Genomic DNA, 56,003 nt, shown 5'->3' with positions numbered 1-56,003 from the left:
TTAAATGAATGAAAAAGAAATCAAGCTAGGTTTGAAAGATTTTTATCATAAGATTTTTAATGATATACTGATATTTTAAAACAATGGTGAGTCACGAAGCTTCATCCAAAATTTCACTGTTTTGACCCTCGAAATACTTGCAGTAAGCCATTTTTTCTTCTCTGTATAATGGTGTTTGATAGAAATTAAGTTTGACATTTTGATTTTAAAAGAGTTTCAGCAGGGTGTTGAGGAAGTTTAAAAGAGAACTTTGAAATGATTGTTCTTTTTGGATTGAAATTGATGACGTTTTGTGTTTGCTAAAAAGTCAAATGATGGTAATTTTTAGTAGATGTTTAGGTTTGTAAGTATAAATTTGGGTTTGCATTTATTATAATTTGGTTTTGGGTTTGTAGGTATAAGTTTGGATTTGTAGGTATACTAGTATTTTGAATTATAGTTTTGGATTTGTAAATATACTTTTCATTTTGCAAGTGTAATTTTGGGTTTGAAAGATTGTTTGGGTATGGGTCTTAAGAAGTTTGTAAAATTCTTTGTTAAGTATTTTTTATACAGAATTTAAATAATGATTAAAATGTGTATTTTTGGTATTTTAAAATTTTATTGTTTTAAACTTTTTTTAATATTATGGTTTTATATTTGAAATTAGGGATATATATGAAATCATATGTGCAGTTAGGTTTATGAGAAATTATGTTGTTTTGGATTTTGTTTAATTTTATGATTTTAAAGTTAAGTGAAAGATATTAGTTAGGAGTGTTTAGAATTAAAAATGTTAATAATTTTTTGTATATAAGATCAAAATAAAATTTATACATTTAAAATTTTTAATATTAAAAATATGTTGAAAAGATAAAGAAAGTTGATGTGAAATGTTTTATTAAATTTGAACAAAAATTATCAAAAAGTATATGCTAAAATGAAATTCTCTTTTTAAGTCGAAGATATTGTTATTTTAAAGACAATGTAAGGAGTGTTATGTTGAAAAAAAATCATGGAACGAAAATGGTATTTTATGTGGAATGATGTTATATCCTAAAGACTTTAACAAAGTGAATTGAAGTTAAAAACAATAGTTATATGAGTTTTTGAGAAAAATTTTAGTTTTGTATTTAACAATGTTATAATCTAAAGAGTTTAATAGAGGGAAGTCAATGTATGAAAGAGTGTTTGAATGGATGTTTTATAAAAATTTTATGTTGGTGTCAACCATGATGGATATTGAAGGTGAAAACAATAACAAGTTGTATTTCAAATTTCAATTAGTATATGCCCAAAAGATAAAGTACTAAAAAAATAAGCTTTATAGAATATGTATTTTATATAATATAATCAATCTACTTTGTTTTCAATGTTAAAGTATCATTATTTTTTCAAATTTTGGGGGAAGTGAATGAGTATTAGTTTGGTTAAAAGTTAAAAAGTTATAATAATAATTAATAACATAGTTAAAGCTATAAATGTAATCTCTATATACATAAATAGTAAGTACAATGTCTTTTAACAACATATAAAAAATAGTAATCGTTTGACAAAAAGAGAACAAAAGATATTCTGCATACAAGGATTAGCATTAGAATGCATTTTAGCAAAGTATAGATATTAATAGCAACTTGACAAAATGACACTGATAACATTAATATAGTTGTCTACTCATGCAATACGATAGATGAAAACATCAAATTTGTTTGGTATAGTCATGTGAAAAGTACATTGATCTACAGGATTGAGCCTATTATCAATTGCAAAACATTGCCAATCACCTGAGAAACATTAGGCATTTTCATTGCAAATATAGTGAACAAGCCATTTTTTTCTCGGTGATTCATGTTTAAGCCATTACTTTGAACAAAAAAATGTGTTTGTTGTTTTTAAATTGAAAAAGTTACATTTGTTATATGAGCTGAAAAGAACTGTTTGGAAAATACTATAGGAACATGCTATATAAATAATACAAATTGTGTTAATCATGAGTGCAACTAATGTTATTCAAATTATAAACTATGGTGAAAATAAGATATTAATGTTATTTTGTTTAAACATGAATATTAATACAGTAATAAGTTGATGTGACTATTGGTGTAATATGAATACAATGATAATGGAATTGGTATAACATAAATATCAATATAGTAATATTATTAAGTTTTAGACAACAAATTGATTATTTAATTGATTATAGTGAACATCATTTTATTTGTAAAATATATGTATTTAATTAATATATGTAGGACAGCTAATGTGTATAAACAGATTAAACAAAATGATAAAATCAATGTTAACAACACAGTTATATTGTTTTAGGAAAGCAATGAAAAGTCTATTAAAGTGGCATAAAACATAGTTATTCTTTACCAAAATATATGATGTTCAGACATTTGTTATGCTGATGGTGCATTGAAAAAGAGGGAACTCATCGTTTGAATTTGTATATGAATTAAAATCTTCCATTTCAATAATTTTAGAAAAATGTTGCTATTGACTTTTTACTTATTCATCTGTTGAACAAAGCTATATCAAGTTAATTTATTGTTTTTAACATAGTTTAGTGTTTGAAAAGAAGTTATTACCTTTTCACTTTTGAAAAATAGCATTTGTCATTAAAGTAGTGTTTCTGGCCTAAGGGTAAACATCAAATGTGACATTAAATTTGAACATTAAAAAGTCTTTTAATTCTATGTTATTAGCAACCATGAAATTTCTCTAACCATTCCGAAGATAGAATTTGTTGTTCACTCGTACCAAATCTATTTTGAATATCTTTATAAATAAACCTCTTAGATATATAACTTTTGGTATTTTAGCATCTATCATGTAGCTGTTAATTTTATCATGTTAATATTTTGTTTAATTTTATCATATTAGTGATCAAAGTATAGTCAATGTTTACAACTTAATTTTTTGATGGTCATAATAATATGTTCTATTAAAAAAAGATAACCATTAATAAGTTTATGAATTTTATTAAAAGTAGTTTCTTGCTTTCATATAATAAACAATATAATTAATTTCTACTTTCTTAATAAATAAAAAAAGCATCAATTAGAAAGTTTTGTGTAAACATTTTCTTTTTATTTTTTTTATTTTTTTGTTAAACAAAATGGAAGATTGATATTCAAGGTTGTTTTATACATAGTTAATATTCTATTATATTTGCATTGAGAAAAGTACAACAATCTTTATAAAAAGAAAAGGTGCATGTGAATATATATATATAAATTAAAATTGAACATGCATGAATTAAATGATAGGTAAAACAATGAAATTAATTTTTATTATTAGCAAAGAATTTTTAAAATAAATAATTAGAGATTTTTACTAATTTTTGAATTTTTTCACTGTATGCTATACGTAATTCCCAAAAATTTTGTATTGAAAAGAAAATCTATTAAAATTATTAAAATTCTCTTATGTTTGTGTAATTAAATATTATTTATTCATATTATAACTGTGTTTATGCATAGAGTTTTTATATATTTATCAATCGTTAAACATGTTTTAAAGATAAAGTTTAGCAATTAATAATTTTTGTATTTGCATATTTATTTTTTACCGTGTAAATTTTTTTTAAAGATTAGATTATGAAAAATCTTTAAAATATTCTAGAATTTACATTTTTTTTATTCTGAATAACATATAAATATAAGAATTTATACATGTATTAACTTTTTCTAAAAGAATTTTTAAATTTACTAAAAGCTTACTAAACAATATTTAGAGATAGAGCCTCGAATAATGACTTTGAAGAAGTTTGACATGTCTGTTTGTTTGGGAAAAGTTGAAAAATCTTATTCTTATTCATTAGCCATTCCGGATTTCAAGAGTTTTAGAGAGTTTTTTTTTTTTATTTTGTTTTGGTGTTTTTTTTTTAGAGAAACTAAAGAGTTCAAAGGATTCTTTCACAATCTTTAATGTAGTTAAAAGTTTGTAGACTTTTTTTAATAGGTTAAGTAAAGCTGAGTCAATGAATAAGCTTATTTTAAGTGTAAATTTAGACTTGGGTTTGTTAGAAATAGTTTATAATTGTTAAAGGTTAGATCGATGATGTATAGAATTTTAATTTGTTCATTTTGTTTTGTAAAGGTTAAAACTACTTTAAATGTTTTTGTTTTGAATGAGGAATACAATTTTTTTTTTTAGATTGAACGTCTGTTTTGTTTTGTAGAGGTTAAAACAAATTTAAATACTTATGTTTTTCACAAATAAAAATTTAATTATAGGTAAAAAATTTACATATAATATGGTATTCAAATGTTTAAATGAGTAATTGTATTTTATGCAAAGTTGATAGATGTATACATGTTAGCATCAAGATTGTCAGAATACTTGTCATTGCATTATATTAAATGACATACTATCTACTCTATTATATCAATGTTTTACAATGTATATCGAAATTGAATTATGTTGTTGTAGATATTTGTTAACACATTTTATTTGTTGGCATTTTTATCGTTTAATAATGATTTAGTAGAATAATTCAATACAATAATTGAATTTTATGTATTGAAAATATCATGATAAGCACATGTATAATAAATATTTAATGAAGTAATGTCATTTCTTCATACAATCATAACTTTAATATAAGATAATAATATATGCTTTTTTTTTATTACCATATATATGCAAAAAAAGAGTTTTTTTTTTTGTATAATAGGGATGGAATTGCAAACTAATTTTCAAAAGTTAGTTTGTTTTTCATCACTGTTAAATAATTACAAAAGAACTAAAATTTTCTTTTGTTTACAAAAAAGAAAAAAATTCCTTCAAAATATATACAAGTTCACTTTACAATAGCTTCTTTTTGTATGGCAACATTGTTTTGGAATTCAAAAAAGTTGTATCAACACATTCAAATAAAGTGATAGCTAATAATATTCATTCTTCCCTTTTTTTTTTCTTGTAATAAAATGTCTTAATAAATTAGTTTTTTCTGTAAATCAAAGTGATATAATTTGTAGTATATAAAATAACTAACAGAATTCAACATCTATATGCAAAAGAAGAAATTCAATAATATAATTGAATCAATGATTTAATATAAAGAAGATGAGTAAAAATAGTTACTATTTTGTTAGAAGCATAGCAAAAACAAAGCAAGTTGCAAAAAAAAATTTCATGTTATGTATTAGACATTTCTTCATACTTTCTCATTCTGTATAAAGCAATTAAAAATAGTATCATTGCTTTTTTTGTTTTATCAAAAATTTTATATACAAAAATTTAATGAGGTATACCTTGGTTTTTTGGCAAGTGAGACTTCAACGAGGGTATAATACTTTACTTTTTTCTTTGCAAGAGATTCTTTAAAGAATAAATCTTATGGGATTTGAATTCTCGATAGTGAGCTTGGACATTCTGATTCTGTTGCAATGGTTGATTGGTCAACACTTGGAATTGGCGGAAGAGATATAGAAATCGATTGTTTTTTTTCTTAAACTAACTGAATTGATGATGTCAGTTTTTCATTTCTTTCAGTTATGGTAATAGCTACATTATCTTTTGTGTTGGCAAAGTTAAACAGTTTGTAATTAAATATATCTTATGCAATGCCTCTTTTAGTCAATCCAATTTTAAGTGTTTTTTTCTTTGTCAAGCAATTTAATGATAGGTGTTAGAATAGTAAACTTATCAACTTTCTCGTTGTAAGTTATTTTTTGAATTATTAAATCAATAAAATTTTCAACCAGTTTCTCAAATGCTAAAAGATTCATTTGCCTAGTGGAAGCTTTTATAACCACGTTAAGCTTGATTTTGCAAGGAAAAACTTAAAATAAGCAAATTTCTCAATATGAACATTATCTAATAAATGTAAATATGAAAAAATTTATGTAAGCATTGAAATTTTTTCTCCATGTTCATTACAGTATAGTGAATCATGATCTGATCTCAAAGTTTTTAAGTACTAATTGTATGCATTATAAAACCATCCATTAGATTGATCAACATTTATAAGTTTTACTGTACATGAGGATCTTTCATTATATTAAAAAGGTAAAAAAACAAATAAAAAATAAAATATGTATAGAGAAAATAATATAAACAAGAAAAAAATAGTTGATAAAGAAAATTTTAAAAGAATGGTATAGCTTGCCTATACTAGCATGTTTAAAATAAAGTAATTGTAAATATAACTTTTTATATATGAATCAATATTCTGGGTAATCTTGTACAACATATTGAATATGAAGCAATGTAAATATCAGGCTTTGCATTAATCAACAACGGTCATATGTCAGGTTTATGTAAATTATTATGCTTAGAATAACTTTTTGAAAACAACCATTGGTTGACTAAGGATTAAATTATCAAGATTTAACTGATGGTTCTTTTTTTTTTTTTTTGAAACACTTTTTGATAAGATGTTAAACAAACTTCAAATTCATATAATTCGTTTAATTGAATTTTAAGTATGTTAAAACAGATTAAAGCATAGTTTATACTTTAAACAAACAAACATTGAGTTTTAGTTATGTGAAAATAGATTAAAATAGAGTTTGTAAACTAAGTATTCTAATTACTATTCATATTTTATATTATTTTATAAACAATGGGAAAAGAATACAAATAAAAATCTAGTTAAATTTCATCTTTTTATTTTGATGCTAAAATTTTGAAGTTATTATTTAGTTGGCGAGCTAAGAATGTAGACATAAATCTAGTTAAAGCATTGTCTAGTGGATTAGTTAAGAATATAACATATATTACTATTAACAAATCCATCAATAGCTAAACTTGGTAATGGATTTGAGAATATGTTAACTATGTATGACTTTGTCTATGTCTTTCTAAAACACTTTAGAGGCATTCTCATTTACATTTTATTTCTTTCATCTTGTCTTTTAGTTTATAAAATTTTTAACTATTTTTTTTTTGCTTTTTTATATAATGTAATTCTCATGTGCAACTACTTAAATCTTCTACATTCAATCATTTAAAACTATGTGAATCCTCTTTTTGCAGTTTTTCCCTCAAAATAAATGTCATATGTATTATGATCATTCAACATCTTCTATTAAATTAGTCTAATGCTTGTATTACTAACCTGTCAAGCAAGGAAAAAAATTGAAAAGGTTCTGATCTTCTAAAGCTTATCACATATCGAAAGCCATCGTAATAAAATGTTAAACTTATTCTTAGTATATTTCATATACTTGATATATGTTATTTGTTTCGCTTATGAAAATTTTGACCATCTTTTTTCTTTGTAATCACAAGTATAGAAAAAGGATCTTTCCTTTGTTGTTATAATATTAACGTAGGTAGTGTTCTTTTTTTTTTTTTGTATGACTTATTGTCACAACAGATGAAAAAAAAGTATAATTGAAAAGTGCATACCATGATAGGATAAATTAAAGTCAAATTGAAAAATAAATTTCACTCAACTATTATTCTAAGTAAACAAAAGAATAATTAATTTTTTTTTAGTTTAAACTTTGGTAATAAGAAAACATGCAAGTAAGAAACAAAAAATTATATATTTAAAAAAAGTTGGAAGCTATATTTACATAGTGTCACCTTGGTTTCAACTGGATTAAAACTAAAAAGATTTGTAATAAAAACTTGTTTCATTTTTGTTTTATATATGCTTGAATGATGAATAGGATTTTCTTGTGTGAACAAATCAACTTTTACTCTTTGATTTTCAAACTTTTATTTATCGAAGTAATAAAGGTTAGAAAGAAGTTATAACTAAATTGTATAAAAATTATATATAAATCATTGAAAAAAGTAAACAACATACTTTTCTTTCAGTTATTTGCTTTTTGGAATATCAATATCCACATAAAGTTTCATTGTAACGCATAAAGATATGTATGGTTTACTTTTTATAACAATTTTGTTCCTTGTTACAATAATGTGAGTAAAATAGAATCATTCAAGTTAGACTACATTTGTAAGTTTGAAAGGAAAAAAAGATTTTTTACAACTTACCTTTGTAACGTCTTACAATTGCTCTTATAACTATGATGACATGATTTTCAATATCTTCACAAAGTTGCTTTTATCAATCAATGAGAGTTTGTCTTCTCATATTGTTACTTTTAAGGTTTTTTGACTATATGATGAAAACCAAATCAATGTTTGTAACACAAAATCAAACATAAGAAAACAAAATCTTAATGTACATTCATTAATATAATTTTTTTTTTAACTTGAGCTCTTAAATGATTAAATCTCATTTATCAACTACTCGTTTGTGTAACTACATCTCAACATGTTGAATAAGACATATCAATCTCAACAGTCTAATGACATCTATGTATGATTGGTTTGAGATGTATTCAAATTAATAAAAATAAAATATAGGCAATGATGTAATAAGTATAATACATAAATATTAAAACTAAGCAGAGATTAAACAATTATGATAAATGTAATAGCTCAATGTTAAAAAAAAAGTGAATGTCAAATAACCTGTCATATATTTATCTTCATTTACTCTTGCATCAAGTGTATCATATGCTTGGAATGAGGAAAAATATTAAGAATACACACTTGAATCAATTTATATTTGTTAGATCTATGAATTTTTTATCAGTGTGATTGTAATCTATGCACAAATAGAATTAAAAAATGTTTTTGACTTGTTTATTAAGAATCTAAAAAATTCATATACACCTTATTTTTCAACATGAATTTAAATTTTTTGGCTTTTGAACTTCTGATGATACCGTGCATGGCATTATTTTGAAAAAAACATATTAAAATATTATAAAAAATTATGTAAAATTATTTAGCTATTTAAATTTTATTCATACCTCAATATCTACAGCAAAAAAATCCAAAGTCATAAACTGATTTGTTTTAGGATTTATAAAATCCCAAATACGTGTTATCCTTACTTTCACAATTGGGTTATCACTAATTTATAATAGTTGAGACAAAAGGCAATGCCTCATAGCTCATCAACTGTAGCAAAAGTAACACTTTGTGAATACAAAACAGTAATATATAGTGTAATACGAGATATAAATAATCAAACAAACAGGAGTGTAACAAAAGCCTTATAAACATAAAAATTTAACAACATATTATAATCAATTTAAACACATGAAAGAAAATAGAAGAACAAACTTGCCCATTATTAAAAGCATACTAAAACTCAGGTTATAGATATGTTATATGCATATAAATATTTTTGAATATAAATATAACAAAGATTAAAAAATAAATAATATAATTATAATCATTATAACAATTATGGTTCCAACTATAAAACCATTTCTATCAAAGAAGCAAAAAGAGAAAATTATGTACAAAGCATAAAACAATAATAAAATTTAATATGTAACAATCTGGATCTAAGTTGTCAAATATTTCTCTGTATGTTATATTTTTTGTTTTGGAATTGTTTATGATTGTTTATTTTGAATCAAAATTTTTAAACCATGCCGAGATGTCACTCTTGAAAGCAATATATAATTGAACATGTGTAAATACAAATTTGGGCAAGTATAAACCAATTATATCCAATGTTTGCCCTTAACTTTTATTTATTATCATAGCATAACATACTCTCATAGAAAATTGCTTTCTATTAAATATAAAAAGTAATTTTTTATCCTTAACTATCATGACAATTTTAGGTATAAAAACTTTTTCTCCAGTATGAGCACCAGTTATAATTCTAGCTTTTATAACATTAGAGGCTAATTGAGTGATTGAAAGTCTTGTTTCATTGCATAAAGTAGAAGTTTGATTTAAAATTTTCAAAAGTATTATAACATAGCCAACTTTTAAGTTTAATTCATGGTTTGCAACGCTTGAAAATTTAAGTAAATTCAAAAATTCAAGAGGGTAAAACAACACTATATATGATAAAGAATTAGATGCTTTTGAAATTATATCAGAACTATAATAACACTTGCTAGACCTTGAAACTAACTTAAGTATATATGTATTAACAAAATCAACAGTGTCATTTTATAGTGTAACAATTGCTTTTTGACTTAAATAAAATGAATCTATAAAACTTGACTAAAAATTAGTGTAAATTGCTAAACATATAGCATTAACAGGATTATCCAAACCAAAAATCAATAAGTTATTTGATTTCTTAATCTATGTTGCTTTTTCTTTATCTCTATATGAAACAATTTTAACCTTTTCATAACCAATGTCTAATAACTATTTTATAAAACTTTCAAGTTCAACTCTAGATTCTTCATCAAGATCATTTCTAGATTCTTTATTAAGATCATTTCTGAATAATCTTTTTTTTTTCAAGCCTTAAAACCTAGTAATACTACCATAAAGTAAATTGATTCATTACAGATGTCAATCCTTGTTTCAGATTTAACCACGAGTAATATTTGCCTAAAATCACCTCTTAACACTACAGTCACTCTTCCAAAAGGCTTTTGATTTCCATTTGGTGATTCAATACTTAAAACATCTTTCAAAGATTTATCCAAAGCTTCAAAATAATTTTTATACATCGTAAGAGCTTTTATCCCAAATGATAAGACTTGTATTCTACATTAGTCTTACTAGTTGTATTCCTTTTCTTATTTCACATATTGATGAATCAATGATATCAAGAGGAATTTTGAACCTTGAATGAGCTATTTTGCCCTAGGTAAAAGTAAAAATGCTATACCAGATGAAGCTACAGCAAGTATAATTTTTTTCAATGACCTTACACCAAATATAATTATGTTCCATAAATATGTCTTACTAGTTCCTTCATGGCCATAAACAAAAAATATTTAGCCTTAATTAATGTGAATAGATAACTTGACAACTTCATAAACTCGCATTTGTTCTTCATTTGGATTCGATAACAATTGCAAATATTGCTGACAAAGATCTACTAAATTATAGTCTAATTTTTTATACAAAAGTCTGTCAAACATTAAATGCATGTATCTGCTAAAAGACATAGGCAGTTTATGTTCTGCTAGAGAAGTATAATGCTTATTGAAAAGTTATTCTAATACCATAAAAACATAATTTTTCAATTCAGAGTCTGGAATGATATATTGTGTAACACCAATAGCTTGCTTTAACTTATACTCAATATCTTTTGTCAATAATTTTCAATTATTTTGTCAAAATACATGCAGATCTACTACTTGACAAAATAGTATAATTGTGACAAATATTTTTCTGAGTTCATGACTTGTAGCCCATTATGATGCTTAAAACAAAGCCTCATCGAATTTTTCTATCATCTCTAAAAAAATCAAAGACTTGACATGCTTGTCGAAAAGATGGATACAAAACTCTATCAATAGTCCTTAATTATTTATAACTTTTAGGACCCTTAATGATATTCAACAACATACGTATATAAAATAATTCAACTGTTATAGGATGAACATACACTATTCTTTCTATAGACCTTCCACTTTATTTTTTTTTCCACTTTATTTTTGTTTTATATCATACCCATTGAGTAGGAAAATCTACGTAAAGCAACGTTCTAGCACTTTCATACCTCTGTTAGTAGCCATCCACTAAGTGAAAATAGTCATATGAACATAAGGTCTTTGAATCACTCTAGACAACATTTCTTTATTAGAAAAAAAAATTTTAAGCTCTTCTAACAAGTGAATGACCAATCTTTGAATTGATGGTTTTCTATGATGAATTAGGAATTCAAACTATCTTCAACATGTCTCATAAGTAGAAAGATATTAATAATCTAAATACATTCTGACCTCATCAATGTCTAGTACTTTTTATTCTTTATTAGATTATTATCCATTATTGTTTCGTGAAAGAGTTGCTTTTGTTCTATCTATACCTTTTATTGATATACTTGAATAAGTATTTAACAGTTTTTGTTCAACTACATATCTCTACATTGATATAAGTTTGGTACTTAATAATAAGATCAACGTTATGAGGAATAACAAAATGATTATCCAGCTTAACATCATTTTTGCCAACGACAAAACCATGATCTCTGATTTGATAAACTAAAAATCTATCTTCTTTTATAGTCGTTTAAGATTGAAACTATTTTGAAAAAAATTTTGAACAATTTTCTTTTAACATATAGGGAGCTCAATTATTTGGTGCACCACGCAGGCCATACATCATAAAATTATTAATAGCTTCATCAGGAATTTCAGCTAAAATAATTATGTTTATATATTCAGGAGAAAACATTTATCATTTGGATAAAGCCATAAAAGAAAATGTACATGTGTAAATCTTCATTTTTAAAATTCAACTGTGTATGTCATTATAAAAAAACACTGATTTAAAAAACAAACTAAAAAATAGTGGATTAAAAATTGAAAAAAATTGGTATAAAACATACCACCAATAGCTTTTCTAAAATGATCATGTTTCATCAAATCATTAATTAAATGTCAAAATTTAATCCTAAAAACCCTACATACGATATCTAGTCTATCTTCTGCTCTTTGCATAGGAATCAAACTCAATACTTTTTAAATTTTTACCCATTTAGCATTGCATATAAAAGTTATAAATAAATCAGGATACCCAAAATATCTGCAAACTACCATGAACCTTGATCATTTTGAAATAAATATCAAGGATGTTAGCTATTGTTCTTTTGCTTCATTTACCTTTTTAGTGTGTTAGAATGGCCAATATATAGAGAAAATGAAAAGTTAGCCATTAGAGATGCTTGGAAAAAAAATAGCTGTTGAATGCTTGAGAAACTAGCCATTGGACACATTCTGAGCATGACCTGATCGATCTTTTCTATGAAGAGATCGATTGATTCAAGTTTTATGCCATTTTTCACTTGAAAAACATGACTTAATTGATCAGGTAAGGGACCTGATCGATTGGTTCAGTTAGGGGATCGATCTTGTAACCCAAAGGATCGATTCGGTCAAGCTATTTTGTTGTATCCTGTTTTACACTCTACTTATTAATTTAATCATATCTTGAGTTATACAAATCTAAATCACAAATCGTTTGAAGATTCAAAAACTAGACTTAAAGGGCTTTCTATCTGTATCATCACCTAATTCATTGTGTATGAATTATAGTAAATTTTTAAATTTATCCCTTGTGCAATTTTTAATAGAATGTCTAGCAAAAATTCAAAATCTTTTCTTAGAAGATTTGGATTTTGATTTTGTTTGATCCATTGAAAAGTAGACTCAAAGAGGTTTCCAACCATATAAAATTAAAATATTAAAACTTTGTGAATTAATAGAAAAAAAAAAACAAGTTCAATGTTAGAAAACTTTGTTATTGTAAAACAACTTTCTTAAGTTAATCTCAAAACCAATATTATCAAAATAGTATTAAATCTAAAATAAATAAGTTCACTTTAAAAACAACAATTGAACTTTCATTTAAGCTCAAATAAATAATCTTTAAAAAAAGATTTGGTTTGAGAAATATGAAAACAAAGAAAGGTTTATTTATACTTTAAAAAATATATTATTTATTTAGTACTAAAATATAAAACTTAAGAACATGTACTAAATAAATCTTTTTCAAAAATCTTGATCAAACTTATTTAGCTTAATATTTTGTCATTTCAAAATAAGGATTAATTCAAGGCTAACAGAGAACTTCCTACGAATTTGTAAACTTTGATTATGCTAACACTAACCTCATATTAGTAAATAAATTGTGTATTACTTCAGTCCACATACAATTTAAACTTAAAGATAATAAAAAAACAAGTAAACATATTGATTCAATATAATTAACATCATTATGTGATAGCATAATTTCCTCATGATCTTTTGGTAAACACATACTTATGTTATAACATGATTTCTTCTTGATTAACATCATTATATGATAGCATGATTTTCTCATTATTAACATCATTATGTGATAGCATGATTTTCTTATGATTAACTTCATTATGTGATAGCATGATTAAGGACAACAAATTAACCTGAAAATGTGTGATAGCATGATTTTCTTATGATTAGTTTCATTATGTGATAGCATGATTAAGGACAACAAATCAACCTGAAAATGTCAGGTTTTAACTTGACTGGATCATTTAGAGTCATAATTTTTTTTTAAAAAAAATAGATTTAAGGTCAAGTCAATTATATTTTTTTGAATGACGGATTCAAGTTAGAGGCGATTTTATATGAAACCTGACATGAAATTTTACCAAAATACCTTTTATATTTATATATGTAATTTTTTTTTAAGGTTTTTTATTTCTTTCTACCTCATTGTCTAACTCTAACCTCGATCTCTTCAATCTTTCTCATCTACCTAACCCACTTTATTTCTTTCTCATGTAGCTTTCATCCATTCCTTTCCTCCATTTTAACAAAAAAAAGCATTTAGGTCAGAAAGAAGAAAGTCAAGCTTTTAAATAGTAAAGCCAGATTTTATATAAGAAGTAACCTTTGTTTTGTTAAGATTTCTATCTCTCTCTGACAAATCTATTGCTTTCATCCACCCAGGACCCAACAACTTTTTTCCTAAAAATTTCATCTAAAAAAAAGAGGTTACCATTCACCATAGCCTTTATGGTTAGTTCTTGCTTTCTTTTTCATAAAATTTTTAAAATAAGGTTTACCTATAGAACTTTAAAAAATTTTATAAAAAATAAACCATTTTTAATTTGGCTCAAAGTCACCTACTTTTTTTAGACGTAATTGGTTCTTTTGTTCACATCAAGAAACCCTATTAGTTCACCATCTGTTAACTTCATTATGCTGGTAATGAACTTGAAAGGATAGTTCATAAAAGACATTAGTCTTTGTGGAACTACAGAGACAACCATGCCCTGCACTGCCAATCTATATTAAAAACCAAAAAAAAAATTTATTTTATTCCTTAGTTTTGGTCTTTGCTACATAAAATGCGATCAAGTTTTTAGGCTTTCAAAGAAATTCTATGAATAATATTTTGCATTACAAACGTCATCTTAAATGATCTTATTTTTATTTTTTTCTCATGTAAGCTTTAGTAATTACTAAAGAATTGTGAACCAGTATTGGTGCTATGTTGTTAGGAGGTTATAAACAATGGCTAAGAGCCTTAAGTTTGTCAAAGAAAAAGAAAGATAATGGGTTCTACAATGATGCATCTTTTCAAACCAAAGAAAAGACAACCCATAAACCAGCTTTACTGATCAGACCTAAGCTTAACTAAAGATTATTGACTCTTTTTATGGAGTAATGTTCTCCATAATACCAAGGTTGATGAAAGTTTTCTCTCATGCCTAGATAGGAAAAAGACATGTATGCAGTAGGCTTTGAAAAATGAAAAAATCAGTAGCATTTATCTAAAAATTTTTGAAATACAACACTAGCTTGAAATTTCAATTAATGATTAGTTAGGTGCATATATTAATTTCATATTCAAATTAATACATATTATATATTTTGTATTTATGATAACAGAAAAGATAAAAAAAGAGAAAGTTGGTAGCAATCACATGTCAAATATATATATATATTTATATATTCTAAATTTAAAAAAAGGACATGATCTTAGCAAAAAAATGTTATAAGCTTTCTTATTTGACTAAAGGTGCATGCTAAGTCAACAACCTAAAGGTGTATGCTAAGTTGTACGTGATAAGATAATCACTTACTTTTTTTTATGGAATGAACTTTTCTAATTTTTTTTTATACTTAGATTCTAAGTTTATTTTTCAATTGTTTCAGTAAAATTATTTGCTAACAAACCTTTTTATTTTGGTTTTATACAATTAATTTATTTAGTTGCTTTATTTGTTAATATCAAGAATAATAACTCTAATTTTTCTTTTTTATGAATAAAGTTAATATATCTAATTTGGGAGATAATTCATGTTCCTCGACACCTCTTGCTTCTACCTCACATTAATCATAATTCAGTAAACTTCCATTCTAACATCTGAAGAAAACTCAACTCTATCATTAAATATGATTAATGAGGGTGTTGAAGTTGATGATAATAGGTATAACTCAAGTAAGCTACAATCATAAGTATGAAAATATTTTAAAAAGAGAAGATCAATAATGAATGCAAGGCAATATGCAATTATTGTAAGAAAAAACTTGATGATATTTCTAAGAATGGGATAAGTAATTTGTGTAAGCATTCAAAGAGGTGCAACATGCGGCTTCAAATGAATATTTGTTAATAAGTTCTAGCAGCTAATCAAAGGAAGGCAAATGAAAAAGTAACACTAAAAAACTTTTCTTTTGATCAAAGTGTCACAAAGAAAGTGCTTGCTAACATGATAATCATGCATGAGTATCCTTTATCAACGGTTGATCATGTGCAATTTAGAAAGTATTCTTACAGTCTCCGACCTTTGTTTGCTATATCTTCTCGAAATACTATAAAGAGTGATATTTTAAAGATTTTCAAAGAGAAAAGGGCAAAAAACAATATCTAAGTTACAAGTTAATGAAGGAAAAATTGCTATCATAACTAATATGTGAAATACCGATCACCAAAAAAGAGGATACATGGCTCATTGCTTATTACATTGATAATAAATGAAACTTACAAAAATACATAATTAGGTATATTTTATTAAATTATCTTATTTTGATAGTGTTCATTTTTTATTAAGTAATTACTATTATTGAATTAATTATTAAATTAGTGTAAATAATTGATTGTTTAATTATATTTGAATATGTGCCAACTCCAAATATGAAAGAGGTCACTATTTTAAATTTGATGAAATGTTTCTTAAATTGAAATATTGATAGAAAACTTTCATATATTACAGTGAATAATTGTAGTGTGAATGATAATATTGTTGAGTTGTTAATTGATAGAATTGGTTGTGATGCACTTTTGCTTAATGAAGCTTTTTGTCATATACGTTGTTGTGCACATATCTTGCATTTGATTGTGAAAGATGGATTAAGTAAAATTGGAGATAGAATTGAAAGAATTCATGATAGTATCTTTTTTTAAGGTGTTCCACCAAAAAGGTGAAAAAATTTTGAAGAACAATGCATCAATTGTGATTCCAACTTTAAAAATGTTTTGTGTTGATATCAAAACACGATAGAACTCTACTTACTTGATGCTTCGAACAACTTTATTTTGTAAAGGTGTTTTTTCTCGTTGTGTGCAATTACATGGTAATCTTTTATGTAAATATTTACCAACTGAAAATGATTGAATCATTGCAATTGTGATTTGTGGAAGTTAAAATTATTTTATAATATCACTGAAGGGTTTTTTTGTACAAAATATGCTACTGTAAATCTTTATTTTTTTAATATTTACAAAATCAAATTGGCATTGAATGTATGAATTGTGTATACCAATATAATTACTTCATGTATGACAAAGAGCATGTTAGGCAATTTTAAAAAATATTGAAATGATGTGTATGGTATAATAAGTGTTGCTATAATTTTAGATCCAAAGTACAAAACAGAGTTATTGAAGTATTACTTTGAAAATATTTATAGAGAAAATGTTGAATTTGAAATTGAAAGAATTGTACAAATATGTTAAGATTTGCTTAAAAAGTATGGAGAAAATTGGCTTTAAAAAAGAAAAGATGACCTTTTATTTCAAGCTTTTCATCCTTAGATGGTGTTGGTGTTACTGAATTGAGAAATTTGAGAGATTATAATAATTTTGTTTCAAGGAAAAAAAAATTAAAAGTAAAATCAGAGTTAGATCGTTACTTGGATAAAGAAGTCATACCAAGAAAAAAGAGATTTTCGATATATTGAATTGGTGAAAACTAACTAGACCTCAAATTTTGACTTTACAACTTATGTCATACTAGTTTCTACTGTTACTTCAAAGTCTACTTTTAGTACTGGATGGAGGTTGGTGAGTGCGCAACCTAAAAGACTTCATCCATCAACTATAGAAGTTTTAACATGTTGTCAAAATTGATTATGGGTTGAAGAAGAATGTACAATAATGCATGTTATGTAATTTTATTTTTTGTTTTAGCATATTATTAGTTATTATATTTTGTTGTTATATATTATTTGTTAATATTTTATTATTTCATTTGTAAGGTCAATTTTATTAAGAGAAAAGTCTTTTTATAAAGATGTTGATTAGAGTGAGATTGAGGAAAAGATAACTAGTTTGGTAAATAATATTATCTTTTTTAACTAATTCATTTTTCATATTATTTTTTTTAAATATATTATTTTATGAGATTTATTTATTCATCTTATTGTTTTATTTTATAGGATTAGTATGGTTAAAGAAGAATGGGGGATATGGAGCTTAATGCTGATGAAATGATTTGTTGTGGTCTTGAAAGATTTTCACCTTATTGGATGAAAGGATATTCAAATAATTTAACTTTTTATTATGGTGGTTTAAGTTTTTGATATTTATTTTGTATCATGTACTATATTTAAATTTTAGTTATTAACTTACAATTGTTTGATATTTGAATTTTAGTTTACTAAGTTTTATATATTTCATAATTCCATCATCTATGATGAAAATTTGTGAGTTTTAATTTATTAAGTTTTATGTCTTTTATAATTCTATTATTTATGACAGAAATTTGTGAGATTTTATTAGATAAAAAAAGTTATATGTCTTTAGTTTGAATTTGTGAATGATTTAGTTAAATTTGTTAATGCTATTTAGATTATGATTTGTTAAGTTTCCATTAAATTTAAATTGGTAATAGATTGAATTTAAGTCAAGTCAGGTCGGATTCGAAAAAACAATATTCTTAATGGGTCGGGGTCGAATTTTTCAAATAAAACCTTCGAGCAAGGGTGGGTCAGTGTGTCGGATAAAATTATTGAAGCTTCGGGTTGAAGGCGGAAAAAACAAAAATTCGACTCATTTCACCTGGTTGCCAACTCTAAGCATGGTTTCCTCATCAATATGTGTTTACCAACATGATTACATCATTATGTGATAGCATGATTAATATGATTAACATCATCATGTGATTAACATAAATAATATGTGATATGAAATCCTCAAGAAACAATATGTGATAGAAGAAAACGTGTAAACATGTAAACACAAAAACAACTACCAAAAAATCGAATTACAACAAAACTAAATAAATTAACATCATTAACTTGATCAAACACAACATTACCTGTATAAAAACTAATTAAACTTATTTGTTATACTATTTTTTAAGTACAACTCTGTTTTAAATAAAGTCATCACAGCAAAGCAAAAATATATTAGCATTATCATTACAATACTATTCTATTAATTAAATAATACACAATAACATACATAAAAATCAATAAATACATAGCAACATTAAGAATCATCGATTAGCTTTTGAATGAGAAAAACCTCTATTTACCTTAAATTTTAAGTAACATCCATAGAATAGCTAATAACACCAATAAAACTTTCAACAATAAATTCAACAAAAAACTTTATCCTAAAGACAGCTCTTATATTCGATTCCTCACCAATCACACCAAAAAATCTTCTCATAATCAAAGCACTTCAGTTTTTAACATGTTTATTATCTTTTCTAAAAAATGCCAATGTTTTCCTAAAAACTTATTGATTGTGGTGAAAACTTAATCCAAAAAAAAAAAACAAAACTTAATAAAAAAAAGACCTTCATGGATAAAAAAAAAAAAAAAAAAACCTAATCTGAACACAAAACTAATACTTACAAAATAAAAAAATAACAATATGTACAATACATGAAACAAAAAAATAAATAATAGGCATGCACAAACAAACGATGTCAAAATAACTCAAATTAACAATTAAAACATCAAAAAAATTTCATTAAAAAGAACTCACAAAAATGAAGAAAAAAATGAAACCAAAAGAAAAAACTAACCTTCTAACAATAAACCAACTCCAGTTATTAATCCAAAAAAATAAAAACATCAACTAATATAATAAACCCATATACACAAAAAAAAAATCAAACCCACAAAACATAAAAATAACAATAAGAACAATGCATGAAAAAAAAACCTTGAAAACAACTAAAACTACCATTTCAACAATATGGAATTCACCATCGACCAAAAAAAAAAAACCAAAAAATGAAAAATAGAAATCTACAATTCAGTTGCTTACACGTTTAATATCTTCTCTTAAAAAATACCAACGATTTTTTAAAAACTATTTTGATTATACAGAAAACCCAATTCAAAAAAAAAAAAAACTTAATAAAAAAAAAACTCCATCATGAAAAGAAATCGAATACAAATACATGATCAAAGGCTACAAACCACAAAAGTAAGAATCTAAATAATGCATGAAACAATAAAACAAATAATATGCATATACAAAACAAACAATGTTAAAACAACTCAAATTACCATCGACCTAAAAAAACCTAAAAAATAAAGAACTGAAAATGAGAAAAAAAAGAACAAACAGGGCCAAAAAGATGATGAAAAAAATGATAGAAAAAAAAGAAATATACCTATAAAAAACAAAAACAGAGAGAAAGTACAAACGAAAAAAAAAAAGAGAAAAAAAAAAGAGCAAAGTAAAAAAGTAATAGTATAAAATGTTAAAAAGCAAACAATCATTTTTTCAAACTAACCTGTTAATCAATTTTTTTCTAATTGCTAAAGAGCAAAGTAAAAAAGTAATAGTATAAAATGTTAAAAAGCAAACAACCATTTTTTCAAACTAACTTGTCAATCAAATTTTTTCTAATTGCTAAACTATCAATGTTAAACCCACAAAGGGGAGAAAACATTATATATAGTTATAGATTGTAATTTTGTAACCATTGAAATGAAATAACAAAAAAAAAAATTACCATACCTTTATTATTGCGATGTTGATCAAAATGCTAAAAGAAATATGAAAAAGATTAGGATCATGCATTTAAAATAAAAAAATTGAATATACATTATATTGTTTTTTAAAAGAATAAAGAATATATTATTAAATGATGAATTAAATCATAACAAATATTAACATATTTTATTTTTATGGTTTTGATCAAATTGTTGAATAAAATAAGAAAAATTTTAGAAAATGTACATCAAAAAAAAAATTGAAAAAATATTTTTTTATAAGAGTGAAATTGTAATAAAAATATAATATACATTTGAAAGAAAATTAAGTTGTAAACTAACAATATAATAAAAATGACGTTGTACATACTATTTGTACATGACTTAAAACTTTTGGATGTTAATTAAGATGTAAATTGATAATTTTTTTAGCGTAAAAATAACATAATAAGTGATAAAAGACAAATCAAATTCCTTATCAAATGCCAAACATATTTGAAATATGAATTTGGTAGTTTTACCATTGCAAAGAGTATGAAAAAAGTTCTTGAAGTATTCAAAATAATTTAGCTAAGGCTCTTACTATTATGTCAACTAAATAAATATCTCAACTCTTATTTTTTACTATTAAAACCATTATACCCTTATATTAATTATATGTTATCATATTGTAAAATATGTGAACAATGACATGGCAAAAAAAAGACACGTGAAAAAATAAAAAATAAAAAAAATGATCTGACAAAAAATTTTATTAATTGATATCATAATTAAAAATAATTATAAAAATAATAATATATAAAATTATTAAAAAAATGAAATGTCTAAATTTATGCGAAAATTAATAAAAAGGATTAACTATTTGACCATAATTGAAACTAATTAATAAAAGAAAACTTTTATATGTAAAATTAATAAAAACAAATTTACATTTATATAAAAATATAAAAGTGATTTTAATTTCCTTTTTACTAATTTCCATATATATAAATATTTCTTTTTTATTAATTTTATATATAGATATTTCTTTTTTATTAATAAATAATAAATATTATTTATTAATAAATAATAATTATATTTTAATAAATATAATAAATAATATTATTTATTATTTATTAATAAATATAACAAACAATAATTATTATTTATTATATTTATTAAAATATAATTATTATTTATTATTACAAATTATTATTTTTATTATAAAATTAATAAAAATAATAATTTTTAATTATAAAATTATTATTTTTTATTAATTTTATATATTTTATAATTACTTTTAATTATGGTATCAATTAATAAAATTTTTTGTTAGACCATTTTTTTTGAAAATTTTTTATTTTTACACATGTATACTTTTTTTTATCATGTCATCATCTACATGTTTTAAAAAATGTCAACATGTCATTAATTTAAAAGTAGAAGGGTTTTGATGGTAGAAAATAAAAGTTAATAGACTTATTTAGATGACATAATAGTATAAGGGTTTAGCTAGATTATTTTAAATACTTCAAGAGCTTTTTTCATATTTTAGCTCACTGAAAATGTACATATAGTGCTATTCATAATTCCTAATATATTGTTGAATGATAAATTAAATCATTAAAAAAATTTAAATTCCTTCACTTATGAAATCTTGATAAATTATTAAATAAAATATAAAAAAAAGTTAGAAAATGTATGAAAAATAAAGAATTAGAAAAATAATGGTTATAGCAAAAATGAAAAATTACTACGCATTTGAGCAAAATTTTGCAAATTGAGAAAGAAAAAAATGATGCATCAAGTACTATGTATTTATATGCCAAAGGATAAGATAATTCTTTGATGACAATTAAAATGCATAGATAATTCTTAATTATTTAAAATTTAAATGCTATACATATTTAAAAAAGCTACTTGAATTTTAAATATAATATGTATTTGAAAATGGTGAGTTTGAGAGATAAATTTTATTTGATTTAAATAAGATAACAATTGAATAAAGTTAATTTTGGTAATTTTGAAATATTGAATAATTGATTGAATATTAATTTTAAAATATTAAAATTAATTGGACAAGATTATTTTATAAATAATGTAAATTTAGAAATTATTTACAAAATTTTATATGTTAATTAAAAATATAAATTATTTACGTAAGCATCACCGTAAATTATCTGATAAGGTATCAATGTTTTTTATTATATAATATATATGATAATTATATTTCTATTTAATTTAAAATGTATTTAAAGAATATTAATATATTAATATAAAATATTTTTAATATTTTAATAAATAAATAAATGAGTAAGGTGAACGAAGCTTGAGCCTAGACTTAAGTTTTTGAGGCGTTAGTAGGCCCAATTCATCTGGCCCATAAAAATCTCTAATTTTGTAGTTTTTTTATTCTCTAATTTTGTGAAGTTAAGCCTACCTAAATGTGATTTTATTTTTTGTTTTACTACTAATCTCTAATCTATTTCTCGATGGTTATTGTCATCTTTTTTTTTTTTTTTTTTCTGTGTTTTCTCAAGGGTCCTGCATTACAAGATTGAAAAATCAATATTCCTCCGACACGTGTAACATGCAGCTAATTAAAGTGCCACTTTTTGCTTTATTCCTCTCACCAAATTTTTAATTCTTTTAGCAGTACATATTGGATATTTCAGTGCTACAAAAAAGATTTCCTGTTTGACTATTTTAATTCGTTTTTAACACTTTAAAAACAAAAAAAAAAAAAAGGGGAGCTTGTTCTATGCAAGAAGCAACATTATAACATATGTAGTAATTATTTAAGCAAGTATTTTTGTATAAAAATCATTATATTAACTATTAATTTTATTAAATTTGATGTAAGAAACATTTGAAAAAGCATTATTCAAATACTCAACAAGAAAATTTTTTAAAATATGAGACAATCCTCTAATTTGTTAGTGCACATTAATTTTTTTATTAAAAAATTTTATGAAACCAAATTAAATAATCGTGTAAGTTTTATAATTTTATTATAATTAATTAAATTTTTGCATATTTATTTTTATTTAATTAAATTTTTATTACATGAAAATTAATTAATTGTTATTTTTAATTTTCATTCAATTGAAGATTCAATTAGATGAAAAAGTATTTAAAGATTAAATTAGATAAAAATAAATGTTAGATAATTCAATTAATTATAATAAATTGATAAAAAATAAACAATTATTTAATTTTAGTTGAAGAACATTTTTTATATTTAAGCTAATATTAAATTTTATACTTGGCTTTATTAATATTCTGATCCATGCCCAAAAATTTGCTGTGGGTGAATCCTAACATGTTCCTACTGGATTTGGCTCCTATTATTTTTTAATATTAAATGAAGTATTTTATTAAAGGTTGGATGAAAAATTAATTATATCAGTATAAAAAAATTAAAATTATTTTTATCATTAATTTTTATTAAATAATGTTCTTTTTATTAACAATCATGATGCTCTCCCGATGATGGATTTTCTATGTTTATATATTTTTTAATCTCATCATTAACCGAATTGTTTCATTTAATATTAAAAAAAAGTGGAACGAGATCCGTACCTGTTACACATTTCCCAACAGGCAGAAAAAAAAAAAAAACGAAATTGAAAAGGCAGAAACCGATTCTTTTATAAAATGACAAAAACACCCATAAGAAATACAAGTGTACAAACGAGAGAGAAGAGAGTAGCATTGTCCCAATCAAACTCGGGCGAGTAGAATCGTCTTCACTGTAATCAGAAGACTATAAAGAACCGAGAAAAGGTCAAAATTGATATTTTAATATCTGAGCTCCCTGCCTTCAGCGGTACCTTGTTTTTTTCGCTTTTTTCCTGTTACTGTTTCCAGTGCCACCGAATTCCCTTTCTTAAAAAAAAAAAAAACAGTTTTCACTGATGTTTTTATAAAAATATAAAATATAAAAACCGACCTTTTCTTCCTTCTTCAACGCCCTGGTTCCGCTTCTCTCTAACAGGTATTTTTTACTTTCTCCAATCTTTTTCTTCGTGGTTATTGTTTCAATGTGTTTTCCGTTCTTTTCTTCCTTTTACTCATGTTTTTTCTATCTGCATTAGTGTTTAGATTCTGAGATTAGGGGCTTTTGAATTGTGCAGAGTAAGGGATTCTAGGGTTTTGTCGAGTTTCTCCTCTGAGAGATCTTTGGAAAAAAGGTAGTGTTTTTATTTCTTTAATAAAGGTTTTACTGGGAACGATATGGTCAGAAAAAGGGTGCTAGGGATTCGTTGGCGGTGAATTTGAGGGTGCATTTATTCGTGAAGGGGATATACTTGATTTTTATTATTGGGTCAAAGTTTGTTTTTACGTTTTTTCTCGTATTATTTAGGTTTGGAGTAATGAATTTGCTGCAATTTTGATAATTTGTTTGGACAACAACTGAGATGGGTTCCTGCGAGAATACGACTTTGGTTAACGAACCTTTGCGTGAAGTTGCTGCTGCAAAGCAACATTCGTGCTCAGAGTCAGTAGGAAACCTTGAGCCTGAGCAGCGGGATTGCATTGTGACTGATGCTAACGGGGATTGTGCTGATGAACCTGGTGAAGATGAAAATACTGGTTGTGAAAGGTCTAGGGATATTGTTTGCAGAGTTGGAATAAAGGGAAGGGGCCAAACGGTTGGTTTTGGTTTGAAGGAAATGATAGGTGATGAATGTGGTGATAGCACAGTTTGTTTGAAAGAAAATCAGGGTGAAAATGCTGATGGTTCTTGCTCAAAAGAATTGACAGCTGATATTTTTGGTGATAGTGTGGTTTGTTTGGAAAATAATCAGGGTGAACATATGGGTGATTCTGGTTTGAAGGAATTGATGGGCGATAGGTGCAGGGATAGTGCAGTTTACTCAAATGTAAATCAGGGCGAGAATGTGGATGGTTCTTTTTCAAATGAGTTGATGGGTGATAGGATTGGTGATAGTACATTTTGCTCCAATGAAAATCAGAGTGAGAATGTTGATGGTGCTGGCTCAAAGGAATTGATTGGTTATAAGGATGGTGAATGCATGGTATGCTTGAATGAAAACCAGGAAGGGAATGTAGATGGTTCTGGTTTAAAGGCAATGATGGGTGACAGGTGTGGTGATACTGTGGTTTGTTTGAATGATAATCAGGGTGAAAATCTAGATGGTTCTGGGCCAGAGGAATTGGTGGGTGGTTATTCAAATCAAAATCAGTGTGAAAATGTAGATCGTTCTGGTTCAAGGGAATTGATGGGTGATAGGATTGTTAATCATCTGGTTTGTTTGAACGAAAATCAGGGTAACATTGATGTTCATGATTTGGAAACTGATCTGTCGTGCTTGAAAAACAGAGGATCTTCTGGTGAGGACCATGCAACTGCTATGGATGGATCTTTAGGCTTGTCTCAGGATGAAAATACTGCTTGTTTGAGCGGTGGCATAGAGATTTCTACAAACTGTGAAGATCAGATGAAAGCCAATGGTGAAAATTTGGTTGGTATGATGTTAAAAGAATGTATGGACAATCAAGGTGGGGTTTGTTTGACTGAGAATCAGGGTATAGTTGATCATCACAACTCAGAAAATAATGCTTCGCTGGATGGTGAAATACCATCAGAACCGAAAACAGTGACTACTTCACCTAGAAATTGTGTTAAACAGGATAAGCTGAAGGATGATGAGAGGGACAGTGGTTCCATTCTGCTAGGGATCAAGGAAGATGCGGAAGAGAAGTGTGAAGAGAAAAATGATGTTTTAAAGAGGACAGGGACTGATGTTCTGAACCAAATTTTGCCTTCAAAGAAATGTCAAGTGCCCTTAACTGGTGAACATAGGAATAAGGATGATACAAGAACCTGTTGTTCCTCCATGGAAGTAGCTATGGAAGAAAAACAAGAGATATTATCTGAGATTGAGACTAAAATTTGCAACCAGATGCCATCCATCCAGGGAAGTAGCTTGCCTTCAGAATCAGTAGCCATCACTGGTTGTCCCCAACAAAATTCCCTGAAGGATAGTAACATTGGCAGAGGTTCTGTTATGGATGGGAAAAGTGGTGCTTTATCCATTATAGAATCTGATATGTGCAGCCAGATATCAGCTTCATGTTGTGCTGAGACAATTTCCAATTTACCATCTACAGGTGATTCAGTTAGTAGTTCTGACTTGTATAACCAGATTGATGATCTGAGTAGCAGTGATCTCTCTTTGGAAAGTTTTACTAAGCCTGTTGAAACTAAAAGTAATGATCATATACGTATTCAGTTATTTGCTTCAAAGGGTTGCCTAAGTATATTGGAAACGTTACATAGAGCTGAATCATTGCACACAAATGCACAAACTGACGATAAGAATGCTTATTGTCCATCAGGAGATGGTGTTGCAGAGGTTTTTGAGGGGAGGACTGATGTTACTGCAGGTACAAAGGTTGAAACCTCCAGTGAAATAATAAATACCGAAGAAAATGCCTGCAACTTGAGGGGGGATTCTTTTGAGCTAGGTGCAAACTGTCTTTGTGATACATCAGCTTCTTTGTCATGCCAGCCTTTTGATGTTGTTGAAAATGGCTTGTCTGGGAGGTCAGATCCTCTGGATATTTTGACAAAGGATGCTTGTGCTGCAATTAGTTCTAGGAATTCAATTGATTGTTCTGGAGAAAGAGAAGATGAAAGAAAGGATGTTGTCAAGGCTGATTGTGTCTCAGAAACAAAACATCATCCTACCACATCTTCCTCTTCTCGAAGGGATAGCCGAAAAAGTAAATCAAGCCGAAAGACTCCTGCAAAAAGGATTGCTAGGAACTGTAGGAACACAAAGCTGCCACACCCACATGAAAGTATTGAATTTCTTTTCAAAGCTTCAAGAAGGAAGAGAAGCTGTTCATCCAAACCAGCTCGTTCTTCTATCTGGGGATTGTTCAGTAATGTTACACAATATCTTGAGCTGTGTCCTGTCCCTGTGTGTAATGATGTGTGGAATCAAGAACCACACAAAGCTGGAGGTGGCCAAGGAAGTGGGAAACGAAGCAAAAATCGGGCTGGTAAAAACGGAAAAGGGTCAAGTGGGCTAAGTAACACTTCAACAAGTTGCCTACGTTTTAAGATTAAAGTTGGCAAGGAAGTTGCTCCAAGTAATCTGAATAGTGTGGTTGATCCCTCAGTTTCTGTTGATACTTCTTTTAGTAATTATGGGAAGGAAACCGATCTACAATTTCCAAAATTAGCCAATGTTGTTGAAGATAAAGTAGGGGAACTGGGTAGTGAAAGACAGTTTCAGTCCAAGGGGGACCAAGAAAAGGTGAAAACATGCTCAGATGATTCTATAGTGGATCTAAAACTAGCAAATAAAGTTGTGGGGAGTGCTGAAAATCTTGAAAAGTCTGCTGAAGATGCTGTAGATAATTACCTTGTAAGTCAGTCTGATGCAGTAGCTGAAGCATCTGGAGAAGCGATAGAAAACAAGTATATGGATCCTGGAACTTCACCGGATTCAGAAGTAATCAATTCAATTCCTGATGTCCAAGTTGGTTTAATACACCAAGAAGCATTGCATGATACTGTTTTGAATGCTTTTGGAGCTCTTGCTTTTCCTGGAGGTGTTAAGAATAGTAAGGGTAGCAAGCGGGGAAAGAAGGATGGTCATATATCTCCTGGTGCTGCCAGCACAAGGAAACGTAGTTCATCAAAGAATTGCAGAGGCAGACAAAAAACAACAGCTAATGGATTTGTGTCTAGCGAGGCTCTTTATTCATTCACTGGTGCAAATTCTTCAAGAGAGAATGGACTTGGAGTCTCTGAAGAGGCCATGAAAGTGGGAATTAATATGGATGCTAAAGCATGTTGCAGTCCGGATTTTCAAGATACAAAGAGCATCAAGAATTTGTCTTCCTCTAAATACAAGCAGAATCAACTTTCCAAAAGTTCAAAATCTCAGGGAGCGAGCAAGGGAAAATCCAGAGTCTCTGATTCTGTGAGGAGCAGGAAAGGAAATGCTTGTAAGCAGAGGGGAAATGAGTTGAAGTCAGTTAGTAAGAGCAAAGTAAAGGAGAAAGGCTCTGATGAAGAGATTGTAGCCAGAGGAGGAAAGCGTCCACTAACAGGTACTTGGACTATAAGGATATGTGTACTGTTTCTTCCCTTCTTCTCTGTTCTTCTCATGTTATTGTTATTATTTATAATCTCTTTAATCTTTTAATGTATTATTTTCCATTCTTATTCCTTGCCAATGGGATAAATTTACTCAGAATACAAGAAATTGGAGATTGTTTTAATTAATTTTACAATAGTTGATGTTGCTGGAAATCACGTTTCAGATGATATTGAGAGCTCAAATGCTGGCAACAGTATTGCATCTGTGGACATGGTTAATGTTGACATGGTATCAGATGGTGTCATGGAGCAGCGTAAACAGCCTGATGATTCTTGGGTGCGTTGTGATGATTGTCATAAATGGCGGCGAATGCCTGCTGCACTTGTAAAGTCAATTGATGAGGCATGCCGTTGGTATACTGTTATTCATAAATCTTTTTATCATCTTAGAATGCAATTTATATGAAAATTGTTATAAAATGCCTTTTTTTTTTCATGTTTGTTTTGTTGGCTCTTAAATGTTTGGGAACAATCAATCACTTGATCAAACACATATTTGATATAGGAAGTTTCACTTGTTTAGTTATTTATCCGCAGATCTTATGAACTGCAATGACCAAATGTGTTATTTAGCCATGGATCTTGCATATTTTAATCACACAATTCGTGTTTTTCAACCTAGTTCTGGTATCTATGAAATTAGGACTTGGAAGTTGCTTTCAGCCAGGTTCTGAATTCTGATTAGGCTTTGGAGGCTGTGTTGATTCCTCAGTTTTAGTGAATTTATGGAAAATTCTTGGTAAATATATATAAATTTTTTTGGGGAGTAATACGGTAATTATTACATACTTGACTGCTTATATGTAAGACAAATGCCAGATTCTAAGTCACACTTTAGTCAAGATAAATAGGATGCCATTAACATCTATGATGGATGCATTCTTTTTAAAAATAGATTAAAAAAATGTGGGAAGAACCATTACTGTACATGGCTTTGCAGAGGTCTACTCTCTATGGAGGCAGATTCTACCTTTGGGCCATTCTTGATGGAATTAATTAATTGACCCTCTCATAGAATTTTGCACTGCCTTTTAAAGTTCTAATGGTGGAAGTTGTATGAGAATGGTAACCTTAATCCTATCTGTGTTAAGTCCAGCTTTTATTGTTGGAAGTGTTCTTTATGCATTTAGGATTCCTTGGCCTTCAGAATGTTTGTATAGAAGGCTTGATTGAGCTATAGTGCTTGATGTTTGTTGCATTTCACCTAGGCCTAAAGCATACTCCACCAACTTGCAGAAACACAGTTGGTTTTCTTCTAATGAGTAGTCTTCATAAAACTTGGCATCTTACTATCTGATCAGATGTTTTCTCTTCTGGCAGAGCTTTGTTGTATAATATGTTTTCCATTTCAAGTGTGTTTTCATGTTGTATCTTTTGATAAGCATTACCATGACAGTAGTTTGGATACAAAAAAAATGTCATGTCTTTATCTTTCCTCATGTTTTTGACCTATCTTTCTAAAGCATTGGTGGTTTTTTTCTGGTTGCACTGAGAAAATCTGTCTGATGTCTTAGTTTAAATATGTTTTGACATATACCTTGAAGGATCTGTGGGGACAACGTGGATAAATCTTTTGCTGATTGCTCAGTTCCTCAAGAGAAGTCCAATGCTGATATTAATTTTGAGTTGGGCATATCAGATGCTGAGGAAGATGGTTGTGATGGTTTTAATTACAAGGAACAGGAGAAGGGATTTGAAAGTAAATGTATGAGAGGTATAATTTTTGCTGTTGATAGCCAAACTGCATGAATGAATTGTAGATAGAAATGTTGTTGTTTTAGTGTAATGCTTCTTTTTTCTCCTACTCCTTTCCGTTTTGATATTCTATTCTAACTCACTTTTCAATTTATTGCAGTGCCAGTACCATCTCATTTTTGGCGTATTGATAGTAACCAATTTTTGCACCGTGGCCGTAAAACTCAAACCATTGATGAGGTCTGACTCTGAACCTAACTTGAATTCATTAAATAATTAAATGCTATTTAGTCTGTGATTGGATTTTTCATTCTTGTTATAATAATCATTCCTCTTCGTTGTAATTCTAATAATGATTAGTCTTCCTCAATATGAAGATAGGTAGGACTGTAAGATGGAATATTTTGGTTTTAACAAATGGCAGCTACATCTAAAGTTAGGGAGGACTATGATTTTGTTTGCATTTTGATTAAATTGTTTATAAATCATGAAAATTTTGGGTATTGTCCATTGAATGCCAAACACCGAAAATAACTTTCAATGAGTTTATCAAACAACCGAAATTTTCTTTTCTAGAAATTTTTTGTTACTGAATATTTTTTTGGAAGTTCATTTCGAGCTACCAAATGGAGTCTTAATCTTCCCTTCTAAGTCCTTGGTAAAGATACAATTTGATCCCATATCTTGGATAAACATACTTTATCTGTTAAGCTTGCTGACACCTCTCTGTTCTTGCTTTAGTTATCTTTCAATGCATCAGTAATATTGGTATATAGGCTTTCATTAAATTGGACAAAAAAAACTTAAATTTACTCTTTTCTCTGATTACATTCTCTCATTGTTATGTCGATTACTTTTGTGGTTATATTGTTTGGGCTTGTGTTTTTGCTATTAACATTTCAGTTAAATTTTAAGCAGATAATGGTTTGCCATTGCAAACGACCTCCAGACGCTAAGTTTGGTTGTGGGGATGAATGCCTAAATCGAATGCTGAACATTGAATGTGTTCAAGGCACCTGTCCATGTGGGGACCTTTGTTCAAATCAACAGGTTCTTCCACTGTTTTAAGTATATGACAATGACAATATTTATGCAGTATATATCCTTGTGTGTGTGTTTCTAAGAGGATTTCTTTGAAGAGAATGTTATTTTATTCCAAACATCTATTATGCAGTTCCAGAAGCGCAAATATGCAATGATGAAGTGGGACAAATTTGGTAAGAAAGGTTTTGGGCTGAGGACGCTTGAGAATATATCTGCTGGCCATTTCCTTATTGAATACGTTGGAGAGGTAACCTAAGATTTGTTTTATAGTATTCTTTCGCTTGTTGATTAGTGACAGACTTGTTGGAATTATAGTTAAATTCAAGTCATGGCTATTTTAGATTTGACTTTTATATTTGTTTAAGTAATGGTACCTTAAACTTTAGGTAAACCACAGCCATAATGAAGACTGTTGTTGAGGCTTCCACCAACAGTACTGTTTGGTCAAAAACAGCAAATATGCTGTGTCATGGCTAGCAAGTTGAGCTTTATTATTTTGTTGATATTATATGTGTGCTGTCTTAAGCAGTGAGTAAGGTCTCTTTCTTGTAAACACTCTTAAAAATGGGAATTAGGTATTCATATCTTGGAGGAAGGACAAAAGTTGGGTGTATCTATTTAGTATTATGATCCCTCAATTATTTTAAGATTCATATGTTATTATGTGTAATTTTGGTTTTTTGTGCAAGTCATTTTGCATATTCCAATACCCAGCAAGCTCAGCAGTTCCTGTCATACTCATCTGAAAGTTTCTCACGCTTGCTGTCTGATCCATAATTCACCTTTTGATATAGTTTGCATATTATATAGATGAAATAATTCCCATTGTCCAGGTGTTTAGACTATATGAAGAGTGGGAATGCATGTGATGCTGATTCATTGTTTGTAGACATTTTATTTTTATATTTGAATATTTATAGATATTTAATTATTTGGTTTATCAGGTGCTTGATATGCAAGCTTATGAGACTCGGCAAAAGCAGTATGCTTCTAGGGGTCAGAGGCATTTCTACTTCATGACATTGAATGGCAGTGAGGTTTGGATAATATCCTTTACCTTTTTTATTTTTTATTAATTATATTTTTCAAACATAATATGACAAACATATAGCATATGATAGTACAAAAGGCCATAGCATCTGAGGAAAGTTCGCAACTGTCTCTTGCCTGTATTTGGTTTTTTTATTTAAATATTTAGCGCTTATTTCATGTACGTGCACATAACAAGAAACATAATTTTACCTAGTAGATTTTATTCATTGTTCATGATAAAACCTTTTTATCACTGGATGTATTCTGGAGAAGCAGAGGAGGTTTCCTTGCCACTTTAGATTTAGTTTTTCAATTTACACTTTATTTGCTTTTGCACCCCCATTTTTGCTGCAAACTTGTAATTATCCATTTGTCCTGAATAATGCTTTCATTTCTCAGTTTCTTTTTTATATCATTCAAATCTATTCTGTTGTATGATTTTTCTCTGTCAGTTGATAGTTTGATGTTTCAGTTTCAAGGATATTTTCCCCTTCTTCCAGGTAATAGATGCATATGTCAAAGGAAATTTGGGGCGCTTCGTTAACCATAGTTGTGATCCCAATTGTCGTACCGAAAAGGTGATTGTTCATATGAGCTCTTTGTTATCATATCAGTAAATAAGAAAATGAGATCCCTATTTTAATAAAAATAAATTAAATGGGATTCTTACAAAGTGCTTGTTATCGTGATTGGGATGATAGCAGAATGATGGAATCTCTTGGTAGAATGTGTCCATTCCACCTTTGTAATTCAAGGACATCTCCACTGTATGGACCCCTAATTAAAAGCTAGGTGGATAAGTTTATTTTGGGGATTGCTTTTACTAACTTTTCTTTTGAAATTTGATTTGCCAAATCAGCTAGGAGTACCATGGGCTTCGAAATCTTTTTAATTTTAATAATATTTCAATGTATTAACAATTAAAATCAGACTTAGACTATTAGCTTGCAATAAAATTAGCTGCTTTAATTTTTCTTTCTCTATATCTGATATGGCCAACTACTTGGGGGCTTGTCTCTATATGTCATTTGGTGAATTATGTTTTGGCTTTTTCTATGTTTATATTCCTTGAATATGATCATGGCTGTCTTGTTTTACTGAATTTTGTTTCTCAAACTATGCTTAATGTGTTCATTTCATTTCGAGAAGTTTAACCTTTGTTTCCATTGTTTTTGTCTGTTTCATGAGCAGTGGATGGTGAATGGAGAAATTTGTATTGGACTATTTGCATTAAGGGATATAAAGAAGGTCTGCTTGCACAGTATATATTGTTGATGCCAAGCTTAGCTGTTACTTGGGATCTCATTATTACTTTTCTTTTTTCTGGTTTGGTTCATACGTACATCTCAAATATCATATTTTGGAGCTCACAGATCTACTGGATTCCTGTTAAGTTGATATATTTGAGATTTTGAAAATCATTTGGGGAGCTTACACTTTTATAACTCTTATCTGGTGAATTTTGGGGAAGTAAAAGATGGAAAGTGAGCAGGAGAATGGAGGTTGAAAATTAAGGTAGATTGAAGGTGGAAAAGGAATAAAGTATTTTAGGTTGGAAAACCTCTATTCTAGGTATTGAAGGGTAAACTGCAGAGAGAGAGAAAGAGAGAGAGAGAGTATGTGGGTGAACAGAGGCTAAAATTAAGATCTCAAAGCTGGAGCAAGAATAGGGTCCTAATGTTTTGATTAAATTCCATCTGGTCACATGTGCCTCACAGGACTGGCTAATAAAAACTTGAACACAAGATCTGTCACCATCTAATTTGTCTTGATCTGGTTATCAACTTTGGGCCTTTATGGCGCCAACCACATCATCATTTTCATTATTGATGATGCATGCAACCCAAAGAAACGGCCACAGTCAAAAGATGCTAGATGATGACAAAATATAGTCAATAATATATGATGCTGTATATGATGCTGCATTATGATATTAAAAAAGGATGTTACTGCGGCCATTGAAGAAAAAAATTGAGTTGCTCTTTGTTACATAAACTTAACTTTAGCAATTTTGCGTCTTTAATTTTTTTTACAATTAATGAGATATTAAGGTTTCAAAAATGCAAACCTACCAGCCAGCCAAGAGGTCTTATGACTTATGAGTTAACTAATTATATGATTTCTGCTCAGTAGTGCTATTGTTCTAATTTGGGGAAATTTTTATTATTCTAGGAATTTTCCACAAGTCTAACTCTTTTTTCTCCTAGTCCTAGTTGCTTGGTCAAGTCTTAAAATGAAATTGTTCTTATGTCACATCAATCATACATAGATATATTTGTTCGCGTGTGTCTTGTCTTTCTGTTGCTTGCATGAGAAATCTTCTTTTTATATGTTACAAGCTTACTATATTTGTCAGGGTGAAGAGGTTACATTTGACTACAACTATGTGAGGGTATTTGGAGCTGCTGCTAAAAAATGTCATTGTGGTTCACCTCATTGTCGGGGTTATATAGGTGGTGATCCACTTAGTGCAGAAGTAATTGTTCATGATGATTCAGATGAAGAATCTCCTGAACCTAAGATGCTTGAAGATGGTGAAAGCTGGAATGGTTCTGACAATATGATATCTAGATTTAGTTCCTTTGATGGTGCAGAAATACAATCTGTGGAGAGTGTAATAACTGATGGTGTAATAAAATTGGAGAATATGCCAGAAGCTGACTCTCTCAACCATTCTGCTTCTGCTACATCTCAATTGAAGAGTTCAGTTGAAACAGAAGATTTGAAGGGAAATTTCCAATTAGCTATTCAGCTAGAAGAAGTTTTGCCCATGGCAGCTCCCTGTGAAGCTGCTCAGCCAGGTTGTACCACGGAACAGAAGGCTGTGAACAAAACTTCATGTTCCATTCAGAAATTAGATACTTCTCTAAAAATGTTAGACATCAAATTACCTTCTGATGTTGTTGATGCTAATAAGAAGTCAAAGTTTGATACAGCTGAAGATAAACAGGTTCCTTCAAAATCATATCCCCTGATGAAGGGGAAAATTAGTAGTAATTCTCTGAATGGAAATAAGGTTCGGATAACATCTGACAAATCTCAAGTGCCTTCTGTCAAGCCCAGAAAATTCTCAGAAAATTCTAGTACTTGCCGTTTTGAAGCCGGTTAAGAATGCTCTTATCTTTGAATGACACTGCTGTGTCGTTTTCTATTTTACTGATACTTGCTTTTGAATGCTTGCAGTGGAGGAGAAGCTTAATGAGTTGCTGGATTCTGAGGGGGGCATAACAAGAAGAAAGGTTAGTGGTTTAATGTTATGCACTTAACTTAGTAAATTTTTAGATTTAGCAAATATTTCTTGTTTTCATCATTTTTGTGTTTACTACTTTGTTGTGTGCTTTGGCATATTCTTAAAGTCATATTAGATGTTACTTATTTTGATGAGGAAATTGTGTGGACTTTTTTGTAATTAGGGTTGACAACGGGTCGGGTCAGGCGGGGCGGGTTTTGCTCGCCTTGAATCCGACCCGACTTCATATCCGCCAAACCCGCCGACTCGACCCGAAATTTAATAAAATAATATTTTTAAATATAAAATATTATTTTTTTAAATATAAATATTTAAATATATAATTATATAAATAAAAAAATTAATTAAAAAAAATATTTTTATATAATATCGGGTCGGGTTGGGTTTGTCTAAAACCCGAACCCGACCAGACCCGACCTCTTCTTAGCACTACTTGACCCGACCCAAAACCCGATTTAAAAAAAAAAAACGGGACCCTATGGGCTCAGGTCGGGTTGGAACCCGCCGGGGGCAGGTTGGGTTGCCCACCCTACTTGTAATGCACTATGCTTCTAAGTTTCTGGCTTTTATGCCAGATGATGTTTCTCAGACATTTTGTTTTATGGCAGGATGCTTCTAAACGCTACTTGAAGCTTCTGCTTCTCACAGCAACTTCTGGTGATAGTGGCAATGGTGAAGCAATTCAAAGGTCAATCTAGTTTCTAGTTTCTCTTCATTTAGATGGCTTAGGAACATTATATTTTGTGCTCTTGCTTTATATGTTTCCAATATTTGATTCTAGGTTTGTTGTTGTGCAGCAATCGAGATCTTTCAATGATTCTTGATGCTCTTTTAAAAACAAAATCACGAGTTGTGCTGACTGATGTAATTAACAAGAATGGTAGTGTTTCTTAACTTTTGCTGCACAGCATCCAATGATGAATATGTTTGCTGCAGTTGCATCTTCGTTGGCACGCAAATAAATGGCTGTTTTTTTTGTTTTCAGGTTTGCAGATGCTACACAACATAATGAAGAAATACAGAAGGGACTTCAAAAAGATTCCAATTCTTCGGAAGCTTCTAAAGGTGCAGTGCTCGAAACCATGTTGCATTGTAATTTGTGGAGTTTTTATAGTCAAATTTGTGAATTTGCATGTCCTGTCAAGTATTGATTCTTGGAAATAGAGGTTACATCATAGTATTTACAGTCAAAAAGATTTGGTAATTATATACCCTTATTCTTGTTAGGGCAAAAAAATAGATATCCTGGAAAACATTCATTATCATGGATTAGGTGCATTTTTTAATAGTTTTATTCAACAATAGCATTTGAATCAGCTGCTTTTCCCTGCTTAATGAAATGGTGAAAATGCTTAACTAGTTTTTTTGAAAGAAGGAAAAAGGGAAAATAATTTTGCAGTGGAAAGTTCTCCACCTGTAATTCTAAATTGAATGTTGAAAACATGTAGCTGCCTGGTTAAGTTAGTGATAGTGCTGTTAGATCATCTTTAAAGTTTCCAGTACCTCTTTTGTAGAAAACTTAGAGAACAATTGTCTTTTTCTCTTATTATATTTCTAGAATGAAGGAGTATATTGAAATAAATAGGAACGGTGATGTTCCTTATTAGGAAACAACTAACATGAAACAGAAAACAAAGATAATAAAAGGAAAGAGAATTATTCTATTCTAAAATAGAAACAAATCCCTAAAGACTTGACAATCAGAATAGTTGACTAAATCAGAGGACTAAATGAGAAATATTCCCAAGATAAATTAGGAAACCAAGCTGCATTAATGTAGGAGAATTGCATTTCTATACTTTTTGAAGAATTGTCTTTTGTGGATTTTCTTTGCCTGCATTTAAGTGCAAAGGATATTGCTTAAGCTGCTGAACCTTGAGGCAGAAAAATGGTGCATCCCAGGGACAAGGTTCCTTCATGGACGAGAAAAAATAGATATGAATGCTTTTGTTTTATCTAGTTTGCATCTACTTTTCTTGGCAGAAAGCGTTGATTGTGCTTACGTAAGATTCATTGAACATGCAATATATGTGCATTGTATATATATATATATATATATATATATATATATATAAGCATCTGAGTCTTACATACATATTGTTTCATACTAGCTTTCATAATAAATATGATACTTCTTTTTTTTTTTCCTTTTTGGGTACGTGTAGCTATCATACCTTGAATAACTAAATAAGTCAATTTGATAAAATAACTGCATTTGATCATATGAGTTTTGTATATGCAACCAACTGGGATCTACATCGAATTAAAGCCAAATAGAGATTAATTAACTAACTTTATAATATCAGCCAAATTTAAGCATGGTTTTATCTGAGTAGTTCATTTTCTTTAGAGAAAAAAAAGGGGTGAAGTCAGGTCTGGCCTATAGTTGTTATTGTTAAGCTGGTATCTGGCCTATAGTTATTATGATATGATAAAGTACCACTTATGAGAACTGGAAAATAATGAGAAAACTCTCTGAAAATATGACAAGACAAGACTACAGCTTGCAACTTACTTCCGCAGGTTTTAGAGTATTTAGCAATGAGGGAGATACTTACGCCGGAACATATTAATGGAGGTCCTCCCTGTGCTGGAAGGCAGAGGTTGGAGAACATAGCTGAGTTTTGTTTGGTGAATTGGCTCTATAGTCTTTTGTATTCCCTTTTCCTGAAAACTCTGCTTTCTCATGCAGCTTTAGGGAGTCAATGCTGTCATTGACAGAGCATGATGACAAACAGGTATTTTCTTGTTCATAGTTTAGTTTTTGAAATTTCATTGATATTCTTTTTGATTAATTCTTTTTCCATGATATTTATATTTGAGAGGAAGTTATTGCTTAGAATTAATTGTATAACTTCTGTATCTTGTTATTTATGGACTATACTTTTTTTCTTGAATAGCCTATTTGTTGGGTGAATATCTGAGTTCTAATTGGTTCAACGTGCATTATAGGTCCATCAAATAGCTCGAAATTTTCGAGATAGATGGATTCCTAAACCTGTCAAAAAACTCAGCTACAGGGACAAGGAAGAGGGCAGGATGGAGTTTTACAGGGGTTTGGAATGTAACAAGGTTTCAGCATCATACAATCATTGGCGTGACCAGGCCATAAGACCTACAGAAGCAATTAGTTGTATCATGCAATCAGGGGCTGCAACAACTTCAATGGATACTTCTGCCCGTGAGGGTTGTTCATCATCTTCGACATGCATTTCCCAAACCAATGGTACCAAAATTCGCAAGCGCAAAAGCCGTTGGGATCAGCCTGCAGAGACAGATAAAATTGATTTAGGGTCACCATTACCTGTTTTACTTCAACCAACACCAGATCACATAGAGAAGATGAACAAAGGGGATAAAGAATGCCATGACAGTGTTTGCAAAGGTGAAACTAATAATGTTGACAATGGAAGGCACAGTTTTCAGGAGAATGTTCCACCAGGGTTCTCTTCTCCTATGAATACATCTTCGTTTTCATCAACTGCTAGTTATTTCCCCCAACCAAAATTTTATCGGTTGAAGTGTCCTGATGTGATTATTGCTCATGCACAGAACAGATTCATTTCCTCTTTGCCCGTATCATATGGTATTCCATTGCCCATTTTGCAGCAGTTTGGATCACCACAGGGTGAAAGTGTAGAGAGTTGGGTGATTGCCCCTGGCATGCCTTTCCACCCTTTTCCACCTTTACCTCCATGTCCCCGTGATAAGAAAGACACTCGACCTGCTTGTGCTGCTAACCCCATTGGAATGAATGAAGTTGCAGAAGGGCAACAGGGCAGCCGTCGACCTGCCAGTAGCTATCCTGATGAAAGCATTCCTAGCACAGCTGGTGGTAATCCACCAGAGACAGACATTCCATGTACTAACATCCAACAGACATTTAAAAGGAGGAGGGAATCCTCGTATGATTTGGGTAAGAAGTACTTCAGACAGCAGAAACGAAAGCAGCCTCCATGGCATAAGTCTGAATGCATGGGAAACAACTATATAGGTGGGACATGCTGCATAGATGTAGGAAATGTAAAAAATGAGCTCAGAAATTCTTATTATTCAGATGATATAGCCTGTAGAGTTGCAGAAGGTCGCAATGATTTTTATCCGCAATCACTCCACCCAAATCAACATTGATTTATAGGAAATTTTGTGACAAGTACTTTCTTTCATAATTAATGTATTCTCTTCAATTCTTTGTTTCCTGGGTTTAAGTTCCAGTGGAAATTTGTAATTTTATTCCATTACCGACTTGAAGTAATTAATCTCATGTTCTTTTTTAGTTTGGTATTCGCCTTCTTGGTCATTAATTTTTCTTGCAAACCTTTTTAGAGGTAGCATTTTATTTATTTATTTATTTATATTTATAATTTTAAGGTATAACATTTTATTCACTGACATTGATGCGTATCATTTATATATACATATAAATAATGTATCAAATATAAATTTTAATTGACGATAATTTTAGTGGTTGTAACAATGCAAGTTTGAAATTACATCCGAGGATGATAAAAATTGCGAGCTCTTAATGGAGGTTTGGTTGGTTAATTTCCCGGCAGAAAAAGGCATTAGACAGGGAAACCTTGGTTTTCCCTACCCTATTTGTGATTGTGATGGATGTTTTATCATCCCTGAAGAATGCTACATCTGAGCTGAAGAAGTTTTAGTTATCATCCTACTCGGAATAGGGTGCAGCTGACACAACTATGTTTTGGTGGTGGCCTTGAGGTCTTCACAAATTGTGCAAAGGAATCGATTCTGGACATATCCTCCATCTTACAACAGTTCTATTTGATGTCGGTTTGCAACTAAATAGTACTAAGTCTGAAAATTTTTCTGCAAATAGTCCTTTAATTCAGAAATTATGTAGAAGGGTAAACAGTTGAGCCTCCAATCGTTTATCTTATGTTGGTCGTTTGCAAATGGTCCAGTCGGTCCTTTTTGCAAGAATATGATGTCAATGCCAATTTTAGAGTAAGTACAAGGTATGTTAAGTTGCTCTCTTCTCTTGGTCAGGAACGGATTTTGTCGTTCCTTGTAGTTCCCATATCCAAATTACAAAATATCCCCCCCAAAAAATAAAGTTTCACATGTATGGACAAAGAGATATACCCTACTCATACTGACTGAGTAACATGAACATTTTGCAGACTTAAATTAATGTGATACATAACCAACCAAATGTCATGGACCTCCTTTGCATATCTAAAAAAAGAAGCTCATCCATGCATATTGCTGATATATTTGGTTAGTCTTACATCTTTGCTCGGCAACCACAAAAACTAACGCTGTTAGACCTTTTCAATACAAAATGATCTCTTATTGATATACAAGAAATTTTTTTAAATCACAATTAGATTTATCTAGCCAAATAATTCTTTGTTAACGACAACTATATTCATCCCAAAATAGTGATGCCACAACCCAATATTCTATCTATATATATATATATATATATACATATTAGTTGACTTTTAAATTCTTTTTTTTTACAAATGAGATTACAATCTAAATATTAAAAAAAATTATAAATACTAAAATTTTAATTTTAAATCTCTTAAGTATAATTTTTTAAAAATAATTACATAAATAAACTCATTTTAATTTTTTTTTAATTCAACTCTTAGCATGGTTTTGGCAGACTGGATTGACTAATTAACAATATAGCAAGTTACCATATTACTTGAATATATCATGCATTGCATAAGGCACACCTTATAAATCAAAGATGTTCTAATCTATCTTAGATTCAATGTCTTGTCATGGAAAACAAGCCCATCAAGGCACACCAACTGACAAGTTAAGTTTCCTTTTCTGTCTGTTAAAAAAAAAAAAAAAAACCATGATTGGTTTACTTGAAACTTTAACCAATTGAGAACACCACGCTGGGCAAAAAAGAAAACCACCAAGCAAGTATGTTGAAGCTTCTGGGGTTTGGCGTTGCCGCTATTGCACGGTTTTCTTTCTTCCCTTTGGTTAATGTGTCGTTTTGGTCTTCCAAACCCCATTTTAACGGCCAATTGTTAGGGAACTCACAACTCTAAGCAAGCATCATTTCGTTTTTTCAGCCTAACTGACAGTTGAAAATCATAGTTTTTGACCTTGTTTTGTTTGCGTTATCTGGTCTTAAGGCAGGGATTTGGGTTGGGTTGGGTTGGGTGTCATAAAAAAAGGTGTTATCTGTTTTATTAATCATGTAAGATAGAGAAGTAAGAGCAAATTAGGGTTGTTGGAAATTGTGTGAGAGGAAATTATCCAGAATTCATGACTTAGTTATGGCCTTGTTTCTAGGCATTATGTAAAGTTTGTCTTGTATTTTAATCAAATTTGCTTGATATACATACAGACCCCTAATTAGATAATTAAATAGAAAAAAGACTCAAATTTCTCTTTTATTCGAATATGTCACTTTGCTCTTATTGATAGTTAAGAAAATTTAATTATATTATAAATATTAAAATTTTAATTTTTTAAATATTATTTTTTAAAAATAATTATATGAATAGATTAAATTAAAATTTAAATTTATTGAACATTTAACTTAGAACTTTCAAATTTGGATCTTAAAAAATGGGTTGAGAATTGAGACTTAATGATATAAACTAAAGGCCTACTTTCAGGTTTACATGTTCAAGTTTAATAGATTTTCACTTGTAAAAGTTCTTTTTTTTTTTTTAAAGCTAAAATGGCAAAAATGGAAAAGGATTTTGTTACTGTAGATAAAAATCTAGGAAACATTCATGATTCATGCCATATGCAAGAGGCAACAGAAATGGCTTGGACTGTCCCCATTGGAAAAGATACCTATATCTAATTTGTCTCAAAGTATATATGATATATCTGGTGGACCAAGACGTGTATTATGAACTTATATCTCCACTGAGTCCATGCTCCATTGCACAAAAATCAGCCAAAAATATATATACTGTATACATATATATTACGATGAATAACAAAATCATTAAGTAATTAATTATTTTTTATAAAAAAAATCATAATAACATGATAGTGAAATAGATTATTAATGTTTGAATTTTATATTTTCAAATTAATTTAATAAAGCATTTAAATTTAAATTTAAATTTATTACTTAAATCATTTTAAATTGCTAGATTATTTTATGTTCTGCTTTAGACCAAATTGTTGCCAATGTCTGTGGTTATTGGAAGGCCCACAAATATCCAAGATCAAAGGTAGGTGTCTCTTTGATGTGGTAGGACCATAGCCGTACAAACAGCCTTCTCTTCTCAATTTGTGTTTGCAAGAATCAAAGATTTAGAAAAATTAAGCTTGGAATAGATACCATGATCACCTTCTCATTGTACGTGCTCTTCCTTCTTGTTCAATTTAACTAAAAATGGGGCAAATTGCATTTATAAAAGCATGGCATTAAAGTCGAATTTATCATTATATTAAGGTTTAATATTAAATTCTAACATTATATTTTTAAATAAAAATCTATCATTTTGAATTCACGTATATTCCAATGCTATTATTTTTTATTGAAAAATTAATGAAATAAAAATTGTATGAACAAAATTCAATAAAATTGAAATATGAATACAAAATCAATAATGAGACATAATATAATACTAAATTTGACCTTAATTTCTAATAGTAATAACTAATTGGTCCTTATTAACTGTTTTCTACAAGTTAAAGTCCATCTTAGAAGGAAGCAAATGGTGGTGTTGATCTTTTGGCAAGGAGAGTTGCTATTTACTAATGGTCTTCATGCTATTTACTCCGCCCACCCTAGTGTTATACTTGATGTACTTAAGAATGAGATTAGCCTTAAAATGTATGAGATTGGAAGTTATTTTCTTAATGTTAATAATCTTTATAACTCATTTTTTACCGTCAATTATAGTTCAATTTCAAATCGAAATATCCTAAAAAATACTCAATATATTTTTGTTATTTCTCATCACTTTGGGCGAGTCATTATGGAATTGACTAAAACCGGACAAAAGGATCCTCCGTCGGCCGAAGCAAACCCACCACCAATTGACAGCAGCCTTTTGGGGAGGTCACACGTACCAAAAATCCTCCCAACACTAAGTGGTACCAACTTTTGAAGCCTTATTATAGGATTGTTGCTGCCAAACCAGTAAAGCTTCTTTGACAGATAGATTTTACAGATTTTTGGTAAAACAAATTAAACGAAACTACGAATCTTGCTAACCCCTTGAATTAGCCCATCAAATTAGAGTTATAAGAAATATGTTTTGTTGGCGGATCTTTAAGAACATAGTATAAAATAATTGAGGCCCCCATTTTCACCTTTTCTTTTTGTTTTATACTTATGGTTTAGGTGGGTGGGTAAGGATATTTAAAAACTTTTAGCATGTGAGGAAGCATCCTGGATCCACCGACAATGCAATGGTTGCCATAATCTAGGGTTTTAAAACAAGAAAATCAATTAAATATATATATATATATATTAAAAAAAAAAAAAAAAGAAACCCTAGCAAGCAAGAAGCTACATTTGGATTTGGGAGAAAGGGTGCTGGACCCTAATAGATAAGGGACCCATACTCTACCCGTTGTCAGTGTTAAAAGATAACATATCTCATGCAAATGCAAAGCATCGGAATGAATGGTACCTCTCTCTCGCCCCGCTTCGTACATTGCTGTTTCCTATTATTTGGAGGAGTCTTATTTTCGTTAATGGCAGTGGGCAGCCCTTCACCTCTCACTATCCTTAATTTCCTTCTAACACTTTGCTGTCGGAATGAAGCTTTTGCTTTGAGTAGTACCCACTGGAGTGGGGAGCAACTATTGAGATTTTTGTCTAATAATTTTTACTCCTTCCGTCCCAATTATTTATTATGTATTGATTTTTACAAAATTTAAGAAACAAATTTTAATTTAATGTATTTAAGATTAAAATTTAAATTTTTTTAAAATATTAAAATTTCATCATTTTAATATAAAAATAAAAATAATTATAAAATATATTTTTAAAATATACAAAATAAAAGTTTTAAATATTAAAAAAATTATATAAATTTAAAATATTCAAAAAAAAAAAAAAAAGCCAGTGAGAGTAGTCTTATCATTAAGTAAATTTATAGCTAGTAATTTTATGGTAATAATTTTTGAAAACTCAACTGGGCCAGGTCGAATCGGAACTGGCCCAAGGTTATCAGATAGTGTTATATACATATATATATATATATATATTAATGAAAAGGATAATATTAAAAGAGAGAGAGAGAACGTGGCCGTCAGCTTGTGGAGCACGTGTGAAGAAAACCGTTGACGTGGGCCGCACACAATTAAAGGCGCCACGTGTGCGGTATTTGATTGGGAATCACGTGATTAAGGTGGCCGGAGGCACAGGGGTGGGACAGAGCGTGGCTTGTTATGGTAACGCAGTCACGGGCTTATTGTCATGAGCCAATCTATATAAGGTTATAATTGGGACTTATGTTATCATTAATCACTCACTATAGACTTATGATTAGGTAAAGATGTCAAAGGAGAGGATAGATTTTTTATGTTAAAAAATTTTTTTTTATTTCAAATATTATAATGATTAGTGGTAATATAATTTTAGAATTTTTTAAATTTTTTAAGGGGTGAGTAGTCGACATATTATTGTTGGACTGTTTTATTAGTTAGGTACGAACGTAGGTCACCTATCAATGGCTGTTCTTGGTCCGGATAATGATGTGAAGTTTCGATGTATTATTTTCGACAATAATAAAATACGTCTTTTATTTAAAAGTCTCGAATATTGTCTTAATATGTTTTTTGTTCTCTTGATATGAATGAATTTTCTTGTGTATACTTGAAATTAACTATGATTTATAATTATTTATTTAAATATCAAGCTATCGTTGATTGATTTTAGTGAAAACATTCATTCAAATGTTGTACGATTTATCGTTTATTAAGAGAAAGCTTAACCCGTAACACTTATTTTGTGTTTGGAGAGTCCGTTTACATTCATCACCGCCCAAAATGAATCAGGTATTCTTCACATCGTCACAACGTAAGTAAAATACTTATTATTCAAGTTAGTATAAAATTAAAATTTTAAGTTATTCGTGAACATCAATTTGTGGATGATGACAAAGGCTAATCTTAATATCAAAATTAACCGCGCGTGATCAATGCCGTCTTTAAATATAAGTACACTATTAAGAAAGCTGATACGTAACCATCCATTAGCATGCAATGACAGAAACTTGTACTCTTCAATAACCATAATTAATCACTTTGTTTATGTCATGAAAAGCCTGATTACCCTTCACCTTCGTAATGATCATTGGCTTCCACTGAATTTTAATAAACAAAGTATTTCTTGAATCTCATGATAACTAATTAAATTAAGTCCCACTAAAATTTAAAGTTTAATTTAAACTATTCATAAAATATTACATTAGTATTTAAATTTTAGCACCTAATATTTTTATTTTTAAGTTATGATTTTTTTAAATAATTATAATTTTCATATGACCTTATGAAATTTATATAGTATAAAACTTATTTATTGTCTAAAATTGATTGGAAACGGGATTAGTTATATTAAGATAAAAGTTAGTTTAGTTTTGTTTTTTGTTACTATTAGTATTAGTCCAACCACTTGATTTTTTTCCGTTTTTGAGTAGAAGAAAAATGCAAGTGTGTTTGAATGCAAAAAGTAAAAATGTTTTCGAACAATTAAATATTCAAAATAAAAAAATTCATTTAAAATATATAATTTTATTTTTTATATAATGATTATCTTTTAATTGAGGTTATATTTTATTTATTTAATTATTTTATTGATTTGGAAAAAAATTGGAATATTATTTTAAGCCAAGAGATTATATACCCATTATCGAGTTAATGTTCAAATGAATTTATTTAATTATATATTTTTAATCCAAGACTGTTCTAGTTCATACATTAGTATTTAAATACTTATGCCTTGTAATAATTATTATTAGAGTTAATGTTATGAATTATTTTTAAATTATAACGAACTATTTAATGTGATACTTAAATTATAAATTTATTAACTAATATGATATTCACTCTAACATGATTAGATCTAAAAGATTATATATACTGCACAAATAACTTTCAAGTATCAAATTAATTGACAAATTTATAATTTAAGTGTCATATTAAAAAAAAATCTTTAATGTGATATCTATTGTTAATTAATGTATATTTCTGTTAGCATGATTAGTTTCAAATGATGATACATAATGTATAAACAAATTTTAAGTACTAAATTAATTAATAAATTTGTAATTCAAGTATTACATAAAAAATTTAAAATTTAAGTATTATATTAAATATTTTATTATAATTTAAAAATAATTCATAACATTAATCTTTAATAACCAATTTAACATTTGTCAAAATAGCTAGTACATGATTCTAATTACTTAAAAAACACATTGAAATTCTATCTTACCATAAAAAACTAAAGTAGAAAATGAAGCATTAACTTATTAGAAAAAGACACATATTTCTTTTTGTTTGCAAGGTAGGCATTGCAAAATGACCAAAATTTTACACTTTTTTTTTTCAGAAGTTGATGGGAAATGATTAAAAATTGAAACAAAAACAAGGGTTTTTTTTTTTTTTTTTTTTTTTTTTTCATAATTTAGTTGATGAAAAGTAACACATGCACTATTGCTTTATTATTGCGAGAATCTAATCAAGTGACCAATTATTCTTTTGCCCTTTTCCCTTCTATATATAGTGGTTAAAGCAGTAATTAGTAGTTGCATTAAGGCAGTTCTTGGTTGTTGAAATTCTAACCTAAAACTTCATGCTGGTTTTTCTTCTTTTACAAAAGAGGTTTTAAATTCAAATTCTCCTCCTTAAAACTATGTAAATGATGCAACTTTATTTATTTGCTTGTTTTTAGGGATAAATCAGCTTTTATTAGTTAATACTATCAATCATTTATTAGTTAATACTATCAATCTTATAACAACCGAAAAGAGGAAAATGAAAGAAAAAAGAGGAGTGCGGTTGGCACATGGAATGAGAGAGATGGATGCAAATTAACCAGAACAAATGCTCATTAGATCCTTCACAATACAGCAGTTTTAGGGAACAATTTTTAATTACCCAAAAAAAAAAATATAAAATCAATTTAGTTTTAATTAATGGATTTTTATTTTATACAACATTTTAAAATTAGTTTAAGAGTAAATAAGAGATTTTTAAATCTTGAGATTTAAATTCAAATTTTATTTTGTGAGAATTTTATTTTAATTTTATGTTAAATTTATATAGTTATAATCTAATTTATTAATTTGATTATTTAATATTTTATTATATATGGATATAATATTATAATTGATTATGATAATAATTTATATTTATAATTTCATGAAAGAATTTTATTATATTTTATATTATATCAATTTATTAATTATTTTAAAATATATTAAATAATATGTGACAATCATTTAATTTGATATGTGCTTGGCAACTAATTTTTGTTAATTGTTATGTCAGAAAATATTAATTTGATAAATAAGACAATTAATTAGGAGGTTAATCAACACAGAAAGGACATGTCTTACCAAAAAGACTGAAAAGACTTTGGCTTTGGTTGTGGAGAAAAAAAAGATACAAAGGTCACTTGTCCCTATAAAAAACTACATTTGTTCTTCTAAAATTACGGGACTGTTTTGTGGGGTCCTCGTCAACCCCTTTCTCAGTCAAGTCTTGTTCGTTTACCCTGTAAGTGAATGACTAAAATTATAGTTAAACTTCTTAGTCTCAACTGTCAAATATCAAAGGGAGGAAACAAAACATCTCCACCAGCCTTGCTTTCAATTGCAAACTCAACAGTAATTATTAGGTAGCGCAGTCATCGATTAGATTTTAAAATAATAAATTGAATTACTTGATTTTTTTTTTAAATTAAAACTTATTTTTAATAATAAAAACAATTAAACTGAAATAAATCAAACGGTTTCATCCAATTACCGAAATTTTCATATTTTTTATCCTTAATTTTTGAAACAATTTTTATTTTATAAAACTCATCTCATAATTTCATAATCAATGTTATATTTTTACTTTTAAAAATATAAATAAAAATATTATTATAATATATTAAAAATAAATTAATTTTATCAATTCAATTATTAATTTTAAATATAAAAATTTAATTAAATAAATTTTTTAATCAGTGAAACTAAACAAATCAAATCAATTTGATTGAATTCAATCAATTTCAATCAATTAAACTAAATAATATCAACGTAAGCTTACCCTAACTGAAAATTACTTTCACCCTAAAGTTAAACAGTTAAGACAATACTTATTATATTACAAAGAAATAGTCAAATATTATCAACAAATATATATATATATTTTTTTTTTGAGTTAGAAAATCAAACTCAATTTTTTAGAAAAAAATACATTTACCATTATCGAGATAAATGCTAAAATATTTTAATGTTTATTTTATTCTCTTAGTACGTTACATCTATTCAATTATTATAGTTTTACCAAAGTAGACTGCACATAAAAATGAAACATCATATCATATCAAAAATTTTCTTCCTATAATGCCTTTAGCCTTCTATTTTGACCCAAAATACATGAATTTTACATTTAAAAAAATGGGAATATTAATCTGTTTATAGCTTAGCAGTGGAGTATAATAGTGATACTCTTTAAAAAATATTATCTCAAATATTGTCCATAAAATTTTTGTAAAAGTTAAAAATTTGATGAATTAAACGATTTGTTTAAAACAATTAATAAATTAATTTATTATAAAAATATTTGATAATAGTTTTTTTTTTTATGTATGTCCTACCAGTTTTCATGCTCATTTAATGAACTTGTTATTAAATCCGATAAAAAAAAAATCTATGTTCTAAGTATTTTGGTCCAATGTAATGTACAGGGTGGGACCATTTCATAATTTCAATTAAAAAAATAGCACTAAAATGAAACCTCGAATAATGTTTGAATTAATAAATTAATTTTTTTGCTCTCAAATAGTTTAGGTGGTTGATTTTTATGGAATTTAAAAAAAATTGATTTTAATGTATTTAACATTAAAATTTAAAATTTTTTTTAAAATTTCAAAGTAAAAGATTTAAATATTAAAACGATATATATATATATAATTTTGAAAAGAAAAGAGGGACTAAGAGAATACCAATTAAGGTAAGTTAAAATAAGCGAATCAAGTGTTTAATAATTTTAACTTGTAAAACTGGGATGTGTGTTCTCTTTTAGGTCTGGTTGGCCAACTTTAAAAGCAAACAAACTGACTGTTAAGCGTAAAAAAACATAACACTACCCTCGCTTCTCTATTCCTTGAGAACCTAACACGTCCATATATAAGCCTTAACATGACCTTCAACCTTGGTCAAGGCTAGGAAGAAGAGCTGGCTTGGAACGGAGAGTCTGTCTGATCAGACAGCAAAAGACAGATATGAAAATGGTGCAAAATGGTTTTGTTGAAGAAGAAGAAGAAAGGGTGAGTTCTGGTGGTGGAACGGTGGTTGTTGGAGTGAAGCTTGATTCACCAAGTAGAGAGCTTTTGACATGGGCTTTGGTTAAGGTGGCTCAGCCTGGTGACTCTGTGATTGCTCTTCATGTTCTTGGTAACAATGGTCAGTATTTTTTTTTCTCTGTCCTGTTTCAGGGTTTAAAATTTTTTTTGTTAAAAATTTTTCTGGGGTTTAATTATTTTTGGTGCTTTAATGAAGTGATTTTTTTTTTTGTGTAGAAATTGTGGATCGAGATGGGAAGTCTTCGCTTTTATCGCTTGTCAAAGCATTTGACTCTGTTCTTGCTGTTTATGACGGATTCTGTAATTTGAAACAGGTTCAGTTTCTTGCTCACCTTTACTCTTTCTATGCTTCTAGCCTTTTTTTCAATGATAAATTTGTTAATCTCATATTTCTCTGTTTAGTCAATTGGAAAATGAAGGAGAATCAGAAATGGAGATTTGGCCTTTTCCTGCTTGCAGTTAGCTGCAATGCCAAAAATAATTGATTCAGCATTTCCAGGCCAAATTTAGGACTTAAAAAAGAGTTGGTTTTTGGTGATCATTTTGCAGGTGGATCTCAAACTTAAGATATGCAGAGGTTCTTCAATTCGCAAAATTTTAGTGATGGAAGCAAAATCTTATTCTGCAACTAAGCTTATAGTTGGAACCGCTGCCAAACTCCATAAAATCCGGTCGTCGACTTCGATAGCTAAGTACTGTGCTAAGAAACTAACAAAAAACTGTTCAGTTCTTGCTGTTAATAATGGGAAAGTTGTGTTCCAGAGGGAAGGTTCTCCAGCTAGCAATTTTAGTTCAAAAGGTAAAAGATTTTGTTTTGGCTATCCAGTTGTTGGATGTTGATGTAAATTTTGAAAGGCTACTAAGGAATTTCTCTGTTTTGTATTTGTTACAGGAAGTGAAGTTCAGAAAAGAAATAGTTTGCTTAATGCAATTCAGCGAACTATGACATTGAACAGGAATTCTAGAGTATTAACTGAAGGAAATGCCAATGCTGAGACCAATCTGAATTCTGGTGAAACTAAGGACAAAAATTTGGAGCAGGCGTTATTAAAAACCAGTTCGGGCAGCTTGGAGTGTGCTCCAAAGCAAAATTGCTCAATTTGTGGATCCAGTAATAAGCTGTTGCTACATAATTCTTGTCATCAATCTGCAAAAGAGTCTTCTTATGATGATGTTAATGATGGAGGATACAAATCCTTGGCTATAGTGCCAGTGCAAAAGGCTGAGGCTGCATCTAGTTCCATTTCTATGTTGATCAAACAGTTGCCTGGAATCAGACCCGGCTGGCCTTTACTTCGCCGTGCAGTTTTATCAGATGGACAGCAACAAGTTACTCCTGACCGATCTTCATTGAGGCAGATATCTGTGGTTCAGTGGGTGATGCGGTTGCCCTCTAGGCGTACTTTGTGCATAGCCAATTCAGATCAGAAACAAGATAAGTCTTCTAATTTTGATGGAGAAAGCGGTGCAATTGTTCCAGTTGGTACGGAGAATGTCATTGCTCCACCTTCTCCTGATCACAACTCAATAAACCTGTCAAAAGAATTGGAAGGTCTTCATGAGAAATACTCTGCAACTTGCAGATTATTTAAGTACCATGAACTTCTCTCAGCAACATCAAATTTCTTGGCTGGTTTGTTTTACTCATCATTCCTCTCTGCAACAATTTACTTTACTCCCTCCTCTAGAAATTGGTTGACTTGACCTTTTTTCTTCTTTTCTTGTTTTATTTTCAGAAAATTTGATTGGAAAAGGTGGCAGTAGTCAGGTTTATAGAGGTTGCCTTCAAGACGGCAAAGAACTTGCTGTGAAAATCCTAAAGCCTTCTGAAGATGTATTGAAGGAGTTTGTTTTGGAAATTGAGATTATTACTACATTACATCATAAGAACATTATTTCCCTCTTGGGTTTCTGCTATGAGGATAACAATCTTCTCCTGGTTTATGATTTCTTATCAAGAGGAAGCCTTGAAGAAAACCTTCATGGTAAGTTAGTGCATAATATTCTAGGTTTTGAGATTGAAGAGAGATAGGAGCTTTTTATGTTGCTTGATATCAGAAGTTAGTTTCTCAGTTGCTTAATGATTCAGGAAATAAAAAGGACCCTGGTGCATTTGGTTGGAGTGAACGATACAAGGTGGCACTTGGGGTAGCAGAGGTCTTAGATTATCTCCATACTAACAGTGAGCACCCTGTAATCCATAGGGATGTTAAATCTTCAAACATACTACTGTCTGATGATTTTGAGCCGCAGGTATATTTCATTTTTGACTTCCAAGTCTTTTGCTCTCAAATTTGAATTAGCTCCAATAACAAATTTTCATGTTTTCTGCCTGGTTTATGCAGCTCTCAGATTTTGGACTTGCTAAATGGGCACCAACCTCTTCTTCACATATAACCTGCACAGATGTTGCCGGAACCTTTGGGTATGTAACTTCAAATGCTCTAGCTCATTGGTTTGTAATTGTGTCCATTTATTTCAAGGGGTAATATAATGTTCAAAAATGAAAATTTCTCCAAGACTATGCGGAACAATTGAAAATTTTGTTGGGAAAAAGGTTGTTACAGCTTATTCATTAATTAATGATTTTACCATTTGCTTCAGCTATTTGGCTCCTGAGTACTTCATGTATGGCAAAGTAAACAACAAGATTGATGCTTATGCATTTGGGGTTGTGCTGCTTGAGCTGCTGTCCGGAAGAAAGCCTATAAGCAATGACTATCCAAAGGGCCAGGAGAGCTTGGTCATGTGGGTATGTCCTTTTTGCTCATGTGACTCATCATTTTTAATCCACCTTTCCGTTTTGCGTCTAAAATAAAATTGACTATGTCTAGGCAAAGCCAATTTTAAATGGTGGGAAGGTTTCCCAATTATTAGACCCAAGCTTGGCTGATGGCTATGATCGTGATCAGATGGAGAGGATGGTTCTCGCTGCCACGCTTTGTATTAGACGTGATCCACGTGCTAGACCTCAAATGAGTGTGGTAATCATCTTTGATCCTTCCTAATCAGACTATAGTAATTTTTTTTTTTTGTGTAAAACTTTTCTGGTCAGCCAAATCTTTCTGGCGGCACAAGAAAGCAGGAACAAGAGGAAAAAAAAAAAAAGTTTCTCTTATTAAAATTTGCCTTACTTTGCTAAGGTCAAAAGGTGTATTTTCTTTTTGAAAAAGGATAGTTGTTTGTTTTGGTGCTAAGACCTTGTTCAAGTAGATAAATTTACTTCTTTTGGTTCTTGGGTGTAAAAATAGATAATTAATTTTGTTGAATGTGTCGGCCAAAGGTTGTGAAGCTCCTTCAAGGTGATGCTGATGTGACCAACTGGGCAAGACTACAAGTCAATGCCTTGGAAGGATCTGATACATTGGATGATGAAGCTTGTCCTCGGTCAAACCTTCAATCTCATCTTAGTCTTGCATTGCTTGATATGGAGGACGATTCACTCTCCATGAGCAGCATTGAGCAATCTGTATCATTAGAGGACTACCTCAATGGTAGATGGAGCCGTTCATCAAGCTTCGACTAACCTCAATATACTGGCAAGCTAAGCTGCAAATAAGCATTCTTCCATGTATGGAATTTCCCCCCTTGTATATTCTTTTGGTTTTCTTTATTTTTTTTTACTCTTTCCTTTGAATGGGGTTGCTTACATTAGGTGTTGGATGAGAGGTTTGTTTGCCTGGTGTGCCCTCCTCCTTCCCTATCTATTCAATCGATATTCTGCATTTGTGGGGCTGCTTTCTCAATCATCCCCTCTTTTTTTTTTTGGTTTGCTTGTTGTTCTTAAAGGTGTTGGTTTTGCTCCTTGATCACAATTAGATTAGGAGTGGAATATATTGTACTGGTGGAAGCTAATTGTGTTGTAATCCCGGAGTATTTTCTCATAAAAGTTGAGTATAAAAGTAAGCATTGCTCTGAATTAGCCCCAAGCTTGGCTGATAAGAGCAATTTTGCTTGGAATTCTACTTCATTTACATCTGCTGTAACTTTAATGGTTCAAAAATGCTCATACAATGATCCACGAAAGTCATTTTCATCTTTCCAACTTGTTTCTGTTGCCATTCAATTGGCTTTCAATACACTGTTTCAAGATTCTTTTGACCCAATCAGCAATGCCCATCTTTCGGCTCCTCACTTTCTGCTCAAATCTTTATTTCTATCACACATTTCATCACTTTTTAGACAACATGAAAAGTCATGAAATTGTACTACAACAATAGGACTACAACAATACAACCACCCTTTGGGAGCCCACTTCACTCACTGTCTCCACCGACACTTGAAATTTCCATCGGCTCCTTGCCCCTTCCTCTCCCATGACTTTCTTCTTTTAAGCAATTGCCAATTCTCACCGCTCACCACACCTAGTTAGTTGAGCACAAGTAATGCTTGGCCTTTTCTTAATTTTGCATTTATTTCTGAACTAGTTAATGCAATTAGTTATATATTTTTTTTCAAAGAAAACTGTAGCTTAAAGATGAAAGAAAGATTTGAAAATAATAAAATTAGAATTTCAAACTTATTGAATATCATGAATCAATTAAATTAAATTATAAATTAGCATTCAACTATATTTGGCTTCAGCATGCAAAGACTTTCATTTAAATAAGTAAAATTCTAGTCTAATTTAGAGAAAAAAACTTAACGAGTAATACAAGAAGTATACTAAAAGAGTAATGCATGGCGTACAAGTCTTTCATATTTCTACTAAGAAGCTAACAACCGTCACTGTTGAATTAATTGGTTTTCATGTGGCTTTACCCCTCTGAATAGACATACTTTCATTTTCATGCTGCCATCAGCATCATCAATTTTTGATCCATTGAAACCTTTATTTCTCGAGTCATTTGGTGTCTCTAGCTCTTTTCAAAACCTATTATCTCTATATTGAGCAAAGGTCAACCTCTATCTCCATACCTATCCAATTCAATACCCCCAAGTTTTCAGCTTTTCACGATAGCCCATGTTCTTCCCCAAGACATCCTCACTTGGGCACCTTTAAGATTTGGAAAGGAAATTGATGGGTTATTAATATTTCTAGTTTTAGCAGATGGGATTTTGTATGGCTCTTAGTCATGTTGATTATTGGGTTGTCACATGCATTTAATATGAAGTAGACTTCAGGTTTTGCCTATTGGCTGCTTGTATTTGTGGCTTTTTGGCTCAAATGGTCAAATAGGCAGAGGAAGGAGGATAGGGATTAATCCAATTTGTCTAGCAGTATTTTTGGATAAATGCGAGAAGGGAAATTTTTATTTGAATTCTGGTTTTACTATATCACAACTTAGAGTTTAGTCTACCAAATTTATTAGTAATAAATAAACAAAATAATTTGGCTTTATCATTACTCTTTAAAAAAATCATGAATTTAAAGAAAATAGCATTGTTCACCTTTGATAATGATCTTCAGAAAAAGATATCAATTTTACCCATATTTAATGGGTAATTTGATTTTTTATCTAAATAAAAATGAAAATAAGTATTAAAGTTTGAGATAGGATGTAAATAAATATGATTTAAAATTTTTTGTTGGGTACGAGAACAGCCCTCTATCCATACTCTCTATATATTTATATATTTAGTAAATAATTTTTTTATTAAATAATATAAATTTTTATTTTAAATTAATTAGAACGAATTTTTATTTAAAAAATATATTAATATATATTTATAAAAAAATTACATAAATATGAAAATTTTAGCTTTTATTTCTTTTTAAAAAAAGCTATAGTTATTAGGATTATC

General features: G+C 29.1%; 2 protein-coding genes across 9 annotated transcripts; both read left to right on the top strand.

Moving 5' to 3' along the window:
- The first annotated feature begins 24,407 nt into the window (after positions 1 to 24,407).
- On the top strand, positions 24,408 to 40,045 carry LOC111312255 (histone-lysine N-methyltransferase ASHH2-like). 8 transcript variants are annotated; one of them, XM_022912350.2, is made up of 20 exons: positions 24,457 to 24,594; positions 24,734 to 24,790; positions 24,964 to 26,735; positions 26,964 to 28,691; positions 28,905 to 29,094; positions 30,285 to 30,454; positions 30,596 to 30,675; positions 31,354 to 31,485; positions 31,610 to 31,726; positions 32,424 to 32,516; positions 33,012 to 33,089; positions 33,703 to 33,759; positions 34,868 to 35,615; positions 35,695 to 35,750; positions 36,370 to 36,449; positions 36,559 to 36,641; positions 36,747 to 36,826; positions 38,285 to 38,364; positions 38,454 to 38,499; positions 38,714 to 40,045. In XM_022912350.2, the coding sequence occupies exons 3-20, from the start codon at positions 25,019 to 25,021 to the stop codon at positions 39,890 to 39,892; spliced, it is 6,714 nt and encodes a 2,237-aa protein (XP_022768085.2). In that variant the 5' UTR covers positions 24,457 to 24,594; positions 24,734 to 24,790; positions 24,964 to 25,018; the 3' UTR covers positions 39,893 to 40,045. The 8 variants fall into 8 exon arrangements, with proteins under 8 accessions (XP_089620587.1, XP_089620610.1, XP_022768083.2 ...); XM_089764461.1 differs by having other exon boundaries at positions 24,408 to 24,594; positions 24,964 to 28,691; XM_022912348.2 differs by having other exon boundaries at positions 24,426 to 24,594; positions 24,964 to 28,691; positions 34,868 to 35,594.
- Positions 40,046 to 50,113: 10,068 nt separating this feature from the next.
- LOC111312254 (protein kinase STUNTED-like) lies at positions 50,114 to 54,232 on the top strand. The gene is made up of 10 exons (XM_022912343.2): positions 50,114 to 50,358; positions 50,475 to 50,572; positions 50,808 to 51,057; positions 51,151 to 51,891; positions 51,995 to 52,243; positions 52,348 to 52,511; positions 52,604 to 52,683; positions 52,863 to 53,010; positions 53,093 to 53,242; positions 53,542 to 54,232. The coding sequence occupies exons 1-10, from the start codon at positions 50,178 to 50,180 to the stop codon at positions 53,782 to 53,784; spliced, it is 2,304 nt and encodes a 767-aa protein (XP_022768078.2). The 5' UTR covers positions 50,114 to 50,177; the 3' UTR covers positions 53,785 to 54,232.
- The last annotated feature ends 1,771 nt before the right edge of the window (positions 54,233 to 56,003 follow it).

Source organism: Durio zibethinus, chromosome 1, assembly GCF_047325235.1.
Source record: "Durio zibethinus cultivar Kanyao isolate XHJ-2024 chromosome 1, ASM4732523v1, whole genome shotgun sequence".
Taxonomy (NCBI): domain Eukaryota; kingdom Viridiplantae; phylum Streptophyta; class Magnoliopsida; order Malvales; family Malvaceae; genus Durio; species Durio zibethinus.
This window is presented reverse-complemented; position numbering and strand designations above follow the sequence as displayed.

Bases quoted from the DNA above. Each gene is read 5' to 3' on its own strand.
- LOC111312255 (XM_089764461.1), top strand. From the start codon at position 25,019: ATGGGTTCCTGCGAGAATACGACTTTGGTTAACGAACCTTTGCGTGAA. The intron at 31,727-32,423 runs GTAACCTAAGAT...TTGGTTTATCAG, and splicing joins TTATTGAATACGTTGGAGAG to GTGCTTGATATGCAAGCTTA. The intron at 33,090-33,702 runs GTGATTGTTCAT...TTTCATGAGCAG, and splicing joins CCAATTGTCGTACCGAAAAG to TGGATGGTGAATGGAGAAAT.
- LOC111312254 (XM_022912343.2), top strand. From the start codon at position 50,178: ATGAAAATGGTGCAAAATGGTTTTGTTGAAGAAGAAGAAGAAAGGGTG. The intron at 51,058-51,150 runs GTAAAAGATTTT...TATTTGTTACAG, and splicing joins TAGCAATTTTAGTTCAAAAG to GAAGTGAAGTTCAGAAAAGA. The intron at 52,512-52,603 runs GTATATTTCATT...TGGTTTATGCAG, and splicing joins CTGATGATTTTGAGCCGCAG to CTCTCAGATTTTGGACTTGC.